This window comes from Aptenodytes patagonicus, chromosome W (assembly GCF_965638725.1).
Source record: "Aptenodytes patagonicus chromosome W, bAptPat1.pri.cur, whole genome shotgun sequence".
NCBI classification, from domain to species: domain Eukaryota; kingdom Metazoa; phylum Chordata; class Aves; order Sphenisciformes; family Spheniscidae; genus Aptenodytes; species Aptenodytes patagonicus.
The window spans coordinates 42,422,628-42,493,384 of NC_134981.1; the positions used below are offsets into that span (position 1 = coordinate 42,422,628).

At 43.5% G+C, this 70,757-nt stretch overlaps 1 protein-coding gene across 1 annotated transcript; it reads right to left on the reverse strand.

Annotated features, from left to right (window-relative positions):
- Positions 1-25,698: 25,698 nt before the first annotated feature.
- LOC143171999 (sorting nexin-2-like) lies at positions 25,699-60,381 on the reverse strand. The gene is made up of 13 exons (XM_076361206.1): positions 60,270-60,381; positions 58,988-59,054; positions 58,735-58,778; positions 58,496-58,637; positions 54,611-54,689; positions 44,856-44,931; positions 43,470-43,583; positions 43,146-43,239; positions 32,222-32,427; positions 30,045-30,188; positions 27,198-27,278; positions 27,015-27,086; positions 25,699-26,186 (listed from the first exon to the last, which is right to left on the reverse strand). Exons 1-13 carry the CDS (start codon positions 60,321-60,323, stop codon positions 26,136-26,138), a joined length of 1,224 nt encoding a protein of 407 aa, XP_076217321.1. The 5' UTR covers positions 60,324-60,381; the 3' UTR covers positions 25,699-26,135.
- Positions 60,382-70,757: the final 10,376 nt, after the last annotated feature.

The window sequence follows — 70,757 nt, forward strand, 5'->3', positions numbered from 1 at the left end:
CAGCCTTGATGCTGTGGGAGCACTGCTCAGCAGTAGCCAAAACACTGGTGTATTATCAACACCTTTCTAGCTAGCAATACAAAGCACAGCACTATGAGGGCTGCTATGGGGAAAATTAACTCCATCTTAGCCAGATCCAGTACAGCAGCTCCTGTAGACCTTTTGCTCTGGTTTAGACTGTGGTCATGTGGTGAGTTAATATTGGCCAGCGCCAGACGGCCATCCAGCCGCTCACTCACTCCCCCTCCTCAACAGGACAGGGGGAGAAAATAGGATAAAAAAACTCATGGGTCGAGATAAAGACAGGGAGACTTCTTACCAGTTACTATGAAGGGCAAAACAGACTCGTCTTGGGAAAAATTAATTTATTGCAATTAAAATAGATTTGGGTAGTGAGAAAAAAAGACAAAACAAAATTAAAATAACACCTTCCCCCCCACCCCCCTTTTCCCAGTCTCAACTTCACTCCTTCATTCCTGACTCCTCTGCCTCTACACCCTGCCCCAAAGGGTGGAGGGAGAAAGGGGATTGGGGGTTGCGGTCAGTCCATAACAGTTCCTCTCTGCCGCTCCTTCCTCCTCACACTTTTCCCCTGCACCAGCGTGGGTCCTCTCTACCCCCTGCTACCAAAACCTTGCCACGTATACCCAATACAGGACATAAATGCAAGAACAAATACTAGATTCTCCCACTGCATTTGAGATACCCATATATTACATATTTTTGAAAAGTGCTTATTGAGAGGCCCAGAATTCAACTCTCATTTTTTCTTACCTCACAGTTTTCTTGAAAAAGGTGATTAGCGCTTAAAGCTTGATGTAAAACTTATTTGTTATGTTTGGCATCAGCTACCTCTAAATGGTACCAGGGAGTCTGCATGTGTAGTTTTCCCTCCTTCATCCACACTTCACATTTTTTTCAACCTTATTTATATCATAGAATCATAGAATGGTTTCGGTTGAAAGGGACCTTTGAAGATCATCTACACCAACCCCCCTGCCATGGGCACGGACATCTTTCGCTAGATCAGGTTGCTCAAAGCCCCATCCAACCTGACCTTGAACACTTCCAGGGATGGGGCATTGTTGTGGTTTAACCCGGCAGGCAGCTAAACACCAAACAGCCATTCGCTCACTCCCCTCCCCCTCACAATGGGATGGGGGAGAGAATCGGGGAGGGAAAAAAAAAAAAGTAAAATTCGTGGGTTGAGATAAAGACAGTTTAATAGGACAGAAAAAGAAGGGAAAATAATAATAATAATAATGATAAAAGAATATACAAAATAAGTGATGCACAATGCAAGTGCTCACCACCCGCTGACCAATGCCCAGTCAGTTCCCGAGCAGCAGTCACTGCCCCCTGGCCAACTCCCCCCAGTTTATATACTGAGCATGACATCATATGGTATGGAATAGACCTTTGGCCAGTTTGGGTCAGCTGTCCTGGCTGTGCCCCCTCCCAGCTTCTCGCTGGCAGGGCATGAGAAGCTGAAAAGTCCTTGACTAGTGTAAGCACTACTTAGCAACAACTAAAACATCAGCGTGTTATCAACATTATTCTCCTACTAAATCCAAAACACAGCACTGTACCAGCTACTAGGAAGAAAATTACCTCTATCCCAGCCGAAACCAGGACAGGCATCCACCACCTCTCTGGGCAACCTGTTCCAGTGTCTCATCACCCTCATCATCAAAAAATTTCTTCCTTATGTCCAATCTAAACCTACCCTCTTTCTGTTTAAAACCATTGCCCCTTGGCCCTGGTAAAAAGTCTTTCTCTGTTTTTCTTATAAGTCCCCTTTATATATTCATAAGGCCCCTTTACATATTGAATAAGCCCCCTTTATATATCTGAAAAAGAAGCCACAGGGGAATTTTTAAAGGGGAAGTATCCAAAACAAACAAGTGCTCCAATTCATGTGAAACAAGACAGTAATCCTAAAACATAAAACAAAATAACTTAGATCATTCTGTCACAATATAAATCCTGTATACAATATTTTCTTAAGATTTTTTTTTAAATGATTGTGTCTCACATTTGTTCAGTCTGATCAGTTATATTCGTCAGTAATGTATCTGCCTGTGATAACTTTCTGCCTTATCATAGGATTGTAGGACACAGTGTTGGAATGGACCTCAAGAAATTTCTAGTCCATCCCACTGCCTTATACTCATTTGTTTCCTATTTGACAAAATGCACAATTCTATTTTTAGAACATACAAACTTTTTCTTTTCAGTCTGACTTTTGGAACAAACTGAGATGAAAATTTCAAAGTAGAGAGAAAAATACAGCATGCCTAAAAAGGACCTAGGACAATACGGTGAACGTCCCTGCCTGCTTTCCAACATTTCGCTCTATTAACTACATGGTTTTTTTGTTTTCCCTTTCCTCCTTATGCTATTTTAGAGCTTATTTTTCAAAAACTGTTGTTTTCTAGCTTCTCTCTTTCCTTTGCCCTTATTTCCTCTGTTATCTTCTGTCATGGAATAATCAGAATACAAATTTTTGGTCAGGTCAGAAAAGAAGCAGTTTATTTACTATAGCTATAGGAGAGAACACAGAGCAGCAGAGAAATGGACTCTGCTGATGTGAACTCTGTCCCTGTAAAGTGGATACAAGGTTTATATACACTTAGAGATGCTATGCAAAAGAGAAATAATGTAAGTCATACATATCCATTACATGCATAAGGCCACAGAACTGCTGAAGGCCGGTCTGGATTCTGCTTTCTTCAGAGCAGGAACTAATTTATCATGAAGGTTACACAGTGATTACTGTTTCAGGAGACAGGGTGGGAGTTCAGTCAAGAGGCCCACTCAGGCCTTACCATTTCTACTTCCACACTTCACAGATGGTGGTGCAAAGAATTAAATGACTTGTTATAGAAGAGCCATCAGCAACACAGGATCTTTCCACTGAAGAAAATGGAAATGCAATAAGCACAGAAATGATACCGGTAATTGTTGATAATCATCTCAAGACTTTCCCAGTCCATTTTCCCCTACTTTGATTGCATTCACATTGTAGTCTGGGCATGCCACATAAGAACACAATGATTACTTTCTATTGCATCCAAGTGACTCTTTCCTGCTCTTGGTTATCTGACAGCTGCTTGTTGTTTCCTCTGGCCATCAGATTCCCTTCTCCGTTCTTTCAGCACAGACCTAATTTCAGCATGACTGAAAGCCAGACCAAAAGTGACAGCTGACTACCTGGGTAGTTCTTAAAGGAATCTGATCTGTTGAAAAGAACCTCCTAGTTAAAAATCTGGCCTAAGCTTCTTGGAAGGTACCCACACACCCATTGTAAATCAAAAGGCAGAAAATAATTTCTGGATGTAAAACAGAATGGTTTTTGAAATTAATGAAAACTGCCTGGAGAATAAAATCCCATTTTTCTAATCTCCTGTCTTTTAGACAGCTATAGTTGAGAGCTAAATTGTACCCCAAATATATATGAAAATGCTAATGGAGAAGTGAAATGCAGGTTTTTGGAGCTATGTGTTGAATATGTGCATGCTTAAAATGACAACAATAGTGTCAGAGAACAGATTTCTGTTTTCTTAGTTTTTGCTTTTAAATCAAAGCAAATTACTTCAAATCTCACACACATAACTAGCTCAGAAAGGTTAACTATTTTAGAGCACTGAATACCTATATAAGAGCAGATGGAACACCTCCTTCCTTTTGTATATGCATAATTCTAGCAGAGGAACTGCTGGAAGCCATAAACCTAACTCTCCACCAGGTCTTTGGAGACCCTCTTGGCAACTGCCCTAGCAATTGCTTCATAGTCTTTTCACTCATGAGAACACACAAAATAGTCTCTAGCATCTGGAATATAAATAACAAACTTTGCTCCTTATCTCTCCTAAAGAACTAGTTGCAATTTCATCCTTGCTTTTTATGCACATTTTATAAATGGATTAATTACCCAGCAATATAGGTTAGTGCTATAATAATGCAGGTCTTTTTTCAGAAAAATCCCGGGATAAGAAAATCTGGTTTGTTTCTATGGTAACAACTGAAAACTCTCAGCCACCTTAGGATATAGCAAGGCCACCACCACTGTGCTCCCACAGCATGGGAGTAGGCTGCTGCATGTGTTTATCACAGCCTGTGTTTTATGCCAAGTAAGCAGGAAAGTAAGCTTCCTCCACAAAGACTCATGACTTGGCAGAAGAACACAGTGCTGCCACCAAGCCGCTCTATCACTCCCCTTTCTCAACAGGACAGGGGGAGAAAATACGTTGAAAAGGCTCGTGGGTTGAGATAAGGACAGGGAGATCACTTACCAGTTACCATCACGGGCAAAACAGACTCAACTTGGGGAAAATTAATTTAATTTATTGCCAATTAATCAGAGTAGGATAGTGAGAAATAAGAACAAATCTAAAAACACCTTCCCCCCACCCCTCCCTTCTTCCCAGGCTCAACTTCACTCCCAACTCTTCTACCTCCTCCCCCCGAGCGGCACAGGGGGGTTGGGGAATGGGGGTTGCAGTCAGTTCATAACAGTTCCTCCTGCTGCTCCTTCCTCCTCATGCTCTTCCCCTGCTCCAGCAAGAGGTCCCTCCCACAGGATACAGTCCTTCACAAACTTCTCCAACGTGGGTCCTTCCCAAGGGCCGCAGTTCTTCAAGAACTGCTCCAGCATGGGTCCTTTCCAAGGGGTGCAGTCCTTTAGGAATGGACTGCTCCAGCATGGATCCTTTGTAGGGCCACAGGTCCTGACAGAAAACCTGTTCCAGTGTGGGCTCCTCTCCACAGGCTGCAGCTCCTGCCAGGAGCCTGCTCCAGTGTGGGCTCTCCACGGAGTCACAGCCTCCTTCAGGGCACATCCACCGGCTCCAGTGTGGGGTCCTCCATGGGCTGCAGGGTAGATATCTGTTCCACTGTGGTCCTCCATAGGCTGCATGGAGACAACCTGTATCACCATGGTCATCTCTACAGGCTGCAGGGGAATCTCTGCTCCGGCACCTGGAGCACCTCCTCCCCCTCCTTCTTCACTGACCTTGGGGTCTGCATAGTTGTTTCTCTCACATAGTCTCACTCCTCTCTCCCAGCTGCTGCTGCACAGCATTTTTTACCCTTTCTTAAATGTTATCACAGAGGCGCTACCAACGTTGCTGATTGATTGGCTCAGCTTTGGCCAGCAGCAGTTCTGTCTTGGAGACACCTGGAACTGGCTCTGTCCAACACGGGGGCAGCTTCTGGCATCTTCTCACAGAAGTCACCCCTGCAGCCCCCCCACTACCAAAAACTTGCCATGTAAACCCAATACAAAGACTTATGTTTATGGTGGTGAATTGGAGAGGTGATTACATCTTTTTGATGCATGTCACTCATTTTCTTCTATGCTGCCATTTCCTCTACCTTCAGACATTTGCCATGATTATTCATAAGGTTCTCACATATAGAAAATAACTTCCTCTTCATTTAAATTCTTTCCTATATTCCTTCCTTATATTATATTCTTTTATCAAAGTTTTTAAACTGAGATTTGCTCCAGAAGTATATCTTTGAAAGAGAAAAACAATATAAACCTTCTTCACCTACCAAGTGATAAAACAAAACTATTTTGAGCTCTCATCTTACTAAGTGCTACACTAGCTAGTGATAGTATTGAAAAATGTACATTGAGATGCAGCTCTGATCACATTTTTTTTTAATGAAGTGTGTGCTTTCAGCAGGTGATTTTTTTTCTCCTAAAAACTGACACTGGATTGTTGTTTTTTTCCTGAAGCTGTTTTCATGAGGGTTCTGACCCTAATGTTCTCACTAGATTAGATTTTCCATGGAGAAATTAGATAAAAATAAATGGTAATATTATATTCTCCCCTAGTGCAGAAGCTATGGTAAGTGTTAGGCATTTCTGAGCAATTCCTGCTGCAGTACCAGAATCTTGTTGTAGAAAAAGAGAATCACCTCTAACCCCATCTCCCAGTTGAGGAAAAGAAATTGGTAAGAGACTGCAGAGTTAAAGAAATTTGGAATCAAACAGGGAAAAATCAGATAAAACTCATGTGAAACTTATCCTCTAAATAGAAGGGTTATCAAATGATAACTTTTGATGTTCCACACAGGGATGGCAACAACAAAGACTGCTTCTCTGACACTCTGTACCGAACCCCCTGTCTCCTTCCTCCCACTGTTCTGTTTTTCTAGGTACCTTTGTATCATCTGGTTTGCATGAAAGAATGAAGACAACTCAAAAAATCAATATAAACAGATAGCTATAAAAAAGGAATCAAAGAATATATACTAAAATGAATTACTATAAATCATAGAACCATAGAATCACAGTCATAGAATAGTTTGGGTTGGAAGGGACCTCTAAAGGTCATCTAGTCCAACCCCCCTGCCATGGGCAGGGACATCTTCAACTAGATCAGGTTGCTCAGAGCCCCATCCAACCTGACCTTGAACGTTTCCAGGGATGGGGCATCCACCACCTCTCTGGGCAACCTGTGCCAGTGTTTCACCACCCTCAGCTTAAAAAATGTCTTCCTTATATCTAGTCTAAATCTACCCCCCTTTAGTTTAAAGCCATTCCCCCTTGTCCTGTTGCAACAGGCCCTGCTAAAAAGTTTGCTGCCATCTTTTTTATAAGCCCCCTTTAAGTACTGATAGGCTGCAATAAGGTCTCCCCGAAGCCTTCTCTTCTCCAGGCTGAACAACCCCAACTCTCTCAGCCTTTCTTCAGAGGAGAGGTGTTCCACCCCCCTGATCATTTTCGTGGCCCTCTTCTGGACCCGCTCCAACAGGTCCGTGTCTTTCCTGTACTGAGGACTCCAGAGCTGGATGCAGTACTCCAGGTGGGGTCTCACCAGAGCAGAGTAGAGGGGCAGAATCACCTCCCTCGACCTGCTGGCCACGCTTCTTTTGATGCAACCCAGGATACGATTGGCCTTCTGGGCTGCGAGCGCACATCGTCGGCTCATGTCCAGCTTTTCATCCACCAGTACCCCCAAGTCCCTCTCGGCAGGGCTGCTCTCAATCCCTTCATCCCCCAGCCTGTATTGATACCGGGGGTTGCCCCGACCCAGGGGCAGGACCTTGCACTTGGCCTTGTTGAAACTTATGAAGTTCACACGGGCCCACTTCTCGAGCTTGTCCAGGTCCCTCTGGATGGCATCCCGTCCCTCTGGCGTGTCGACCACACCACTCAGCTTGGTGTCATCTGCAAACTTGCTGAGGGTGCACTCGATCCCACTGTCTATGTCATTGATATGATATTGAAATATCACTAAGATATCAGCCAAGATTACGTATGAATCTTTAATTAGACTGACCACTTCCACTGCTTTTACATCTTTAACTGAAAGTCCTAACAGGCTAGAGAACAGTAAAAAACAGATGTTCACTTTATTGATTTATAATAAAAAATCTTATAACGATTCATCCCTCATAAAATGTGTTAAAAATTATTAATAAATTGCTACAAACATTCATACCTTGCATGGGACCAACTGCAGAACTTACATGACTTGTTTACATTCTCTGAAAGCAGCAAAGCAGGTTGAGACAGCTGTATATTGTAGAAATGTATGAAACAGATTCAGTCATAGAGCATGGGCTTGTAGTCATATGATCCAAAGTTTTTAGTGAGCTGTAGTTGAACCAATAACTATTCAGCAGTTAGGCTGCAGTAACATGCACTCTTTGCTCTCCCTAACATAATTAAGACTATGCTTCTCTCTCCAGCAGTAGCCATAAGCAGATGCTTGGAGAATGGTCCGGTTCAGGCAAGCACGTGATGCTTCATCCAAATATTGTCCCACTTTCAGCCCTTCTGGGGCTTTGTAGCTGTACGGCTTCTACATATGTAGTGGCCCTAAATTGATTTTATTTCTTTTATGGATTTGTCTAGACTTCCTTTGGCACTTGTCATGGTTTAACCCCCAGCCGGCAACTAAGCACTACACAGCTGCTTGCTCACTCACCCCAGTGGGATGAGGGGTGGAGAATCAGAAGGGTAAAAGTGAGAAAACTCAGGGGTTGAGATAAAGACAGTTTAAAAATTAAAAGCAAAAAAAAAAATTGTAAGAGGGAAAACCACACAGCCACTATGAAGAAATTTAACTCTATCCCAACCAAAACCAGCACATTCTCCACCCCTTATTCCATACCATTTATGTCATGCTCAGGTCCCACACTATCACAATACATCCTCATTAACCACACTATCCTTTGATATATATACACAGATATCATTCCCTTAGTCTACGGACCACCCCTGTAAAATGTCTGTAAAATGCCCATAAATGTCCATAAAATGTCCATTGAGTTCATTTAGTCCATGACTTAGGGCTCCATCTCTTATGGTGGTCACTCAGGACAGGAGAGGTGGTGTGTTGCATGGAGTTACTGGGCACCAAAACCAGCTCAGGTCGGGTAACTGCTGCACTTGCACTGCTTCTTGTGAGGTACGTCCTCCATTGGGTCGGGTGGTTTCTGCTGTAGTAATTCCTATAACATGCACCTCAAAACATGGGTTACAAAAATGTAACAATCTCAGCTCCTGGTCCCTTTGGGACAGGTTATAGGGTTTAACATTGCAACGAACTCCTCCCCTTGCTTCTAGCCTGGCTAGCGGCAAGGGGTTCCTGCTATAATACTTTTGACGTATGGCAGCCACAGCAGTGGTGACATACAGCATCATGTAACACTGCCATCATACAACTCAAATCACAGGTTATTTTCACACAGGATTAAATCCCCTTGAGGTACACATCGGACTTCCCCATCCTTCCGCGTTATCCACGAAGTGCACCCAGGTCCCTGAGCAAAAGCAATCCCACAGATGGGTCTGCCTCTGCCCGAGGCAGGAATAACTCAGACAGTCTTCCCCAGCATATTTTTTACATGCACTACAGGGACTTTATCCCCTTCTACAGTACATAAAAGTTCTGACTGGTGTCCTGGTTTTGGCAGGGATAGAGTCAATTTCCTTCTTAGTAGCTGGTACAGGGCTGTGTTTTGGATTTAGGGTGAGAACAATGTTGATAACACGCCGATGTTTTAGTTGTTGCTAGGTAATGCTTACACTAGTCAAGGACTTTTCAGCTTCCCATGCTCTACCGACTGAGAAGGCTGGGGGTGCGCAAGAAGCTGGGAGGAGGCACAGCCAGGACAGCTGACCCAAACTGGCCAAAGGGACATTCCATACCATGGGACGTCATGCTCAGCACATAAACTGGGGAAAGCTGGCCGGGGTGGCCGCTGCTCGGGGACTGGCTGGGCATCGGTCGGCGGGTGGTGAGCAACTGCATTGTGCATCACCTGCTTTGTGTATTATTACATTATCATTATTACTGTTATTATCATTTTATGTCAATTATTAAACTGTTTTTATCTCAACCCACGAGTTTTTCTCACTTGTGCTCTTCCAATTCTCTCCCCCATCCCACCAGGGGGCGGGGGGGAGTGAGCGAGTGGCTGTGTGGTGCTTAGTTGCCGACTGAAGTTAAACCACGACAGTCCTTTTTGGCGCCCAACGTGGGGCACGAAGGGTTTGAGATAATAACAGATTAACCAGAGCGCATTAAGGAATTTATATCTGTTAACAGTTGTGGGTCACAATGTTGGTTCCTCTGTTCTCGATATTGATTTGTCTAATCTGCATCGTGCTCTTTTTCTTTGCTGTACATGTTAGAGATAGGTGTTGGTTTTTCCAGTTTGCTGTGGTCTGCAGTGATTAGTGATGTTTCACTTGGGAGGATTATTTTTAACACACTGACCTTGGGCTTAAGTTGGTATCTGAGTGCAATACTGAAGCCATTACTGTACTTCGGGTACCACTTCGTGGAGACAACTAGCAATTACAGTTCTTCCTCTGAGAGTTTTTTTAAGTAGGAAATACAGAATGGCAGTGTCACTACCTTCTTCTATGATGTTTCCTCCTTCATTACAGTAATTTTTCAGTATTTTGAACATCCTTGGGCAGTTAAGATACTTCTATTGGTATTTCTTTGGGAAATTGTTTCAGTTTTGTCTAAAGTCAATAAGAAATTTAAGAATATCATCCAGAGATCTGCCCCAAGGCTGGATAGTAAGGAGTGGCAGGGTGTGTGGGACAAGATGGGCAAGTACCTAGGCCAATGGGCACCCCCAGTGTTTTGGAACTTCACCCCTGAGCAAGTGCAGAATCCTGAAAAGTTAGTAGAATATTTGGACAAAGTATGCTGTCACCTTGGCAACTCCAGAGAGATGCAGATCACTGCAACGTGCTGGGGACTGGCCCATGCCTACCGAGCCCTGTTCAACACCATTCAGTACCCTCAAAGGGAAGAGAAGGTCTCTGGATCTGACAGTAAAACGACACGCACTTTGGCCACTCAGACCCGGGCAACGCGCCCTATGGCTGAACCAAAGAGCCAAACTGTGCTGGTATCAGTCGCCCCTGTACACAAGAAGAAATCTTGGAAGCAGAAGTCGGCTCGTTTAGTAAGGGAGGAAGAAACTTCTTCTAAAAGGGAGCCAGAGGAAGAAGCGGATGAGGCAGACTACCCTGGAGAAGGGCCATCACGAGAACAGGAGGAGGAGAGCTGGCAACTGCTCGGGGAGGAAGAAGAGGAAGAATTCATGAAAGAGGCAGTAACCACCCGATCTCTATCCCTGAGCGAGCTGCGAGATACACGAAAAGATTTCAGCTGTCGTCCATGCGAGCATACTGTCACCTGGCTGCTCCGATGCTGGGATAATGGGGCCAGTAGCCTGGAATTAGAGGGTAAAGAAGCCAAGCAGCTGGGATCCCTTTCCAGGGAAGGGGGCATTGACAAAGCGATTGGAAAAGGGACACGAGTCCTCAGCCTTTGGAGGCGACTCTTGTCAAGTGTGAAGGTATCCCTTCAAGGAAGATGTCATATGTCGCCCAGGCAAGTGGATCACCATGGAGAAGGGTATCCAGTTTCTGAGAGAATTAGCTGTGCTGGAGGTGATTTATGGTGATCTGAACAATGAACAGCTCTCCAAAGATCCAGATGAAGCCAAGTGGACACGACCCATGTGGCGGAAGTTTGTAAGGAGCGCACCATCGTCATATGCCAACTCATTGGCAGTGATGACCTGGAAAGATGGAGAGGGACAAACAGTGGATGAATTGGCTGGCCAACTCCAGCACTACGAAGAAAGTCTCTCTTCCTCCCTCGTCTCGGCTGTGGAGAAACTGTCCCAGGAGGTCCAGCAACTCAGAGAGGATAGGTCCTACTCCCCACCTGTACGGACCAGTATCTCGGCTATTAGAAGTAAGCGTTCTTTTGCTCAAGAGAGAGAATATAAAGGGTACACACCACGGGGAACCCTATGGTTTTACCTGCGTGACCACGGAGAGGACATGAGGAAGTGGGATGGAAAACCAACCTCAGCCCTAGGGGCACGGGTACGTGAGTTGCAAGGGAAAACAATCACAGAAAGGGGTTCTCCCAGGAAAATTGCTGCTCCAGTTTCCAGCGGGCAGTTGCCCAGACAGGGTAGAAGGGCTGATCTTACTCCTGATCTAAATGAAGGGACTTCTGAATCGTATTTACAAGAAATGAGAAACGAGTACTGTGATGAGGACTAGAGGGGCCCTGCCTCCAGCCAGGGGGAGGAAAGGGACAACCAGGCTTACTGGACTGTGTGGATTCAGTGGCCTGGCACATCAGACCCACAGAAGTATAAGGCTCTAGCAGACACCAGTGCACAGTGTACCCTAATGCCATCAAGCTATATAGGGGCAGAACCCGTCTGTATTTCTGGGGTGACGGGGGGATCCCAACAGCTAACTGTATTGGAAGCCGAAGTAAGTCTAACGGGGAACGAGTGGCAGAAGCACCCCATTGTGACTGGCCCAGAGGCTCCGTGCATCCTTGGCAATGACTACCTCAGGAGAGGGTATTTCAAGGACCCAAAAGGGTACCGGTGGGCTTTTGGGATAGCTGCCTTGGAGACGGAAGAAATTAAACAGCTGTCCACCTTGCCTGGTCTCTCGGAGGACCCCTCTGTTGTGGGGTTGCTGAAGGTCGAAGACCAACAGGTGCCAATCGCTACCACAATGGTGCACCGGCAGCAATATCGCACCAACCGAGACTCCTTGATTCCCATCCATGAGCTGATTCGTCGACTGGAGAGCCAAGGAGTGATCAGCAAGACTCGCTCACCCTTTAACAGCCCCATATGGCCAGTGCGGAAGTCTAATGGAGAGTGGAGTCTGACAGTAGACTATCGTGGCCTGAATGAAGTCACGCCACCGCTGAGTGCTGCTGTGCCAGACATGCTAGAACTTCAATACGAACTGGAGTCAAAGGCAGCCAAGTGGTATGCCACAATTGATATCGCTAATGCGTTTTTCTCAATCCCTTTGGCAGCAGAGTGCAGGCCACAATTTGCTTTCACTTGGAGGGGCGTCCAGTACACCTGGAACCGACTGCCCCAGGGGTGGAAACACAGCCCCACCATTTGCCATGGACTGAGCCAGACTGCACTGGAACAGGGTGAGGCTCCGGAACACCTGCAATACATTGATGACATCATTGTGTGGGGCAACACAGCAGGAGAAGTTTTTGAAAAAGGGAAGGAAATACTCCAAATCCTGCTGAAGGCTGGTTTTGCCATAAAACAAAGTAAGGTCAAGGGACCTGCACAGGAGATCCAGTTTTTAGGAATAAAATGGCAAGATGGACGTCATCAGATCCCAATGGATGTGATCAACAAAATAACAGCCATGTCTCCACCAACTAGCAAAAAGGAAACACAAGCTTTCTTAGGCGTTGTGGGTTTTTGGAGAATGCATATTCCAAATTACAGTCTGATCATAAACCCTCTCTATCAAGTGACCCGGAAGAAGAACGATTTCAAATGGGGCCCTGAGCAACGACAAGCTTTTGAACAAATTAAAGAGGAGATAGTTCATGCAGTAGCCCTGGGGCCAGTCCGGGCAGGACAAGATGTAAAAAATGTGCTCTACACCGCAGCCGGGGAGAATGGCCCTACCTGGAGCCTCTGGCAGAAAGCACCTGGGGAGACTCGAGGTCGACCCCTAGGGTTTTGGAGTCGGGGATACAAAGGATCCGAGGCCCGCTATACTCCAACTGAAAAAGAGATATTAGCAGCCTATGAAGGGGTTCGAGCTGCTTCGTAAGTGACTGGTACTGAAGCACAGCTCCTCCTGGCACCCCGACTGCCGGTGCTGGGCTGGATGTTCAGAGGGAGGGTCCCCTGTACTCATCATGCAACTGATGCTACATGGAGTAAGTGGGTCGCACTGATCACACAACGGGCTCGAATAGGAAACCCCAGTCGCCCAGGAATCCTGGAAGAGATCGTGGATTGGCCAGAGGGCAAAGATTTTGGAATATCGCCAGAGGAGGAGGTGACGCGTGCTGAAGAGGCCCCAATGTATAATGAACTACCAGAAAATGAGAAGCAATATGCCCTGTTCACTGATGGGTCCTGTCGTCTTGTGGGAAAGCATCGGAGGTGGAAAGCTGCTGTATGGAGTCCTATGCCACAAGTTGTAGAAACGGCTGAAGGAGAAGGTGAATCGAGCCAATTTGCAGAAGTCAAGGCCATCCAGCTGGCTTTAGACATTGCTGACCGGGAAAGTGGCCAGTGCTCTATCTCTATACTGACTCATGGATGGTGGCAAATGCCCTGTGGGGGTGGTTGCAGCAATGGAAGCGCAGCAACTGGCAGCGCAGAGGCAAACCCATCTGGGCTGCCGCATTGTGGCAAGATATTGCTGCCCGGGTGGAGAACCTGGTTGTAAAAGTCCGTCACGTAGATGCTCACGTACCCAAGAGTCGGGCCACTGAAGAACATCAAAACAACCAGCAGGTGGATCAGGCTGCTAAGATTGAAGTGGCTCAGGTGGATCTGGACTGGCAACATAAGGGTGAATTGTTTATAGCTCGGTGGGCCCATGACACCTCAGGGTGCCATCAAGGAAGAGATGCAACATATAGATGGGCTCGTGATCGAGGGGTGGACTTGACCATGGACACTATAGCCCAGGTTATCCATGAATGCGAAACATGCGCTGCCATCAAGCAAGCCAAGCGGTTAAAGCCCCTCTGGTACGTAGGACGATGGCTGAAATATAAATATGGGGAGGCCTGGCAGATTGATTTTATCACACTCCCACAAACCCGCCAAGGCAAGCGCCACGTGCTTACAATGGTGGAGGCAACCACCGGATGGCTGGAAACATATCCCGTGCCCCATGCCACTGCCCGGAACACTCTCCTGGGCCTTGAAAAGCAAGTCCTATGGCGACATGGCACCCCAGAAAGAATTGAGTCAGACAACGGGACTCATTTCTGAAACAACCTCATGGACACCTGGGCCAAAGAGCACGGCATGGAGTGGGTATACACATCCCCTATCATGCACCAGCCTCTGGGAAAACTGAACGATACAATGGACTGTTAAAGACTACGCTGAGAGCAATGGGTGGCGGGACATTCAAACATTGGGATACACATTTAGCAAAGGCCACCTGGTTAGTCAACACTAGGGGATCTGCCAATCGAGCAGGCTCTGCCCAGTCAGAACTTTTACGTACTGTAGATGGGAATAAAGTCCCTGCAGTGCACATAAAAAATATGTTGGGGAAAACAGTTTGGGTTATTCCTGCCTCGGGCAAAGGCAAACCCATCCGTGGGATTGCTTTTGCTCAAGGACCTGGGTGCACTTGGTGGGTGATGCGGGAGGATGGGGAAGTCCGATGTGTACCTCAAGGGGATTTGATTTTGGGTGAGAATAGCCAATGATCTGAATTATGTGATGTTAAGTGCTACGTAATATTATATGCCATATCAATGGTATTACAATAAGAATCACCCAGATTAATGAAGAATGAACTTCAGTGAAACCAAGCAAAGAACAGTGATGATGGTACCAGAACTGACTTCAACATGAAACAATCCAACACCGCATACCATCTCCATCTTTCCTGCCCTGGAAGATTATTACGACAGATGGAGCCCAAAGTCACGGACTAAATGAACTCAATGGACATTTTAAAGGGATGGCCTACAGACTAAGGGAATGATGTGTGTGTGTGTATATATATTAAAAACAGGAAAAGGGGTGGTGATTAATGGAAACGTATTGGAAGGTGTGGGACTTGGGCATGACGTAGATGGTATAGAGTAAGGGGTGGATACCTGTCCTGGTTTCGTCAGGGACAGAGTTAATTTCCTTCCTAGTAGCTGGTACAGGGCTGTGTTTTTGGATTTAGGATGAGAACAAAGTTGATAACACACCAATGTTTTAGTTGTTGCTAGGTAATGCTTACACTAGCCAAGGACTTTTCAGCTTGCCGTGCTCTACCGACTGAGAAGGCTGCAGGTGCACAAGAAGCTGGGAGGGGGCACAGCCAGGACAGCTGCCCCAAACTGGCCAAAGGGATATTCCATACCATGTGACGTCATGCTCAGTATATAAACTGCGGAAAACTGGCCGGGGTGGCCGCTGCTCGGGGACTGGCTGGGCATCGTTCTGTGGGTGGTGAGCAATTGCATTGTGCATCACTTGCTTTGTATATTATTATTATTATTACATTTTTATTGTAATTATTATTGTTATTATTATTTTATTTCAATTATTAAACTGTTTTTATCTCAACCCACGAGTTTTTCCTCACTTGTGCTCTTCCACTTCTCTCCCCCATCCCACCGGGGTGGGGAGTGAGCGAGTGGCTGTGTGATGCTCAGTTGCCGACTGCGGTTAAACCATGACACAGTGGCACTCAGATTTCGTAGTTTCTAGTATGGCTTATAGAGGTGGAGTTTTCCCCAGTGATCTGAACTTCCTTACAGACTTTATTGCTATGTATATGTACAGTTATAGAAACAGATACAAACAGTCCAGTTCTGCACTGTTGCTGTTTATAAGTGTAAAGCACTAGACAAGATACACACTGAATACAGATGCTTTACTAAATAATATTAGCAGCATTTAAAGAAGGAAAAAAATCTGAAGTGACACAAATCTGCTCCAAGCACTGCTGTCACCTCAAAATTTAAATTTCCTTGGAAACAGAAAAGAATTATTACTTCCCAGGAGGAGGAAGACCTTGCAAAACGCTCCCCTGATCCAAATAAACAAGTTGGCCAGGCTTATAAGGAGAGCTTTAAACTAGACTTGGTGGGGGAAGGTGGTGGAGTTTTGTGGAACAGAGAAGAGCCAGGGGCTGCTGATGTATTAGGAACCAAGAGGGAAACACCTGTGAAATGCCTCAAAGGAATTAGGTCGTGTTCCTCTAAAAAGGTGACATGGTCAATAGCCCAGATGAAGTGCCTCTATACCAATGCACACAGCATGGGTATCAAGCAGAAGGAGCTGGAAGCCACTGTGCAGCTAGAAAGCTATGATCTAATTGCTATCACTGAAACTTAGTGGGATGAACTGCACGACTGGAGCGCTGCAGTCGAAGGCTATAAACTGTTCAGAAGGGACAGGCAAGGAAGGAGGGGTGGGGGGGTTGCCCTCTATGTAAAAAATGGATTGACTGCACAGGGCTGTCTGAAAAACAGCGATGTAGGCTGGGGGTGCACAAGAAGTTGGTATACTGAGCATGACGTCACATGGTATGGAATATCCCTTTGGCCAGTTTGGGTCCGCTGTCCTGGCTGTGCCCCCTCCCAGCTTCTTGTGCATCTCCAGCCTTCTCAGTCAGTAGAGCATGGCAAGCTGAAAAGTCCTTGACTAGTGTAAGCACTGCTTAGCAACAACTAAAACATCAGTGTGTTATCAACATTATTCTCATCCTAAATCCAAAACACAGCACTATACCAGCTACTAGGACGAAAATTAACTCTATCCCAGTTGAAACCAGGACAACAGGTCAAGAGCTTATGGGTGAAAATTAGAGGCCAAGCCAACAAAGGAAACCTCGTGGTTGGTGTTTACTACAGGCCGCCTGCCAAGGGGATCCTGTTGATGAAGCATTCTTACTTCAACTACAGGAAGCATCACGCTCGCAGGCTCTGATCCTGCTGGGGGACTTCAATCACCCTGACATCTGCTAGAAAAGCAGCACAGCAAGCTGTAAGCAGTCCAGGAGACTCTTGGAGAGCGTCGAGGATAATTTCTTAATCCAGGTGATAGACAGCCCGACCAGAGGAGATGCGTTACTGGACCTGTTGCTCACCAACACAGAGGAACTAATTAGAGACGTCAAGATGCCCAGGCTGCCACGATCATGCCCTGGTGGAATTCACAATCTTGAGGGATATGGGCCAGGTGAAGAGTAGAGTCAGGACCCTGGATTTTAGGAGAGCAAACATTCAGTTGTTTAAGGAATTAGTGGATGGTACCCCCTGGGAAACTCCCCTCAGGGATGAAGGAGTAGAAGAGAACTGGCAGCTCTTTAAGGACATTATTCTTAGAGCACAAGAGCTCTCGATTCCCACGTGTAAGAAATCGGGCAAGGAAGGCAGGAGACCAGCATGGCTGAGTAAGGATCTCCTGGTCAAACTGAAGTGCAAGAAGGAAATGCATAGGCAATAGAAGCATGGACATATATCCTGGGAAGAATATAGGGATTCTGCCCGGAGGTGTAGGGATGGGATCAGGAAAGCTTAAGGCACAATTGGAGCTGAATTTCGCAAGGGATGTGAAGAAGAATAAGGGCTTCAACAGGTACAATGATCATAAAAGAAAGATTGAAGAAAATGTACCTGATAAATAAGATAGACCTAGTGACAACCAGCATGGAGAAGGCTGAGGTACTCAACAATTTTTTTGCCTCAGTTTTCACTGGTAATCACTCTTCCTACATCTCTCAAGTCCCTGAACCTTAAGGCAGGGACAGGGGGAATGAAGGCCCTCTCATCGTAGGAAAAGATCAGGTTCAAGACCACCTGAGGAACCTGAACATACACAAGTCCATGGGACCCCATGAGATGCATCCCAGGGTCCTGAGGGAATTGGCTGATGTAGTTGCCAAGTTGCTCTCCATCATATCTGAAAAGTTGTGACAGTCAGGTGAAGTCCCCAGTGACTGGAAAAAGGGAAACATCACCCCCATTTTTAAAAAGTATAAAAAGGAGGACCCTGGGAACTACCGACCAGTCAGCCTCACCTCTGTGCCTGGTAAGATCATGGAGCAGGTCCTCCTGGAAGACATGTCGAAACATATGGAAGACAGGGAGGTGATTAGAGACAGCCAACATGACTTCACCAAGGGTGATTTGTGCCTGACTGATCTAGTGGCCTTCTAGGATGGAGTGACTGCATCAGTAGATAAGGGAAGAGCTATAGATGTCATTTACCTGGACTTCTGTAAGGCCTTTGACATGGTCCCCCACAACATTCTTGCCGCTAAATTGGAGAAATATGGGTTTGATGGATGGACTGTTAGATGGATAAGGAATTGGCTGGATGTCCGCATCCAACGAGTTACAGTCAACGGCTCAGTGTCCAAGTGGAAACCAGTAATGAGTGGTGTCCCTCAAGGGTCTGTACTGGGACCTATACTATTTAATATCATCATCAATGACATAAACAGTGGGACTGAGTGCACCTTCACCAAATTTGCAGACAATGCCAAGCTGACTGTTGCAGTTGATTTGCTTGAAGGAAAGGATACCATCCAGAGGGACCTTGACATGCTTGAGGAGTGGGTCCATGCGAACTTCATGAATTCAACAAGGCCAAGTACAAGGTCCTGCACCTGGGTTGGGGCAATCCCCAATATCAGTACAGACTGGGCGATGAATGGATTGAGAGCAACCCTGCAGAGAAGGACTTGGGGATACTGGAGGATGAAAAATTGGCAATGTGCGTGTCCTGGTTTCGGCAGGGATAGAGTTAATTTCCTTCCTAGTAGCTGGTACAGTGTTTTGGATTTAGGATGAGAACAAAGTTGATAAGGCACTGATGTTTTAGTTGTTGCTAGGTAATGCTTACACTAGCCAAGGGCTTTTTAGTTTCCCATGTTCTACCGACTGAGAAGGCTGCAGGTGCACAAGAAGCTGGGAGGGGGCACAGCCAGGACAGCTGACCCAAACTGGCCAAAGAAACATTCCATACCATGTGACGTCATGCTCAGTACATAAACTGGGGAAAGCTGGCTGGGGGGGCCGCTGCTTGGGGACTGGCTGGGCATCGGTCGGCGGGTGGTGAGCAATTGTACTGTGCATCACTTGCTTTGTGTATTATTATTATTATCATTATTATCATCATTATCATCATTTTATTTCAATTATTAAACTGTTTTTATCTCAACCCACGAGTTTTTCTCACTTGTGCTCTTCCAATTCTCTCCCCCATCCCACCGGGGTCGGGGGGGAGTGAGCGAGCGGCTGCGTGGTGCTTAGTTGCCGACTGAGGTTAAACCACGACAGTGCGTTTGCAGCCCAGAAGGCCAATCGTATCCTGGGCTGCATCAAAAGAAGCATGGCCAGCAGGTCAAGGGAGGGGATTCTGCCCCTCTACTCTGCTGTCGTGGTTTAATTTCAGTCGGCAACTAAGCACCATGCAGCCGCTCGCTCACTCCCCCCCGACCCCGGTGGGATGGGGGAGAGAATTGGAAGAGCACAAGTTAGAAAAACTCGTGGGTTGAGATAAAAACAGTTTAATAATTAAATTAAAATAATAATAACAATAATAATAATATAATAATAATACACAAAGCAAGTGATGCATAGTGCAATTGCTCACCACCTGCTGACCGATGCCCAGCCAGTCCCCGAGCAGCGGCCCCCCCGGCCAGCTTTCCCCAGTTTACGTACTGAGCATGACGTCACATGGTATGGAATGTCCCTTTGGCCAGTTTGGCTGTGGCCCCTCCCAGCTTCTTGTGCACCTCCAGCCTTCTCAGTCGGTAGAGCATGGGAAGCTGAAAAGTCCTTGGCTAGTGTAAGCATTACCTAGCAACAACTAAAACATCGGTGCGTTATCAACTTTGTTCTCATCCTAAATCCAAAACACTGTACCAGCTACTAGAAAAGAAATTAACTCTATCCCTGCCGAAACCAGGACATCTGCTCTGGTGAGACCCCACCTGGAGTACTGCATCCAGCTCTGGGGACCCCAGTACAAGAAAGACATGGACCTGTTGGAGCGGGTCCAGAGGAGGGCCACAAAAATGATCAGAGGGCTGGAACACCTCTCCTCTGAAGAAAAGCTGAGAGAGTTGGGGTTGTTCAGCCTGAAGAAGAGAAGGCTCCTGGGAGACCTTATTGCAGCCTTTCAATACTTAAAGGGGGCTTCTAAGAAAGATGGAGAGAGATTTTTTACCAGGGCCTGTAGTGATAGGACAGGGGCAACGGTTTTAAACTGAAAGAGGGTAGGTTTAGATTGGACATAAGGAAGAAATTCTTTATTGTGAAAGTGCTGATACACTGGAACAGGTTGCCCAGAGAAGTTGTGGATGCCCCATCTCTGGAAGTGTTCAGGGTCAGGTTGGATGGGGCTTTGAGCAACCTGACCTAGTGGAAGATGTCCTTGCCCATGGCAGGGCAGGGGTTGGACTAGATGATCTTTAAAGGTCCCTTCCAACCCAAACCATTCTATGATTCTATGCTTTTTTTCTACAGAAATGTAGAGATGGAGAAGCTCATGATTGTTTCAGCAACCTTTTCAGTAAGAGATTCTCCAAGGAGGGAAAAACCCTCTCTGTTGCAATGGATTGAGTATATGCGATGCATTATGATTTCTACAGTGCAAGAGAGTGGCCAGACATGAAAGAATGCAATGCCCAGCATTGCATTGCCTACCTTGTAGTTTCAGGTCCTTTGTCCTTAACTGTTGCCTTGTCTTCCATCTAGACAGTAATGAGACACCAACAGAAAACACAAGGACTGTCAACTCAGAAGGAAATAGGATCCCAGTTTAATTTTTTTTACAAAGCAAGGGTGGGGAACAGCAGCAAGAAACAGCACTGGAATGGGAGAAGAGAACAGAGCTACTTTGGATAATCTCTCAAGAGTGTTAGAAAGCTGCAGAATTGATAAGTGAGAAAAGATTAGTGGATGGCAGAAGTAAAATTGTTCAAATAACACAAAGAACAAATTACTGAGTTATAAGAGGAGGCTTACAAAAAAGGTAAGAGGTTTATAAAGAAAGGTTTAAGAAGACTTTGCTAGGAGATGGTCAGTTGGATTTCAGAACTTCCACAAAATTTGCTTACACAAGTTTTCTGCATATTTTACAGTCTATTTGCTCTCCCAGTACTGAGAGTTCTCAGGTCTATTCTAGTCCTATATTTCTGTGAGTTAACTCACTCTGCTGTCTCAAGGCAGGATCAACTATATTTCTTACCCTTGACAAACATTTAAGCCCCGTGAAGACAGAGTTTTCATACCCTACTCCTGAAAGTTATCCCCATGCTGCAGTATCTTTATTATTCAAAACCATTTCCTAATGAATCTTTCTTACTTCTGGTGGATAGGACAAGAAATTGCAGGGCGTAAGATCACAGCATCTCCAATCCACACATTGCTTGTTTCCTCTCTCTTTGCAACAGCCTTTTATGTTATTGAGGATTGTTACAAAGTTCCTGCTCAGCATTCCCTTTTTTTTTTTTTAGATCTAAACAACTCCCAGTGTGTTCTGTTCTCACTGATGAGAGATCTAGAAAGCAGTGTAATAAGTCATATTTTCTCCTACATTGCTTTCTCCTGTGGTCTCTCTCTCCCATTGACTTGCATCTTTCTTGGAATGCAGTACCTAAAATTGGACATGGTACTCCAGCTCAGTATACATTCCACTTGTCATTGGTAAGGACAACTCCCTCTTACACTCTATATTCATCTTTCAAAACTCCAACATGTATTTGCCTTTTTTGCAACAGCATGACATTAGTGACATGGTCAGCTTGTGACCCACAGTCAGTTTGTGATGCATGATAAACCCCAAATCCTTTCAGGAAGAACCGTTATCTAATCTGTTGGATCTTACTCTGGGCTACTGATTATTTTTGCTAAATGCAGCACTCGCCATCAGTTCCTATTGAATTGCACCCAATTTTTCCTTTTTAAATAATCTTTCCAATTTACCAAGTTTATTATTAATTCTACTCTTGATTTTCAGAACATTCACAGTCACTTTCACCTTGGTGTCGATGGCAAATTTAAATAAGCACACTCTCTATTCCATCATTGAGATCATTAAAACATCAACTCATACGGGACCTTGAACAGACCCCTCTGCAATACTACCCAATAAATCCTTCCATTGTTGATGTATACGTGTGCTTCTGCATACCTATGCCCACATATGTACAAACATATGTGTGTGCATGCACATCTACATTCTGCCCGTATCTGAATATATGGAGATTACACTGACCAGAGTACTTGGTTGGTTTTGGTGCTTGCTGAGTGCTAACTCATTTAGCTTTCCTCCAATACAAACAAAACTCGTAAGTGTAAATAGCATTTGCACTGGAATCAACTAACTTGTACCTTCCTCAACTAACTGACAGCATTTTTTAACTAGAAAATATGGCAGAGCCGTTTTATTGATGCACATATAACACACATCAGTTATCACATTGCAAAAATCTATATTAACTTTTAAGAAATCATCCTACAAAAAAACCCACCAAGAAGGAAAACCAAAACATATTTCCAACAGTTGATCTACCTCAAGCTTAAAAAACAAAATGAAACAAAAAAAGCCCCACAACTTTCTTTTTCTCTTTTCATTTACAATAATGACAGAGAGTTCTGATCCTAACCCAGAATTCCTCTGAGGAACTGTATAACGCAATAGTATTTTAAAAAAATATTTAGAACAGAAAGAAAAATGCAGGCTCATTAAAAAATTTTGCTTAGTTAAGGAAAACTGCTAAGCAAATATGGAAGGTGAAGTGCATAAGAAAACAAGACGCTTGCACAGACTTGCTAGTGGGGTGGCTCAGTTACACTGCTGTTAGAAATTCCCTATGTAAAACTAAGAAGAAATGCTTTGTGCTCAAGCAGTTTTATATATTCCTCAGAGATACCATGAATAGTAATAAGAACATTTTTAAAAATAGTAAAATATTTAAAGCATGGGCATGTATGCCATACTAATGTACAACAATAGAATAAAAATCTGATCTTCCCACAGGACTCACTAAAAGATTTTTTGCTTTCCAGAGAAATCCTTGTTAACTCAAACTAACATGTTCAGAATAACAAGGTTCAATGATCTGGCAGTTTTTAAGAACAGATTGCTGACATGGTTTTGAATGTTTCTTAGATGAAATCACTAACATTAACAACTTCACATTAATCAGTTGGTGCCAGCAGAATTCTCAAGAGCTTTTCTGTAGGCTCCAACACCAAACAGTAATCAATTAAGGAAGTCAAATGAAAAGAAATGATGCAAAGATCAGAGCCATCAATGGCAAAATAATCTCATCTCAGTGGTATCAAAGGAAGAGTAAAAAATATGCCATATACTTATTTCATAATGCAAGTAAATTATTCTAAACAGTCAAAAGATTTAGTTATCCAACAATTCCCAAATAACTATTGTAATCAAAATTTATGAAGTAACTTCACAAATCTATATTCTAGAGCATATAAATAAATTTCTGTATGAATTATACAAGCTTTTTTCTTTTTTACAGTGTTAAAGAACATAATTTAGGGAATACTTAATCTCCAAATAATTAACACCGACTGTGGTGGGTTAGCCTTGGCTAACAGTCAAACTCCCACCCAGCAGCTCACTCACTCCCTCCTTCAGCAGGGCTGGGCGGCGGGGGGAGAGAAAATAGGAAGAACAGGAACAAGAAAGCTCTTGAGTCGAGATAAAGATGGGGAGATTGCTTACCAATTACCATCGCAGGCAAACCAGACTCAACTTGGGGAAAATTAACTTAATTTATTGCCAATTAAAATAGATATTTAATTACAGATTGAGGTAGTCGGAAACAAAAAGACAAACATTAAAACACCACCTTTCCTCCCCCCTTTCCCCTGCTCAACTTCACTCCAGACTCCTCTACCCCTGAGTGGTGCAGGTGGAATGGGGGGTGGGGGGTTCTGCTCAGTATATAACGGTTTCTCTCTGCTGCTCCTTTCTTCTCACACTTTTGCTCTGCTCTGGCATGGGTTCTCCATGGGCTGCAGTTCCTTCTGCAATATACAACAGATCCATCACGAGTCCTCCACAGGCTGCAGGTAATATCTGCTCTGCCATAGTGTGCTGGTTTTGGCTGGGATAGAGTTAATTTTCTTCATAGTAGCTAGTATGGGGCTATGTTTTGGATTTGTGCTGGAAACAGTGTTGATAATACAGGGATGTTTTCGTTATTGCTGAGCAGTGCTTGCACAGAGTCAAGGCCTTTTCTGCTTCTCACCCCACCCCACCAGCGAGTAGGCTGGGGGTGCACAAGAAGTTGGGAGGGGACACAGCTGGGACAGCTGACCCCAACTGACCAAAGGGATATTCCATACCATATGTTGTCATGCTCAGCATATAAAGCTGGGGGAAGAAGGAAGCAGGGGACGTTCGGAGTTACGGTGTTTGTCTTCCCAAGTAACTGTTACGCGTGATGGAGCCCTGCTTTTCTGGAGATGACTGAACGCCTGCCTGCCGATGGGAAGTAGTGAATGAATTCCTTGTTTTGCTTTGCTTGTGTGCGCGGCTTTTGCTTTACCTATTAAACTGTTCTTATCTCAACCCACCAGTTTTCTCATTTTTACTCTTCCAATTCTCTCCCCCTTCCCACCAGGGGGGAGCGAGTGAGCGGCTGTGTGGTGCTTAGTTGCCGGCTGGGGTTAAACCACGACACACAGAGCACCGCATCCTCTTCCTTCTCTGGCCTTGGTGTTCCCTCCTCCTCTCCCTGTCTGGCCTTTTCTACAGTGTCTTTTCAGAGGCACCACCAGCTTTGCTGATGGGCTCAGCTTTGGCCTGTGGTGGGTCTGTTGCAGAGCCGTCTGGAACCGGCTGTGTCCAGGACAGGGGCAGCCCCTGATCTCTTCCCACAGAGGCCACCCCTGCAGACCTCCTGCCTGCTACCAAAACCTTGCCACATACACCAAATACACCAACTTAAATACTGAGGAAAAAAAAAAAAGATCAAATACATACAGTTTAGTCCCCGGAGATGACCTAATATTTTTTACATCTCTTGAGCATTTTTCTTTTTGATTAGGGAGAAATAATGCCACTGGTTTTTTATCTATATATTCTACCGGTGAACTATTAAGCACAAATAACTGCTTTGTTAAACAGCTAAGTTTTTGAACCTGCTGAGTTAGCAAAGATATCCACAGCAGGGTGTTGAGAAGGGGGGCAATTAAATACCACTCAAAATAGGGTTCTTATTTTTCCATACTCTTTGTTTGGCTATCACCATGATGAGGGCCTCTACCATGTTACATGCCATAGAAAGCTACCTGACACAATCTGTAGTGCATTCTTTACCTTCCAGAAGCAAACTATCAGAATCTATTAAAATTACTTTATGCTGATAGCACTAGAGACAGGACAAATCACAGGCCAAGAATCAGATACCAAAGAATGTGTCTCAGGGTGTTGAGGCCAGGCCCATTTGCAAGCAAAAGATATTGTGTGAAGCTGGCATGCTCAATGCATGACAACTGATGCACTGCAAGGGGAGCTGGACTAGATGATCTCTAAAAGATCCCTTCCAACCCAAACCATTCTATGATTCTATGTGTTGCTGCCTTTGATATAATCTCAATCTGTTATAAATGCTACTTTTAAGAACACCAGTAAATATCTAGAGAAACAAAATAAGAATTTAATGTTTCACAAGATACATTTCTTTATTATCATAATCACAGAAACATGATTTTGTACAGGAATGTGTAAGTGAACATTAATCAACGCAATTAAATTTGTTTCAAAGATCAGGTAGACATACTACAGAACACTGTATTGTAAAGAACAAAAATATCTGCTTTCTGGCCTTACAGTGCACATTTTGGTGCAAGTATTAAGACACAATAGTGTTCAATTCAGCAACGTATTGCAGAACATCATGCCACAGTTCACTTCAAAGAGGGTCATGACATGCAGCTTGTTAATAAAATGTTGTGGTATATAAAACCACCACGTGTTAATTCATAAAATATATAGTGGTTTGTTTGGATGATTTTGAAGAGATTTCAGTGTGGAATTTAGTTTTTATCCAGGACAAACATCCAGAGTCTCTTGTTATTTGGAATAGTCGTCTTTTAGGCGATGGATTTGGCTTCAGGTAGGAATGCCTCCCAGTATTTTATTAGCTTGCAGAGAAGGAAAAAAAAACACCTTACTTTAAGTACTGAATGTTGGAAAAGAACACACATACACCTTCCTCCTCTTGTACTGAATTTGTCTCCACTGGACAAAGTAAGCACACAGATGCTTCCATTCACATTATCTATTCATTAATTATCCATTCACATTATTATATGATGCAAGAAAAACAAAAGTAATAAATACACAAATCTGCTCATGCAGAGTTATTCTTACACACTGAGCACATTGCCACAGAATATAGTTATACAGAATTTGTTTGCACAGCGAGTTTGCCATTCTTACCTCTAAAGGTATTTTGTTTTGTTTTTTTAATTATTTTATTTTATTTTTATTAAACAAAGCTGAAGGGTTATATTCCCAGATTGAAAAAAGGAAAGATTCCAGACACTCATTTGGGAACCAGGCCTACTTCTGAGTCACTGAAAGCTGTTTTACTGCTGTACAATATTCAGTATTTAAAAAAAAAAAAAAGCATTTGAGTATTCAAGTCTCTTCAGTAAGCCTAAGCACATATTTAATGCATTTTACTCCAATCTGCAAGTAAAAGTATTACTTGAATAGACAAGACCCTCCACCTCCCCCCCCCACCTCCCTGACGAAGCTTCTCTCTTGCTCCCCTGAATTAGGACTATGCAAGTGAGAACAGTAATAGCTGGGAAACAGCAATCACTATGTTCTCCTGCAATATATTACAGACTAGAGTTAGTTCTCTATGTTTTAGAAACTGCTATACTTAAAGCCTGCCTTTTTTAACTAACCTAATATGGAACATATTAAGTACTAACTTGTACAAAAATTTTAAAATTTCTTACCTGCTGTTGTGTTTGCACTAACGATTCTAAGTACTTGATAATAACAGTTTTAAAGTCTTTCACTCGTTCCCTCTGTTAATAAAGTAAATAATTATGGCAGATTAGCCTCTTAACCAAGTTTGCTTGGAACATCAATATTATCTAAAGCAAAACTGTCATTTATTTGGAAAAAATTATACGTGCCTCAAATCTTTGCACTTCCTCACGAATGGTTTTGGAGATCTGTTCAAAATCTTTTTCCCCTTGCTGAACTTTTGTCTCCCACTGGCAAAGGAAAAACATGCAGAGATAAGACTGCATTCTCTCTTCAGTCTATCGGTATCTGAACTTTTTTTTTTAGTATATTAGTGATAGTCATTCAAGAGTTGAAAAGCACCTATTTGTTTTTTGACACACTTAAGGGAAAGCCTCAGTACAGTAATTTCAAAACAACAATTATAGAGAAGGATGTCATCAGATCAGTTAAAACAATGATATCTCCAAGGTAATGTTATCTGTATACCAAATATAAAAATATCTTAATATTGTTATTAATGAATATTTAGTAACAAAAAATGTAAAGATTCTTTAGCAAAGAAAAAGGATCTCTAAAAGCTTTATTAGCTATTCCCTTTACAAACGCTGCTATAAAAGGAACCTAAACCTTTAAGTTTTCTTACCTGTTCAATCAACTGTGAAAAAGTCTCAAAAAATAGTTGCCTGTACTTTCCTATTCACAGAAGAGATTATTAAATCTTCATCTCTGCCTATGGTCAAATAAATGCTTAAATTTGTCATATTTCTGCTGCAGATGACAAGCTAACGAGGATGTGTTTATTGGTCAGAACGTATGTTATTTAGGCAAGCCAAAGCACAAGCTCTCTTGCTCAGTGGGGACTGTTTTGAGAGACAGCAGGAATAAAAAAAAAAAAACAAAAGAAAATAATAAAAAATTGCAGGTAAGAGCACAGAAGGAAAATTCAGAGGAAGTGAAGCTGCTTGTAGGGTTTTGCCATACTGGGAACAAGGCATTAATATCAATACTACAAAACACTTGGTCATGTTTATTCTTATTTTATGTCAAAAGACACCCAGCTACACAATTAAGAAAGCATCACCAGCTATGTTACCTTATCGTTACTAGACTTTCCTTTGCACCTGCTTTTATGCAACTATTATATTGCTAAATTTAAACCATCTGTGTAAGTATATTATGAAAAAAGCTATCATCCTGACACTTCAGACATACGCATGCTAACAGACATTCTAAAAATGCAACTGTATCTGTTAATCTCAACATACTAACTGAATTATGGGAGCTAATAGATCTGCTAACAGTTATCTTCCTCAGAAAAAAGCAGCCAGGAAGCAATATACACCAATATAGTATATTCCTGCTAGCAATCTAGTGGTGCTATTTAATCACAAGAGCATTTTGTGGTGCAGTGTCATCTTACTGTTGTGATATGTAATGAACATCTATTCAAATAAATATCTTGAGATATTTATGTTTTTAGTCTGTATTTATTCAAAGTTCCCTTATTGTCTTTTCAGATGTACACTTATGAAGCTATGCAATAAGTCATAACAGGATGTGCTTCAGGGAAACACAGCCTAGAGAGTTAGCTAATAACTAAAACACTATAAAATTCAGTCCAGAAAAAGAGATTAAGGCTGCTTTGAAATAACTTGTGCCTTCCTATTACAGCAGTTTAGAGGTGCCCAAGACTTCAGAGAAAGCCTCTACAGGGCTATGGACCCACATCCCAGTTTCATCATATCCAAACACCAGGGTTTGTAGGAATTATCACTGGATAAGTTTGCCATCTTACAGTTTCTGACAAGGAAAAATCTTCCCCTTGTTTAATATGGTGTTTTGAGGACTACTTTTTTACCTTTTATCTGCACAAAGGAACTGAGTCATGGATGAAGCTCAGGCTGCATAGGCTTCCACTTTTCAATACCTCTGTCAAAAGGACTACTATTAAAGAATTCAGCCACTCAATATATTTCAGTGGAAGCAATAGTTTTCTGCCAGCATATTCAAATTCTGGGTTTGCTAACAACCTTCTCTAAACACACGATAAAGTAGGAAAAAGAAATCCTTCAGGAACAACATCATTAATTCTTTTTGTATTAAGAATGAGAAAGGGTCATTGAGTATTTCCTACTACTCCAAACACTCAGGAATTTTGCCAATGAGTTCCAGCTCACTTGTTGCATGGTGGATGGATGACATCAAGAGAGCCAACCAGCAAGAATGTGGTCACAAAAGAGTGACGCTTTTTTCCCAGTCAACAAGGGCCTTTTTAAAGAAAAAAAGAAAGTCACATTAATGAGCAACTTCAACACTGTACGTAAAATATATTGAAGTGCAGAGAGAACAAAGCAGCTTGGGTTAGTGACCAGTGAGGCAGCCAAACAAAATAAAGTGCATAAGAGATTGCAATCTGCAATGATATTCTCCATTATTTCATGAGAAAATAGTGGTGCATAACTAGAATGCATTAATGTTAAATAATTAAGCTGTCCTACCTCTTCAATTTCCTAAGTGAAGCATGTTAGAAAAAGTGTATAATTTATGAAACTTCAACATGTTAGATTTTTACTGAAATTATAATATATGTGTGTGTATATATATATTTTTAAAAATATATATAAGTAGATATGCTGGATCATTAAGCAAAACATGAGAACAGTTCTCCATTAGTCTTTTTAGCTAGATTTTAGCTTTAGAAGCCAAGAGATGTTCTTCTGACTACTCAAGTCATCTGCAACAGTTAAAAGCATTTTTAAACTTGTTCATGTTCCCCTCCTCCCATCTCCTAGACTCTGTAGAGACAGTATTTGACTGCCTCACATATCTCAGAATGGGTAACGATTGTGCACATCTCATTTTAAATAAATTCCTTTAACAATTTCAGTAAATATGGAAAATAGCAAATGTGATTTATAAACAAAAATTGTATAAAATAGTGCATTAATGGGGACTGAATGAATCAGTACAAAAAGTCTGGCCTCCAGAATAATATAAATACTGGACAACATTACCTCTTTTATATCATCTTTAGCTTGCTGCAGTTTATCAGGTCTGTTGGCAAGTTGGAGCTTTGCTTCAGCTTCACCTTTTTTTTGTAAAGTGACCTGAGCATCTTGCCATTTCTGCCAGCATTTCATTCGATGATCAAACACACCCTGTAAGTATGGGCATTTATTAAGCAATTGCAATCGTTAAAGCTATCTAAATTCCTATTAAGAAAAGAGATTTCTGGATAAAACTGGAACAAGTATACCCAAAAGAAACTTCACTGTGTCTTGGATTTCATTTGACAGCATGCTTGCACAGCTAAATACCATCTAAAAATAACAGAGCGCATTCAAGAAGCCTCTTTAGAGCAGACTACCTTGGTGCTCCAAGTCATTTTGTGTTCCTTGTCCCATCACAATACTACCAAAGTGACCACTGCAGAGTGTTATATTACACAAATGCTTCTCTAAATACAGATTCTAGCAAACTTTTTCATTGACTATATGCATAACTGGCAGTACATTTTTGTTAGCATTGGATGGAGGTAGTAGAATTAAAGAATACGTTTTTTAATATATTATGTGTTCTATATAATATATATAATAACATATAGACCATAACTATATATATATGTATGTGTGTATATATATAAAATATAAAAATATATTCCCAACAGCCTGACAAGTTCAAAGATATTTCTGGATAAAATTCTTAGACACCTCTGTGATGGGTTGACCCTTGGCTGGCTGCCAGACCCCCACCCACAGCTGCTCTCTCGTTCCCCCTCCTCAACAGGACAGGGGGAGAAAATAAGATGAAAAAAAGCTTGTAGGCCAGGATAAAGACAGGGAGATCACTTACCAATTACCATCACAGGCAAAACTGACTCAACTTAGGGAAGATTATTTTATTGACAATTAAAAACAGAGCAGGATGGTGAGAAACAAAGAAAAAACTAAAACACCTTCCCTCCACCCACCCCTTCTTCCCAGGCTCAACTTCACTCCTTCATTCCCAACTCCTCTACCTCCCCCCTGCCTGAGCAGCACAGGAGGGATGAGGGAGTGCAGTCAATTCATAACAGTTCCTCTCTGCCACTCCTTCCTCCTCACACTTTTCCCCTGCTCCAGCATGAGTCCTTCCCCTGGGCTGCAGTCCTTCAAGAACTGCTCCTGCATGGGCTCCTCTTCACAGGCCACAGTTCCTGTCAGGAGCCTGCTCCCGTGTGGGCTCTCCAGGACTGCAGCTTCCTTCAGGGCATATCCACTTACTCAGGTGTGGTCCTCTCCACAGGCTGCAGGGAAATACCTGTTCCAGCACCTGGAGCACCTCCTCCCCCTCCTTCTTCTCTGACATTGGTGTCTGCAGGATTGTTTCTTACACCTCCCTCTCCCGAGCAGCAATTTGTCCTTTCTTAAATATGTTTTCACAGAGGTACCACCAGCTTTGCTGATTGGCTCAACTTTGACCAGCGGTGGGTGGCATGGGGCAGCCCCTGGCCTCTTCTCACAGAGGCCACCCCTGCAGCCCCCCTGCTACCAAAACCTTGCCACATAAACCCAATACAACCCTTCCCCATGTCAAAACCTAATCATGCTCTACACCAAAACTGAATACTTTCTTTAATGAGATGTAGATCCACAAGTGATATTTGTTGCTTATTTACTGAAACTATTGGTTATCTAATATGGCCAAATTATGTTCTTGAAAACATTTTATGAGCATACTATAAAAATCAGTTACCTGAAAGAAACATGTATAGCATGCTAACTAGTATGGTGTCCCTAAATACTCTGCACAATTAATACTGCTCTAATTAGAAGATATTCACCATTTAGATTTTGTCTGGATCCTATTAATCCATGCCCATTTTTGTCACAACAATTTTTTATCATGGGAATAATTGATCATGGATTCATTCATTTTACTTGATTGGAATTTCAGGCAAAAACTCAGCAAGTCTTAACTGTGTAACGAAGTGTGCAAATGCATACAAACATTCATAGAATCATAGAATGGTTTGGGTTGGAAGGGACCTTAAAGATCATCTAGTTCCAACCCCCCTGCCATGGGCAGGGACATCTTTCGCTAGATCAGGTTGCTCAAAGCCCCGTCCAACCTGGCCATTTACCTTAAATATACAAACTGCAAAGTGTGACCCTAAACACAAAAATTAAGCATTTTTCCTAGCAGTACTTACTTTTACTGCAGCAATAAGACGAATGTAGTCACCAAGCAGTTCTGAGAACACATAAAAATCAGCAAAAGCTTGTTCTTGATGCAACTGATCTATCTTCTCCTCAACCTCTGCAAGCTGAGACAAAGCTCTAGATAGAGCAGTGTGGTCCTCAGAATTACCTAACATGGCAGCACTTTTAGCAAAGGCAGCTGTGTTGGCTGAAAGCTCTGAAATACAGGAGTGACATCCAGTACAATGAAGTTAATTTGTTATGTTACTCTTCAAGATAGATCAACCAAGCAGACCTCTGCCCTACAGCAACCCTAACTTTACCAACTGAAAAATATAAACTATATTTCCCAAAGCTCACGATAAAATACACAAGGAGATCACAATGAAACCACATTTAGGAGAACATAGTGCACCCAAAACTCTCCAACATCAGTAAATGATTTGCTGAGCCTGTTATGTGATGCCTATTGTGTCTTGCAAAATACATGGAAGAAACTGTCACTTCAGTATTATCCAACTGCTTAGTTCAGAAAAAGTCCAAGACCACAAAACAAAAGTCAAGTCACCCATACAGCAAATTCAAGACAATCTTAACTGGTCTGTAGTGAAGTTGTTCCATGCAGTTGTGGGGGGGGAGGAAGAAGAGGAAGAGAATTATTCAATGAGAACATCAACACCAGAGTGGAATTTGCTTCCATTATACTGTTCTATTGACTAAAGTATCTTTAACAAGACTGTGTATACTGTAATATATTAATAAAGGCATGTGACTTTGTTGCTGGCATCCATGAAGCTGAAGTTTTGAGCTTATTCATTAACAAACACTTAGGCAACTGTCTTATCAAACCTCATGTTAAGTCATCGTGTACAATGTTAACTCCTACAAAGGACCATTGAACAAAATCTCATTGTAATCCAACTTAGTTAAGGATTGAAAGCACAGGTTTGTTTATAACTGTGCTGCTTTTGCAGAATCATCAGAACACCAGAAATATTTGTAGAAGAAAAGTCTTCAGATATTTAAAACTATCACAATTTAAATACCACTCTCTTAAAAAAAAGCATTTCTTGAAATCTAAGAGCAGGTGTCAAATCAGCAGCAATCAGATACATTCCCATTTTCATTACTTCTTAAAAAACTCTTTAATCTTGAGGACATCTGATCTCAGAGATATCTGCCTCTACAGAGAATAATTCCTGGTAGAGGTATGAGAAAGCAACTTAAGACATGTTCATGTACTTTTAAAAGGGCAGAGTTGAAAGGTGATCCCATACTTAAACATAATGCATCTGTGTCAGAAGGTACATTTACGGTCTTTCATGTACTAAAAATCAAACTTTGATTTATTTAATTTATATTAAAAAAAATAAATCATCTGATGGAAAGCAGTCTTGACAAAACAGCTACATAGGTGATTAAAATATTAAGCTTATGGACATTTCTTCTCTCAAAAACTAAAATTGCTAGCGAAAGAAAGAGAAAAGGAGGAAAAGTTATCTACGCCTTTGCCTAGTGCTCCTCCCATACAGGGAAACCCCTTCAAACCGCAAAAATATCCTGATTTGTCTCCAATCAGAAAGCAGTATTAGGGAAACTAGACCAGGGACTTGGACTGGCAGAGGCCATAGTAAATGATAAATTAAAAACTGATTTTCTCATAGATACTGGAGCACAATTATCCATGATTAAAGCAGAATCATGTCCTGGAGCCATCCCTCTGAAACATCAGAAAATATTAGTAAACGGAGTAAATGGAGTAGTGGTTCCTTATTCAATTGTTAAGGTAAAATTGGAACTTCCCTTTTGTGCATTCCCCCCCCCCACTAAATGCTACTAGGAAACCTAAATATATTGTGCATGGATATTCTGTGAGGCAAAAGCTGGATACAGGGCAACACTAAACGGGCTTTTGAAACAACTGATGAAGAAACAATGCTAGGGCCCCAGTCAGGAGGTTACCTTTTTCAGGACCAAATGGATAGGGGGTAGGAAATAAGTCCCCTGGTCCACTTGGCAAATTGATTATGTTGGACCTCTCCCTCGAACACCCGAGGGGTGGCGTTATATCCTTACTGGAGTTGAAATAATATCAGGCTGAGGGAAAGTTTTTCCTTGCAGGAAAGCTGATGGTCTTACCACTGTGGCAGGACTTAATGGATGGTTTGCTGACACTCCCATGCCTTCTGCTGTGCAGTCTGACAATGGCTCTCATTTCAAAAATAAAATCGTATAAGAATGGTGTGAACGTAACGGAGTTGCCTGGGTGTTCCACCTGCTCTACAGACCCCAAAGTAATGGCATGGTCGAGAGATGGAATGGTCTACTAAAACGAGCTCTAGGGCAAAATTTATATACAGGAAAATGGGGTAAAGCCCTACCTGAAGCTGTCTGATGCTTAAATAACCGACAGACACTCACCAGATGCCTGGTGGAATGAGCTCATTTTTCTGCTTCTCCAATCAACAAAACCTTTAAAACCCCCACTGTCAGCCTGTCACTTTTCTCAGGGTGACACTGTTCTTATTAACTACCTTTCAATGGTTAAAATATCTGTCACTTTACTAACTCCCTGAGAAAAGGGCATATGGAAAACCATTTCTAAATGGGGACTCCCTCTAACTATCACTGAGGCTTGGATAATTTCCAAGACCAGATAATTTCTTATTGCTTCGGGTAATGAACTATACTTGGATGGATTCTTCGGCCTGAATAAACCTGGAATGCACCCAAGGAATCATCACTTTACCTTTGTGGAAATTCCAACTGCAGGAAAATGATGATCATAGCACCCACTGTATTGTACTTATCCTTATTTGTACCCTATTCCTCCTTATTTCATGACTGGAACAATAATCGTGTCATTCAGTTCATGAACGTCATCTCTCAAATGGGTAATGAATCAAACTGCTGGTATTGTTTACACTATCCTCAATCTTCAGATACTAATTCTGGGTGGTTAGCTGAACCTGTTCCTGAAATGTCTTGGTACCAATCTAAATTGGCATACTCACTTCCCAACCCTCCAACTTATCAAACCCAACCTTTTAAGGCACATTCGTATGATAAAACCCCATGGTGCATTACAATGCCTGAACATATAAATTCAACGTGGGTGGGAGAAACAAGCTATTGTGACTATACTCTGCTCTACAACCAGACACAAACCGGGTTTCAGCTGATATGCCGTAATCGAACCAGAGTTTGTAATGAATCCAATTTAAGAACCACATGGATCTGTAAAAACAAATCAGTGATTACAAACACCGCTGTTTTAAATATTTCACCACTCTGGAATCTCACACGGAATATTAATGGTACATTTTGCCAAAGATACTATAATTTCACTGGTCCTAATTCTACATTTTACATTCTACAGAGTAATGGTTGGTTAAGTGCTAACAACAATTGGACCACCTGTAACTGGCATAACGTGACCGGCTGTATATATGCCAATCCTTTTCACACTATTCGAATGAGCCACACTTTCCTACTCAAATTTGATCATCCTGACAGTGAAAAAGAGACTTATCAATAGCGTGAGGAATATTTCCCTAGAAATCTTATGAAATCAAATTGATGGCCTACCATTCTAGCATCCGGATGGTTCTAGCTCTGTAGCACAAATGCATATAAAAGTCTTCCACCACAATGGGAAGTACTTGTACCATAGCACATCTTGCTCCCTATGCATTTCAAACCAAAAATTTAACTACTACCTTTTTACACATCCATTACCTTGTACGCCATAAGTGTTTTGTGATCGATCCCCTGGTAAAAAGACCAACGAGATTCCATCAATTTATGCGTGCATTGTTTCCAAGTTTAGGTATTATTGAGTTGGAAAAAGCTATCGTAAATATTTCTGCTATGCTTGAAATTGTCCAAAATGCTACTGTAGGTGCTTTAAAGAATCTGCAATCGGAAATTAGTTCACTTTCGCAATTAGCTATTCAAAACCATTGGGCCATAGATTATCTTCTAGTGTCACAAGGAGGTGTATGTGTACTGTCAAACACCACTTGTTTTTATGCTAATGAACCTAAACAAATCAAATATCATATAAACATCATTCAAAGACAAGTTCGTACCTTTCACCAAATAACTCAAGCAACCCTTGTCAGAAGGTCTATCAACTGCCTGGTTTTGGGTGTGGTCTTGGTTACCCGATGTCCTGGTTTCGGCAGGGATAGAGTTAATTTCTTTTCTAGTAGCTGGTACAGTGTTTTGGATTTAGGATGAGAACAAAGTTGATAACGCACCGATGTTTTAGTTGTTGCTAGGTAATGCTTACACTAGCCAAGGACTTTTCAGCTTCCCATGCTCTACTGACTGAGAAGGCTGGAGGTGCACAAGAAGCTGGGAGGGGGCACAGCCAAACTGGCCAAAGGGACATTCCATACCATGTGACGTCATGCTCAGTACATAAACTGGGGAAAGCTGGCCGGGGGGGCCGCTGCTCGGGGACTGGCTGGGCATCGGTCGGCGGGTGGTGAGCAATTGTACTGTGCATCACTTGTTTTGTGTATTATTATTATTATTATCATATTATTATTATCATTTTATTTCAATTATTAAACTGTTTTTATCTCAACCCACGAGTTTTTCTAACTTGTGCTCTTCCAATTCTCTCCCCCATCCCACCGGGTGGGGGGGAGTGAGCGAGCGGCTGCGTGGTGCTTAGTTGCCGACTGAAGTTAAACCACGACAGTCCTTTTAATGGGGCTCGAAGGGTTTGAGATAACACCTGTACCCTTTTGGGTCCTTGAAATACCCTCTCCTGAGGTAGCCTATGCCAAGGATGCACGGAGCCTCTGGGCCAGTCACAATGGGGTGCTTCTGCCACCCATTCCCAGTTAGACTCACTTCGGCTTCCAATACAGATAGCTGTTGGGATCCCCCCGTCACCCCAGAAATATAGATGGGTTCTGTTCCTATATATCTTGATGGCATTAGGGTACACTGTGCACCGGTGTCTACCAGAGCCTTATACTTCTGTGGGTCTGATGTGCCAGGCCACCGAATCCACACAGTCCAGTAAACCCGGTTGTCCCTTTCCTCCCCCTGGCTGGAGGCAGGGCCCCTCTAATCCTCATCACAGTACTCGTTTCTCATTTGTTGTACGTATGAGTCAGAAGTTTCTTCATTAAGATCAAGAGTAAGATCAGCCCTTCTACTCTGTCTGGGGAACTGCCCGCTGGAAACTGGAGCAGCAATTTTCCTGGAAGAACCTCTTTCTGTGATTGTTTTCCCTTGCAATTCGCGTACCCGTGCCCCTAGGGCTGCAGTAGGTTTCCCATCCCACTTCCTCATGTCCTCTCCGTGGTCACGCAGGTAAAACCATAAGGTGCCCCGTGGTGTGTATCCTTTATATTCTCTCTCTTGAGCAAAAGAACGCTGACTCCTAATAGCCGAGATACTGGTCCGTACAGGTGAGGAGTAGGACCTATCCTCTCTGAGTTGCTGGATCTCCCAGGACAGTTTTTCGGACAGTTTCTCCACAGCCGAGACGATGGAGGAAGAAAGACTTTCCTCGTATTGCCGGAGTTGACTAGCCAATTCATCCACTGTTTGTTCCTCTCCATCTTTCCAGGTTATCACTGCCAATGAATTGGCGTATGACGATGGTGAGCTCCTTATAAACTTCCGCCACATGGGTCGTTTGCACTTGACTTCGTCTGGATCTTTGGATAGTTGTTCATTGTTCAGGTCATCATAAATCACCTCCAGCACAGCTAATTCTCTCAGAAACTGGATACCCTTCTCCATGGTGGCCCACTTGCCTGGGCGACACATGACATCTTCCTTAAAGGGATACCTTTCCTTCACGCTTGACAAGAGTCGCCTCCAAAGGCTGAGGATACGTGTCCCTTTTCCAATTGCTTTGTCAATGCCCCCTTCCCTAGAAAGGGATCCCAGCTGCTTGGCTTCTTTACCCTCTAATTCCAGGCTACTGGCCCCATTATCCCAGCATCGGAGCAGCCAGGTGACAGTATGCTCACCTGGACGGCGGCTGAAATCTTTTCGTATATCTCGCAGCTCACTCAGGGATAGAGATCGGGTGGTCACTGCCTCGTTTATGAGTTCTTCCTCTTCCTCCTCCCCGATCAGCAGCCGGCTTTCCTCCTCCCGTTCTCGTGATGGTCCTTCTCTAGGGTCATCTGTCTCGTATACTTCTTCCTCCGGTTCCCTTTTAGAAGAAGCTTCTTCCTCCCTTACTAAATGAGCCGACTTCCGCTTCCAAAATTTCTTCTTGTGTACAGGGGCGACTGATACCGGCACAGGCTGGTTCTTTGGTTCAGCCACAGGGCGTGTTGCTGGGGTTGGAGTGGCCGCAGTGCAAGTGCATGTCACCGGAGTCTGAGTGGCCGCAGGGCCTGTTGCCGGGGTTGGAGTGGCCGCGGTACATGTCGCCGGGGTTGGAGTGGCCGCAGTACATGTCGCCGCGGTTGGAGTGGCCGCAGTGCATGTCGCCGGGGTTGGAGTGGCCGCAGGGCCTGTCGCCGGGGTCGGAGTGGCTGCAGGGCCTGTTGCCGGGGTCTGAGTGGCCGCAGAGCCTGTCGCCAGGGTTGGAGTGGCCGTAGTGCGTATTGCCCGGGTTTGAGTGGCCGCAGGGCCTGTTGCCCGGGTCTGAGTGGCCGCAGTGCGTGTCGTTTTACTGTCAGAGCCAGAGACCTTCTCTTCCCTTTGAGGGTACTGAATGGTGTTGAACAGGGCTCGGTAGGCATGGGCCAGGCCCCAGCACGTTGCAATGATCTGCATCTCTCTGGAGTTGCCAAGGTGACAGCATACTTTGTCCAAATATTCTACTAACTTTTCAGGATTCTGCATTTGCTCAGGGGTGAAGTTCCAAAACACTGGGGGTGCCCATTGGCCTAGGTACTTGCCCATCTTGTCCCACACACCCTGCCACTCATAACTATGCAGCCTTGGGGCAGATCTCTGGATGATATTCTTAAATTGCTTACCAACTTTAGACAAAACCGAAACAATATTCCCAAGAAGTATTAATAGAAGTATCTTAACTGCCCAAGGATGCTCAAAATACTGAAAAATTACTGTAATGAAGGAGGAAACATCATAGAAGAAGGTAGTGACACTGCCATTCTGTATTTCCTCCGTAAAAAAACTCTCAGAAAAGTTACTGCAATTGCTAGTTGTCTCCACGATATGGTATCCATGGTACAGTAACGGCTTCATTGCGAAGTTTACATACCACACTAACGTCAAGGTCAATGTTCTAAAAACAAACCTCACAAGCGAGACATTACTATTCACTGCAGACCACAGCAAACTGCAAAACCCAACACCAATCTTTAACATGTACAGCAGGAAAAAGAGCACGATGCAGATTATACAAATCAATATTGAGAACAGAGAAACCAACATTGTGACCCACAACTACTAACAGATATAAGTTCCTTAATACACTCCGGTTAATCTGTTATTATCTCAAACCCTTCGAGCCCCACGTTGGGCGCCAAAAAGGACTGTCGTGGTTTAATTTCAGTCGGCAACTAAGCACCACGCAGCCGCTCGCTCACTCCCCCCCACCCGGTGGGATGGGGGAGAGAATTGGAAGAGCACAAGTTAGAAAAACTCGTGGGTTGAGATAAAAACAGTTTAATAATTGAAATAAAATGATAATAATAATATGATAATAATAATAATAATACACAAAACAAGTGATGCACAGTACAATTGCTCACCACCCGCCGACCGATGCCCAGCCAGTCCCCGAGCAGCGGCCCCCCCCGGCCAGCTTTCCCCAGTTTATGTACTGAGCATGATGTCACATGGTATGGAATGTCCCTTTGGCCAGTTTGGCTGTGCCCCCTCCCAGCTTCTTGTGCACCTCCAGCCTTCTCAGTCAGTAGAGCATGGGAAGCTGAAAAGTCCTTGGCTAGTGTAAGCATTACCTAGCAACAACTAAAACATCGGTGCGTTATCAACTTTGTTCTCATCCTAAATCCAAAACACTGTACCAGCTACTAGAAAGGAAATTAACTCTATCCCTGCCGAAACCAGGACACCTGACTTCAGAGCATGGACCTGTCACGTTTTGTTAATATTAGCTCTTATTATGGCTGTTGGAATTACGTTATTTTGTGTTATATCTTGCTTTAAATCTTTATGCATATCAGTTACTAAAAATCAATGTTTTATACTCTCCTCCTTCCTCGGATGAACAGCCTTCGGACAACAAGCAGCCCATTATTACCGTGGAGTCCTCCTTATGACCCCATTACTAAGCTGTAGGCCATGGACAAGAGGTGACGGTACCACCACCACTGGCATCCTTCCCTGTTTGTGACAGTGTCAGGGGGTGGGGTGTGACCAGTACCCCCTGCTCCCAACCCCTGGTAATATGATTAGCATAACTAATGCCATTTTATAAGGCAAACGGCCATTCTCTGTGACCGAGTTGGTCACGTATTAGTCCCCTTTCCCCTCATTATCAGGCCCTGAAGGTCCTGTGAACCAAGTAGACAATCCAGATTTCTTCTTCCCCTCCCTGTCGGCCTCAAGATTCCTGGGCGTCAGGCTGACTACTCCCTTCCTTACTGGCCTTGAAGGTCCCAGGCACCCGGGCCAACCAGGTGGTGGCGATGACCCCGTCACAGAACAGGGAAGCGCAACAGCACACAGAGCACTGTCTATAAAATCAAACAGTTACAGGTCCTAAGTGGGACTTGGACCGGAACTGCTGCTGGACAATGAGACCCGTGACCTCCCGTTGGCCAGGGGCGCCTCCACCGTCGTCTGCTTCCTCCGAGGATTAAGTGACTCATATTCTTTTATGTGTTCTTCGAGTCTAGATTATGATTGTTATGTTGATACAGCAAACCACGTATTAAGATTTGACCTGATCTGCAGAGGGTCCAGGTGATTAGAAACTAATTAGAAGCTAAGTGGTGCTATAAAACTCTGTACTACGCTACATATAGCGTATATATTTGGGGAGGTCCCGGATGACTGGAGGCTTGCCAATGTGACGCCCATCCACAAGAAGGGCCGGAAGGAGGATCCGGGGAACTACAGGCCTGTCAGCCTGACCTCGGTGCCAGGGAAGATTATGGAGCGGTTCATCTTGAGGGCGCTCACAAGGCATGAGCGGAACAACCAGGGGATCAGGCCCAGCCAGCACGGGTGCGTGAGAGGCAGGTCCTGCTTGACCAACCTGATCTCCTTCTATGACCAGGTGACCCGCCTAGTGGATGAGGGAAAGGCTGTGGATGTGGTCTACCTGGACTTCAGTAAGGCCTTTGACGCTGTCTCCCACAGCATTCTCCTAGAGAAGCTGGCAGCTCACGGCTTAGACAGGTGTACTCTGCGCTGGGTCAAAAACTGGCTGGACGGCCGGGCCCAGAGAGTTGTGGTGAATGGAGTTACATCCAGTTGGCGGCCGGTCACGAGCGGTGTTCCCCAGGGCTCAGTTTTGGGGCCGGTCTTGCTCAATATCTTTATCAATGATCTGGATGAGGGGATCGAGTGCACCCTCAGTAAGTTTGCAGATGACACCAAGTTGGGCGGGAGTGTTGATCTGCTCGAGGGTAGGAAGGCTCTGCAGAGGGACCTGGACAGGCTGGGTCGATGGGCCGAGGCCAACTGTATGAGATTCAACAAGGCCAAGTGCCGGGTCCTGCACTTGGGTCACAACAACCCCATGCAGCGCTACAGGCTTGGGGAAGAGTGGCTGGAAAGCTGCCTGGCGGAAAAGGACCTGGGGGTGTTGGTCGACAGCCGGCTGAACATGAGCCGGCAGTGTGCCCAGGCGGCCAAGAAGGCCAATGGCATCCTGGCCTGTATCAGAAATAGTGTGGCCAGCAGGAGTAGGGGAGTGATCGTGCCCCTGTACTCGGCTCTGGTGAGGCCGCACCTCGAATACTGTGTTCAGTTTTGGGCCCCTCACGACAAGAAGGACATTGAGGTGCTGGAGCGTGTCCAGAGAAGGCCAACGAGGCTGGTGAGGGGTCTGGAGAACAAGTCTTATGAGGAGCGGCTGAGGGAACTGGGACTGTTTAGCCTGGAGAAGAGAAGGCTGAGGGGAGACCTCATCGCGCTCTACAACTACCTGAAAGGAGGTTGTAGCGAGGTGGGTGTCGGTCTCTTCTCCCAAGTAAGTAGCGATAGGACGAGAGGAAATGGCCTCAAGTTGCGCCAGGGGAGGTTTAGATCGGACGTGAGGAAAAATTTCTTTACTGAAAGAGTGGTTAAACATTGGAACAGGCTGCCCAGGGAAGTGGTTGAGTCCCCATCCCTGGAAGTATTTAAAAGACGTGTAGATGAGGCGCTTAGGGACATGGTTTAGTGGGCATGGTGGTGTTGGGTTGACGGTTGGACTCGATGATCTTAGAGGTCTCTTCCAACCTTAATGATTCTATGATTCTATATAAAATTGTGCTACACTGATTCTGTTTATAGAAATCCTGTGCTATTCTGATTATAAATTCTATGCTATACTAATCATAAAATCCTATTAAGAAAAATAAAGCTTTAATTGTAACTACAACTTAGTGCCATCATCATTCTGCCAAGGATCCCTAAAAGAACCTGTCTGTCCCCTTGGTGTCAGGTGACACCATGAGATCTAGATACATTTATAGATGTCTACTGTAGTGTATCACTTGCTAGTTATGGTATTAAATCTCTGCAAGAAAAAAAATTCATGCTAATCAATATAGTAACTTTCAAGTTCAACAGAAGGAATGATATATATTCTGGATAAAATTAAGATTAAAAACCAGAAATTAAGATTAAAATACCAGAAATGCTAGAGCAGTTTAAAAGGTAGAGTTAGAAGACTTTTGCATTAAAATTTACTGTAAATCTATTTGTTAGTTAAGAGCTCTGACATACTAAGTTCCTGTTTCATTAACATTTTCTAAAGCTCTAAGCACTTAAGCTCATGCAGTCACATAAAAGTAAAGTTACCTTTTCTGTGGCAGACTAATGCTTCGACACTGGCATGAAGTTTCCTAAGTTGCTGATCCAGATTCTCAAATTGCTGCTGTTTTGCTTCAAACCACTGACAAAAGAGGAAAGAGTCTAGCATTATAATTTAGATTACCAACAGCATTTCTTGTTTTAAAGAGGCAAATTATCCATTTATTGCTAGGATGGTCAACTGATACAGCTAAGAATCCAAGCCAATAAGCAAATTACTATCTCATTTTCTACTTCTACAGCTTTAAAATGCAATTGTTGAGCCTCATTAATTCGATTCATTATTCAAGTAAAAAAAAAATCAGCTCTTACTGCATCTGATTCATTCATCTTGATTGTCATTTTGTTGACAGCGTCAGCAGCTTTGTTTACCATCCTCAATATTCCTGCTCCACTCAGAGCCTGGGTGTTAACCGCTCTCGGCAGCTGGAAATGAATGACAAATAAGGGCAAACAGACTGGTTAAAAGGCTGAAGGATAGACTATTTTCTTTACTCCTATGTGTTACAATATAGTGGAATTTAATTTCTCAGTTTTGCTCTTTTTACATTCTCAGAGGAAAACTTAACAATATAGACCATTTACTTTTCTTCTACGCCTTTACATTTAAATGGAACAAACAACCTACTTGTCAGAAGTTATGAACTAGCCAAAGGTTCTAACTAGCCACCTGTATACTACAGAGAACAAACTGCCACTACAGAAACAGAAAAGCTTAGATTTACAATAAGATACAGAAATTCTGTAAAACACTTCATTATAATGCAAGATTCACACTGTATACAGATCATAAAAAGTTGATGTCTTTTTGCTTTTAAATATAGGCCAGGTTTCAAAACCTACCTCATGAGTATTGCGAGAACTGTGCATTTGTGAGGTACTTAGAAAACCACAGGAGTAAGTTAACAAACTTTAAACTGATATTATTCTTTGTTAACATTAGTCTAAATATGCTGTACAAAGTGGCCCCGATGTCAGGCCATTTACCCTTCGTATCTGATACTTTGTGTCAGCAGCATTGACACTTTAAGTTATCTATCAATGATGCTTTTGTCAGTATTGTGGCCTCTGTGACTTATTAGCATAGCTAAGATATTGACATTGACCAAAAGACAATCCACTATTACAGCAAATCCACTATGCACATTTATAGACTTATGTTTTTGGAGACATAACAGAAAATCTGTTCTGCAATATATTTCATTTTGTGAAAGGTGCCAGATGGATAGCACTGGTGACTGAAGTCCTCTATCCACAAAACATCTAGCAAGGCCAGCAGCACTGCATGCCTGTTCACATTATCATGCCAATAAATCTCAAGCTTGACTCCTAGAGGCAAGAACTGTTTCCAAGCCAGTTTAATTCATGATCTTAATTAACCCTCAGTAGCACTGATTATGGATTTTCACTCTGTGTATGATGAGCTTCACTCAGAACCGGACAGACCAACTCACTTGGCAGAAGTCATTGAACAGCAGATAGCTTTTGGTCACTACCAACCTAAGATTTATCAGAGACAGAGGCAATAGACTTTGTACACGATTACCTAAGTAACCTTTTGTCACTCTGTCCCATGATGGGTACAATCCAATTTGATTTCATATGAATTTAGGAGATTAGGTCTCAATACAAAGAGTACATTACTTTGTACATTACCATATCTGGAAACAAATAAGGAACTTAAAAGAATGTAAATACCTCAGAACGTTCCAAGAACTGCCTTAAATCTGGATCCTGCAACAAGGTAGGGTGTTTTACTGTTCTTTGTAGATACCTATGATTTTAAAAAGTTAAAATATTAGATAACAAAACAGATTTCATGTGCCTGACAGCATTGGAAAGTGTCCTTTAGCTAAAGAATGGGTACAATGCAGGCAGCATGCAACCTCTCTTGGAGGACGATGGCTGAAATATAAATATGGGGAGGCCTGGCAGATCGATTATATCACACTCCCACAAACCCGCCAAGGCAAGCGCCACGTGCTTACAATGGTGGAGGCAACCACCGGATGGCTGGAAACATATCCCGTGCCCCATGCCACTGCCCGGAACACTCTCCTGGGCCTTGAAAAGCAAGTCCTATGGCGACATGGCACCCCAGAAAGAATTGAGTCAGACAACGGGACTCATTTCCGAAACAACCTCATAGACACCTGGGCCAAAGAGCACGGCATTGAGTGGGTATATCACATCCCCTGTCATGCACCAGCCTCTGGGAAAATCGAACGATACAATGGACTGTTAAAGACTACGCTGAGAGCAATGGGTGGCAGGACATTTAAACATTGGGATACGCATTTAGCAAAGGCCACCTGGTTAGTCAACACTCGGGGATCTGCCAATCGAGCAGGCCCTGCCCAGTCAGAACTTTTACGTGCTGTAGATGGGAATAAAGTCCCTGTAGTGCCCATAAAAAATATGCTGGGGAAGACAGTCTGGGTTATTCCTGCCTCGGGCAAAGGCAAACCCATCCGTGGGATTGCTTTTGCTCAAGGACCTGGGTGCACTTGGTGGGTGATGCGGGAGGATGGGGAAGTCCGATGTGTACCTCAAGGGGATTTGATTTTGGGTGAGAATAGCCAATGATCTGAATTTTGTGATGTTAAGTGCTACATAATATTATATGCCATACTAATGGTATTACAATAAGAATCACCCAGACTAATGAAGAATAACTTCAGTGAAACCAAGCAAAGCACAGTGATGATGGTACCAGAACTGACTTCAACATGAAACAATCCAACACCACATACCATCTCCATTTTTCCTGCCCTGAAAGATTATTATGACAGATGGAGCCCAAAGTCATGGACTAAATGAACTCACCTAACATTTTAGAGGGATGGCCCACAGACTAAGGGAATGATATCTGTGTGTGTGTATATATATATATTAAAAGAAACCCAGGAAAAGGGGTGGTGATTGATGGAAATGTACTGGAAAATATGAGACTTGAGCATGACGCAGATGGTATAGAATAAGGGGTGGATATTGTCCTGGTTTCGGCAGGGATAGAGTTAATTTCCTTTCTAGTAGCTGGTACAGTGTTTTGGATTTAGGATGAGAACAAAGTTGATGACGCACCGATGTTTTAGTTGTTGCTACGTAATGCTTACACTAGCCAAGGACTTTTCAGCTTCCCATGTTCTACCGACTGAGAAGGCTGGAGGTGCACAAGAAGCTGGGAGGGGCCACAGCCAAACTGGCCAAAGGGACATTCCATACCATGTGACGTCATGCTCAGTACGTAAACTGGGGAAAGCTGGCCGGGGGGGCCGCTGCTCGGGGACTGGCTGGGCATCGGTCAGCAGGTGGTGAGCAATTGCACTATGCATCACTTGCTTTGTGTATTATTATTATATTATTATTATTGTTATTATTATTTTAATTTAATTATTAAACTGTTTTTATCTCAACCCACGAGTTTTTCTCACTTCTACTCTTCCAATTCTCTCCCCCATCCCACCAGGGGGCGGGGGGGAGGAGTGAGCGAGCGGCTGTGTGGTGCTCAGTTGCCGACTGAGGTTAAACCACAACAATTATCTAATGGGGTTTGAACACTTGTAAAGTCACCTCTAAAGACATGTTGCTGGCAGTGGTTTCTAACCTAGTTTGTTTACATCAAAGTTCTTAAGGTGTCATAATTTGCCATAAAACTATGTTGCACAGTATTAAAATAACATACTTAATATTTTTAACACCTCAGTGAAGGCTTCCTGCTCTAACAACAACCAATTTAAGCCAGAAAATAGATGGGCTTGTTTAAACACATTCTCATACAATGCAGTGAACAGGCTTTTTGTTACAGCTAATTCTGGCTGGCTTGTTTTAGAATTAAAGGAAGTCTTGGAGAAGTGAGCTGATCTTGTTCTGGGTATGAACTATTTATTCACTGGCTAGACAGCCTTCAACCTATATTAGTTCTACAGGCCTCATCCACCCAGAAGTTAAATTAGTGCAACTCCTTCCTTTTGCAATTTTTTGCATTTCTGCTTGGATCTAAAAACTATTGATTGTACAAATATGAGTTGAAGAGGGAAATTTCTACAGTGCTCATTCACTAAAAGCTGCTGCAAGTTTGTCATAACTGATTTTAATATTATGTATTAACGGAAAGTGTCTGATATTTACAAGAATGCTTTACAGAAACTTAATACCTCAAAAGATCATAGGAGCATGAGAAAGTATGCAATATTGCCAATTAAGATATACTAACAGAACACCATTAACAGTATTTGTACTTTTTGCAAAGCTTTAGTTTTCTCAAGCCTCAGCTGTAAAGTACCAGAACTGCCCCATTACAGTCACAAATTGCTTGGAAACTGTCCTAGAGAGTTATATAGACTGGGACTTAACTGAAAGTTTGAGTACATTGATATTGTAAACACAATGTATTTTCTCCATCCTCCATTAGATATGGCCACCAGATCCTTATTTTTCTTCCTAAAGAAGCTAAGAGTTGCAGTGAAACTATTTCATACATTAGATTGCTCAACTTTTCCTTGCTTGTTCTAACAGTCAATAGCAAGTACAAGTTAAAGTTGATGCAGCAAAGAGCTTTTTCTTTAGAACTTTGCTGCTAGAGAATAGCACTTACTCCAAGGGAGATAACTAACATTTTCACTGGAGACAACTAGAGGTATGCTTGAAGACACCTGTCAGACTTGTAGTACTTAAGCTCACTATTCTAAGGCATAAACTTCAGTGAACTCAATAAAAACGGCACATTGCTTTCCTGCCCACTTTCCCCATAGCTCTGGGCAATCTAGAAAGAGCAATCTAGAACAGATTTCTTTGGTCTTTCTGGGGCACATTAATATGTTTTCCTTGGCTTTAGGAAACAGCAACATAACCACTGCCTCTAAATACCTTTTGAACACCTCAGTAGGTAGGTGATTTTTTGGTTCTGAATGAAAAAGCTAGCTAAAATTGGCTTAGGAACATGATGAAAAAGTTGCTCGTTACCAGATAAGACTTTCATGGTCTTTCTGAAAAAAGAAATGGAATATACTGTGAAGCCTTCCCAACACTGTCAAAAGTACTGAGGGGTCCCTTCCCCAGTATGGAAAGAGTGCTTAACATTCACTGAAAGTGGTATACTAATGGTATACTTCTTTAACAAATAAATGAAAAAGCAACACTTAAAGCATGCACATAAATTTGTGAATTAAACTTTTCCTAATCCGAGTTCTGTTGTTCAAGTGACCAACCAAGGAGGAAACCAGTCATCTCTATCACAGACAGAGATCTAAAGTTGTCTGGAAGCTGGAAGTGGTTGTTCAGTTGTCTAAGTCTAATTACTCCAATCCCAGCTGTTATTCCAAGTCTTCATATCTCATAACACCACTCTTTCAGCTTCTTGTATAGCCAGGATGTGTTTCAGAGTTCTGCTCCAAGTGACAGAACTACTTCAGTAACTTCAGGGTGCAATTTTAAGTAGCAAACGTTAAGCTGTATACCAATCTTTAGTGACGGACAGCTGTAAGACAGGACAACCTATCAGTATTTTGAGGGTCAACATCAGTTCAGATGTTCTTCTATTAGTTAAGAAATGGAAGGATGGTAGCAACAAGATTCTGAAGAGGTATTTTTCCAATTAAGAATGTTTCTGGAACTCCAAAAGCTCAAGAGCTTCATATATTATCTGTTAGATATGCTCTGTGACATACAATCAAAAACCTTTGATTTCTATTAATTTTCTAGTTTAACTGAAACTGTTAAATGGTGTATTGTTTTCATATGATGTAATAATCATATAGAATCACATCACAGCAATGGGCATATTATAAAATCATACCAAAATTAAGTCTGTATACTTGACTCAGCTGTATGTGACCATAAGTTATAGAAGTTTTACTAGTTGCTTTCTAAAGGCTTTACCAGCCATGTCAACAGGAAGGGATGATGCAGCACATCAGTGACAGTACCCTTTGTGACAGGTGCACTCCTCCTGTTTGAACTAACTGAACTTTGGACCGGGCAGATGCTCAACAAGTAGGCCTAACCAAAGTTAATCCTATTGTGCAAGGCTATCAGCGAGAACCCAGCACCAAAACCACAAAAATGGTTTGGCTGGAGACTAGGCTGATAAGCGGCAGAAACTGCATGAACACAGCAGAAAACCTGACTACAAGCCAACCACTTTACACTATAAATATCTGCAGCCATCAGGGTCCGTTGAGCTCTCCCTCCATAGCAGGTGATCTCACTGCATGGCAGTGATCTCCCCTTGAGTAGGGATGCCTCTCAAGGTTACCCCTCGAGGCTGAGAGATCCCTTACCTGACACCAGGCATCGATGGGTTAGTAAGTGACATTTTTTTGCATGCATGCAACATTTAGATACGTATAGTAAGCTTACGCGATGATCTTTGTAACCCATACTAACTTTAAGTGAAGTAAATAGTAGAGTATTGACCGCCAATCCATCTGTACTTATTAAATATTTTAGAAACCTAAATTTACTGATTAGAACTCAATAAACTAACTACTAGATCAGATCTGTCTGAGTGATCTCTGACTCTTCTCCTGCGACAAAATTGGCACAGTCGGCAGGATGGCGGGTTCGATTACTGACTACTTACGGAGGCACGGAGATTGGGCATGCGAAAATTGCGATAATTGGAGTAAGACAGAGGAACAGTTAAACCTCACGAGAGGGAAACTGAAAAATGGTAAAGAAAAGGGAATAATATGCAAGATGTTGGGAATGTGTTTGGAAGCAGCATGTCAGTATAAGAAATGCAAAGAAAAGGAAATGAGAATGTTACAAGATGAGGTTGAACAAAGAAAGCAAAAAGAAACGCTGTTATCTCTGCGAATAGAACAATTGCTGAAACAACTGGGAGAGGAAAAGGAAAAGCGAAAAAGAGTAGAGGACAAACTAGAAATAATGATAACCTGGGCCCCCAATCCCCCAGACCCTGTAAAGATCTGTAAGTCAATTGTGTCTCCGGAAGATTGGGATGGAGATATATGGGGTGACCCTGACCAGGAATTTAGCGATGACAGTAGTGAAGAGAGTGAGTTGGATGAATCGCAGTTTAAGGTGGCCCCTATTATTAAAACTGAAGCATCCGTAGGGCCCCAGCGGGGTAACCAAAGGAATACGCTGAGAACCATTCCATGGGACCCCCTTCAATTAGCTAATTTGCAGGAAAAATATGGGAAGAAGCCTGGCGAAAGCGAAACTGAATATTTATGGCGAGTTTCGCTGACAGGGGGAGATCGTATTATGTTAAATCAAGATGAAGCAGACAGCTTTTGGGGACCGGGGTATTTTTAACAGGGGGACCAGACCCTAACAATGAACCGCATTCTATCACGTGCTGAATAGCTTATTGGGCAGGGGGGCATAGACCCTCGGGATAGGAGGGAGCCCACTGCTATACCAATAAGATCATTAAGCTAACTTTCTACTGCTGTTTCAAAAGCAGCCTGCCTTCAGGCTATGAAAAACAGGGGTGCATATGGTAATTACCCTATCTCTGCCCCTGTAGACCCCCAATCTCATAAACGCCCTGATGAAAGCTTATCAATGGGATAACACAGATGGCCCTCACATTTATGTCCTAGTCAGCCCCCAAAGACAGCTAGTAAAATTTTTAATTGACACAGGAACTAAAATTTCAATAATCTCAAATTTGGATGCCCAAAGAATTAACGTTAAGCCCAGCCAACAAAGGGTTAACATAACAGGATTTACCGGCAAAAGTAAGATATGCCCTGTAGCTAAAGTAAACTTGTTATTGCCAGGAGAGAAAAGGATATCAAGGCACCAATTAGCAGTAGTTCCAGGGAAAGAAAACATTTTAGGCTTTGAAATATTACAAGGACAAGTCTAGAAATTGTTGGACGGTAGTGTTTGGTCGCTTGGCCGCCCGGAGTGTCCTTGGTTAGCTGAGCGAAAATTAGCAGCTACCAGTGGGCATCAGTTAACTGGGATAGCTTGCTTGCTGTGAGCTGCACCCACGCTGCCTGATTCAAAAATAACTAATGTCCCTCAGTATTCTATCTCCACCGCTGCTTGGACGGGTATTGCGGAGGTCATAGCTGATTTAGAAAAAAGACACATTATTTCCCGAACACACTCCCCATACAACTCCCCAGTATGGCCAGTTAAAAAAAAAACAGACAGGAGGTGGCGGCTAATCACAGACTATAGAAAGTTAAATGCAAACACCACTCCTCTTACAGCCGCCATCCCAAACATTGCTACATTAACCGCCGCCCTTCAGGCTGCTGCTCACCCCTGGATGGCAGTACTAGATGTAAAAGATATGTTCTTTATGGTGCCGCTACAGGAGGAAGATAAAGAAAGATTTGCTTTTACCTGGGATAGGATACAATTTACTTTTAATAGACTTCCTCAGGGCTATAAACATTCACCCGCTATAGCTCACGCAACGCTGGCTGAATTGTTGGACAAGCTGCTGCCGCCGTTTGGCAAGCACTGTACAAAACAAAAGACAGCAGTGTAGCTAAACATCATATTAGTGCTAGGTGGATACACCCTAGCCACTCACTAGAAGGGGTAACCAGTCCGGAGTCTCCCCGCCGAGACTTGTGTTATTTCCCTTTCCAGGAACAGTACCAGGGACAATACCAAAACACCTCCCCTGGAGATTGGGTCAACCACTGGAAGAATACTCATCCTTCGCACAGGAGTAATCATCTCCAACATGAACCAGATCCGATTTATACATCGACAAGCCCGACGCACGGGGTGGAAGCTCCCAATTCTTTTATTTGTACTAATCAATATGGTAACTGCAGTACATTCTGAATCATACATGTTTAAGATTGTTGGAAATACAGGAATATTGGGAAATCTGACACAAAACTTAACAATAACAATCATTAGCCAACAAAACAGTAAGGAGCAAAAATCTGAAAAGGTAGACGGGAACTATCACTTTATTACCCCACAAGGCAGAACCATCTTTATTAGATGCGGTGTGTTAAACTACACAAATGGAAACACCCTTTTAACTATTAAAATGGTGAATCGGATAGAAACAAAAGATAGAACAATCTGTCCACAATGCATCCTACTACCTCTGAGACCCCCGATAAGACTGTTGAAACCTTATCCCCACAGATTTCTGAAATTGGACCCTATGCTATTAAATATACAGGCCAGCAACAAGTGCTATTTAATCCATCATGGTCCCTCAAGCGAGTGGAACTATCTCTGCAATTAAAACTACCTGCTCACCATTCCTAAATACATCCTATACAGGGTGGTTAGCATGGTTGCACGGGCAAACCCTCACCTCTCCAAAATGAGCAAGGAGAGATGTGACTGGCGTCCTGGGAAAAGGATTAGGAGTATTAAACAACATAGACGCTGAAGTTTTAGCAAACAAATTAAGCTCGGCAACAAGTGATTTGTATAAACTAGAACATCCATTAAGATCATCTTTGCTGGCACTGGGAACTAGTCAATGGCTCTTATCTGATATATTGCCTAAATGGGAAAGAATTAATGAGAAGGATCACCAACTAATTGTAGACGCACTTGGCGTCACCCAGAATAATGTTTCTCTAGCTCTTAGCTGTATCCAAGCTCAGTTATGGGTGCAATCTACTATAGCGGCAATTATAAGGGAAGGAGATGAGGGCACCTTGCCCACTGAGATTTGAAAGGTAATTTGGGATAATGTGACTCAATTCGAAAAGGATTTCCAATCTTGGTAGTAGCTAGTCAACTTCACTTATGACCCTACCGACAGTAAAGCCACAGCTTTTGTTTTTATAAATATACAATGCTTTGGTATCCACCATATACCCAATTATTGAACTGGGATTAAATCACCACGGAACTGTCCTCTATCCGTTAGAACACAGAGTATGGATGGGCCCAACAAAATGGGAACAAATGGCAACCTGTTGATGTTGACACGTGTTGTACGGAAACAACAAGGATTTATTTGTGAAAGTAATACCATTAAGGCCCAAGACGTCTGTCTTGACACTGAACAAAATGTTTGTTATTTTGAAATACATCCCGATGAAACCCCTGAAACTGTACTTGTATATGTTGGATGTGTTTGTATGAGAACCCTTTGTGATTTTCTATTTATAGACAACACCACTGTAGATATACACAATCACTCAAATATCTGTATTTGCAATTTTACTGAAATTATGGGATGCGACTAACTATTCAGTTCCTGTCACAACCCACCAACTGTTACAATCTAACTATACATTGTATCAAGATTTATTACCTACCCCCATTGGAATGAATCTCGCATTGGTAAGAAAACTGTTGCAACATGATGACCTGTGTCAATTGCTAAAACGAGTTCGAAACAACGGACAAAGAACCCTAATTACCGTCCATCATGACACAGAGGAGATACACCGCGTCCTAGAAAGAGTGAAGAAAGATGGAGAACATCACTGGTGGGAAACTCCCCTTGGATGGTCACCAACAGCAATTGGAGCTTTGAATTTGATGATACACCCAATTGTAGTCTTGTTAATCTCTGTAGTTTTGCATTTATTGTTAACCCTTGGTTTATATATCAAATTATGGCGCTTATCTCAACATATAATAGCTATGAGTGAACATGTAATTATTAAAAAAATCAGCAAATCTGATATATTAACTTATTTACCAGCCTATCGAGAAGGTGATGTCTTTACCGCCCTATATTCATGGCACAGAAGCAAGAGGTGACCATACCACCACTCTGGGAAGTAAAGTGGATTGACTGTAGTCACGGGGTGAAGAGTGTGATGGGTACACTCCTCCTGTTTGAACTAACTGAACTTTGGACCGGGCAGGTGCTCAACAAGTAGGCCTAACCAAAGTTAATCCTATTGTGCAAGGCTATCAGCGAGAACCCAGCACCAAAACCTAAATTTACTGATTAGAACTCAATAAACTAACTACTAGATCAGATCTGTCTGAGTGATCTCTGACTTCTCCTGCAACACCCTTCCATAGCAAAGGTATTTGAACAATACTAGTTGTATGCCAGTGCTGGGTGACAGAGATCTGCTCTCTCTTACATCAAAATACAGCTAGTCACGCTAATGCATTATAAGTCATCAGAAGGCAGTTATAGTTTCAACTGACTAAAGGTTTCTTTCATCCTTCCCCCTGCCCAACAGTCAATTTCATATGAAATAGTTGCACTGAAGTGATTTAATGCCTTAAAATCACAATGTGTAAGTAAGCTGAAGAAGAAAGTTTTGCTTACTGGATCTCTGCAACCTCAATTTTAAGAAGTGACCTGTTTGAAGAGAGGTTACTGTAATTCTCCCTATGAATAAGTCTACATTTCCTATTATTAATGGGAATTATTCCATTTCTACACAAAAATTGGGCAGCTGCATACAGACTCCAGAATCCACCTAAGCACAGATGGTCCAGATGTCAGTTACAGAGCCCATGTAATATATTAAAATTCATTTTGATGTTTAGTTAGATACATACATTACCTTTCTAATGCTGCTCTTCTTTTTTCTACGAATTCAGCAGATGAAGAATCTTCCTTGCCTACTTTAACCTTGGTCATGCCTTTGAAGAAAATTGCATCATAGTGATTTTACATTATCATAAAGAAATCATTAACGTAACTGATATGATTAGAAGATTAAGCTCAGCTAAGTTTAAGCCAAATTACAATGAAAAGCACCACAGAAGAATACAAAGAACACAAATACCGCATGCTGCACACGTTTGTGGGAAAGAGATCCATGAAATATGCAATTTCCTGTAATACATCTATTGTGATTAAAGTTATTAAAAAACTAGTTGAATTTGCATTTATGAAGACAATTTAAATAAAGGACACAGTCTTACTGGTCACTTGTGTTCAGAAGAAAACAATTACTCTAATAAAGTAGAACAAGAAATTAAATCTTAGTTTATAAGTCTATTGATTGGTATGCACATAACTAATATTTTTATTCTAGTATTTTCTAATTTCTAAAAATAAGTGTGTGGGATTTTTTTGTTTTGGGTTGTTTTTTAGGGTTTCTTTTTAATTAATGCATTGGGTATAAATGGAAAGGGGTGGGGGAGGGGGGGCAGGCCCTGCAAGGGTGATCTCTGTGGGAGGAGGTCAGAGGCTACCCTATGCCGGTCACAGCTGGTTCCAGCCGGCTTAACAATGGACCCACCACAGGCCAAAGCTGAGCCAGAGAAGTTTGTGGTGCCTCTATGAAAACATATTTAAGAAAGGGCGGTAAATATCAAGGGAAAAAAGAAACAAGGCCAGAGCAGTAGGGGGAATGCCACGCCAGAGCAGGTACGCCCCTGAAGGGACTGCAGCCTGTGGAGGAACCCATGCCGGAGCAGAGGAAACGAGTAAAAGGAAAGAGCAGCGGAAGATAAGAGTAAGGAACAAGGAGTGGCAGAAAGAAACCACTATGTCCTGACCCCAACCTCCTGCACCACCTGTGGCCTCACTGTGAAGGGACTGAGTGTAAGATGCGCCAATAACCAGGGGAGTAGAGACTATGAAGGGGGGACGAGAGGTGTCTGGACTGAAGTTGAGCCTGGGAAAGGGGGAAGAAAAGTGTTTTCCTTAAGTGTTTGTTTGTCTTCTTTTTTTCCCCAATACCCAAATCAGTAATTAAATGTTTTAAGTTAAGTTAAATTCCTCAAGTCGAGTCTGTTTTGCCCACAACAGCCAAAAGGCGTCCATACAGGAAAATTACTGCTCCAGTTTCTATTGGGCAGAGTAGAAGGGCTGATCTTATTTCTGACCCTGATGAAGGGACTTCTGGTTTGCAGTTACAAAAATCAAATAATGAATACTCCGACCAGGAATAAATGGGCCCTGCCTCCGGCCAGGCGGAGGAAAGCTACTGGACTGTGTAGGTTCAATGGCCTGGCACATCAGACCCAAAGGAGTATAAGGCTATGGTTGACACCAGTGCACAGTGTACCTTAATGCCATCAGGTTACAAAGGGGCACAACCCATCTGTATTTCTGGAGTGACAGGGGGATCCAAACAGCTGTCTGTGTTGGAGGCTGCGGTAAGCCTAACTGTGAATGAGTGGCAAAAACATCCTATTGCAACTGGCCAGGAGGGTACATGCATCCTTGGCATAGACTACCTCAGGAGAGGGTACTTCAAGGTAGGCTTTTGGTATAGCTGCCTTGAGTACGGAGAAGATTAAACAGCTATCTACCCTGCCTGGCCTCTCAGAAGATCCCTCCATTGCGGGCTTGCTATATGATGACAGTGTTTTATGATGCTGTATGTCACCACTGCTATGGCTGCTTGTCCTGGTTTCAGCAGGGATAGAGTTAATTTCCTTCCTAGTAGCTGGTACAGTGCTGTGTTTTTGGATTTAGGATGAGAACAATGTTGATAACACACCAATGTTTTAGTTGTTGCTAAGTAGCGCTTACACTAGTCAAGGACTTTTCAGCTTCCCATGCTCTACCGACTGAGAAGGCTGGGGGTGCACAAGCAGCTGGGAGGGGGCACAGCCAGGACAGCTGACCCAAACTGGCCAAAGGGACATTCCATACCATGTGACGTCATGCTCAGTACGTAAACTGGGGAAAGCTGGCCGGGGGGGCCGCTGCTCAGGGACTGGCTGGGCATCGGTCGGCGGGTGGTGAGCAACTGCATTGTGCATCACCTGCTTTGTATATTATTATTATTATTACTGTTATTATCATTTTATTTCAATTATTAAACTGTTTTTATCTCAACCCACGAGTTTTTCTCACTTCTACTCTTCCAATTCTCTCCCCCATCCCACTGGGTTGGGGGTGGGAGTGAGCGAGCAGCTGTGTGGTACTCAGTTGCCGACTGAGGTTAAACCACGACACTGCTGTCTTTCAAAGGTATTACAGCAGGAGTCACATGAACCAATGAAGAATGAACGTCATGAGGAACCAGGCAAGTGAAGCGGTGACGCAACCTGAGCTGGATTCGTTAGACAACAATTCAACACAACACACCATCCCTCCTGTCCTGAGTGATGACCATAACAGATGGAGCCCAAAATCATGGAGTAAATGAACTTAACAGACATTTTTATGGGCATTTTATGGACATTTTAGAGGGATGGCCCATAGACTAGGGGAATGATATCTGTGTATATATCAAAGGACGGGAAGGGTGGTGGTAGTTAATGATGGATTAGATAGTGTGGCACCTGAGCATCATGTAAATGGTATGGAATAAGGGGTGGAGATTGTACTGGGTCTGGCTAGGATGGAGTTCATTTTCTTCATAGCAGCTCATATGGTGCTATGTTTTAAATTTGTGATGAAAATATTGTTGATAACACAATGATGTTTTAGTTATTGCTGAACAGTGCTTACACAGCATCAAGGCCTTCTCCATTTCTCACACTGCCCCGCCAGCGAGTAGGCTGGGAGTACACAAGAAGTTGGGAGGGGACACAGCCGGGACAGCTGACCCCAACTGACCAAAGGGATATTCCATACCATATGACATCACTCTCAGCAATAAAAACTGCGGCGGGGGTGGGGTGTGTGTTGCCAGGGCTGCTTTTGCTCAGGGACTGGCTGGGCATTGGTCAGTTGGTCATGAGCAATTTGGGTTTTTTGAATCACTTTTTTATCTTGGTTTTGTTTTTATTTATGTGTTGGGTTTTGTGTGGTTTTTTTCCCCCTTCCTTTTTTCCTTATTAAATTGTCTTTATCATCTCAACCCATGAGTTTTCTCACTCTTACCCTTCCAATTCTCTCGGCAGGGGGAGCGAGTGAGCAGCTGTGTGGTGCTTAGCTGCCTACCAGGGTTAAACCACAACAGTAGGACATTTCATATTAAGACTTCAGACTTAAAAAGTAAAATAAAATAAACATGTGTGTGGTGTAAATGCATGTCATCTACTTCCAGCTGTTTTGCCAGCTCTCTGCTTTAAGATGCTTCATTTTAAATCAGCCTAGAAAACTATATTTTTTCCTCTTCTCTCCAAAATTATAAGCATGTGGACTATACGCTTTTAGATGGGACTAAATACCACCTGTTGTGGTTTAACCTCAGTTGGCAACTGAGTACCACACAGCTGCTCGCTCACTCCTCTGAAACCAGGACACCACCCAAGCACTGAAGGGTAGGCAGTTCAAGTTTAAAGTGGGAGCTTTGTGCTCTTTGGAGAAAGGTCCTACAGAGTCCGTGAGTTTTCCCAACTTATCCGTAGCCAAAGAAAGTCTCTACACTAGGACCTTAAGTCACACCCAGAGCTTGCTTACATAACAGTAAGTCCCACCACTTTACCAAGTTCCATGTATATTTATTTTACAAGCAGAATTGGTATTAAAATATTTCATTTATATTATAGTACTGAAGTCACATGCATACATTCAACCTTACAGAAAGTAGACTTACCTACAATACTTTTTTCTGGAGTGGGAGGCACAATGTAACCAATATGCATGTACTTTGTTGCTAATTTGCTGTGCAAGCCAAGGAAGTCACTGAATCTTCTTTTAACAGAGAATTCATTTTTGTGAAACATGGAAAGGGATGTCTAAAAAAAAAAAAAGTCATTTCAGTTATGACTTACTGATGCATCTACTCAGCTGTGATATAAAGTTATTTGCAAATATATTTGTTGCGCTAGTTACCTTTGTTGTTACTCTGTATGCCATATAAGCATTCATGCCATCCCCTGTAAGAAAATTAAAATACTTATCCTAAGGCAAATTACTTTAATCCCTCCATACACTTTTTTTTCCAAAAATACACATTAAATAGCTTTTTATTTACATACTAAGGACCATCAAAAGATAACTGAATAAGGAATTATGCTAAAATCTCAGAACAGTCTCTAAGGGGTAAGACAGCTTACATATGGCTTACTAGGTTCAAGTAACTTACCAACTTTCTCTGGGTCCGATACACTGATTTCTATATCAAGCAAATCTCCATTTGCTTCCTCTTCAATCTAGAAAAAAAATGTATGCCATATTTAAGAAGTTAATGTGCATTCATACTACGTATGGGTACAAAGATAAGGATATAGGGGAAGGAAGAGTCAGTATGTCTCAATGACTAAAAAGCTCTTCTAGACCCACCATCCAATTTTAAGTGAACATAATTTCACATCTTGGTTTTTAATTTTGAGCCTTCCTGAAAAATTTTTTAGTGTGGCAACCTCTTTTTCAGACTTGTTAGCCTCAGAGTTTTAGTAAACATTTATCTTGAGGAAATACTCATTTTAACTCCTCCAATTTCAGCAGGCACAGAGGTTCAAAAATGCTCTCACTTGCAATGTTTCTATAAGCTTCTAATCAAAAGACAGATATATTCCTCATTATTAATGGTATCTGTAGTTGAAGAGTTGGGGATGGGGAAAGCAACAACTACAGAATTTTCAGATATTTGCCTGAGCTGTGTGATCACAGAATTTCCTAATCTTTCATGCAATATACATAAGTTTGATAGAACAGAAGTAGTTAAGAAACACCATGGCAGAACAGACAGTGTGCCAAGGTTGAAGAGGAAGAAAATCAGAATGTAAAGTCAGCTTAGGGCATCTGGAGAAGCAGCCATCATCGAGTCCCAGGCAAGTCTTGTTTGCCAAACCTCATTCATCAGTGATGTTTTCTAGGAGCATATTCTAGAATGAATGGTATTTGCCAACGTGCAGTCTTTGAATGGAATGCCAAATGTAAATAGCAAATTAAGTGGTAAAACTATGACCAGCCTCAGCTGTTTGTTAGTATGCAGAATAATGCTAACTACTGTTTCCTCCATTTCCTCATTAACAACAGCTTCAGAAATCCAAGTTAAAACCTGTAACATGCCAGTATGAATTAGTACACATCTTGAACATTTCTCCTCCATCTAGCTCAACACTTACTCCCTTCACACACTTGTACAATACCTATCCTGTAGGAATGGAGCATGTTATTCCTCACACTACAGATCTCTCATCACCTAAGCAATGAACACTCATGATATTGAGTCAAATACATATTAAACACAGAATAGTTGTTCTCTTGCATATCATTCTCTACCAAAGAATGATCTTGCGAGTAATTTAGGAACTGCATTACAAAAAAACCAAAACCAACAAATAACAAACACACACCACACACCCCCCCCAACAAGACATTTCCATAGTTGTCAAAATATAACTTAAATTTTTTCTCAGTACCTCTTCTCTGGATCTATCAAAAATCACAGGGGCTGTTACACTTTTCGATTCCATTCTGGGAGCTACTAACGTAGTAGGTGTTACAGGAGTGATTGCGGGAGTAGGTTCTGGTGAAAGTACTGGATCCCTCTCTGGACTGTCCAACGAAACTTCTTCTGTGGCTTCTAGATAAAGATTTTGAGTTCACAAAAAAGTTTTTGTACAATAGAGATAGATGTGCACCACAAAAGATACCAAGCATGCACATTAAAAAGTGATAATACATAAGTTTAATAAGAACATCTATAAATAACATCCATTTGTCTCTCAGATAATTTCTCTAAATATGTCAGTAAAACTAGAGGCGACACCTGAGTTTCTAGTGAATAACAGCTTAAAGTAAAATTAAGTATGCAATTTTTTTTTTTTTATATGCTGCCAGGTAAAGTCTTTTAAAGTAGTCACAAAACTGCTAAATCATTCATTTCTATATGATATATCATGAAAACTAATGACATTTTTTCCATCACAGACCACTTTTTCAGCGCCTATGCCAAATGTAGTTTTTGCACTCTGAACAACAGCTGATTAAGTCATATAGGCTGATAACTCAGCATACCAAGAGAAGTTATATATATACACCCCCTACCAAAAGCCCATAACTCTTAAAATACAAATGGTAGTAGATGAGGTATTCTGACCAGTAAGACTAACTACTTATTTTTACTTTCTTCAGACTGTAGATAGTTCATCTATATTTAAAGAGGATGTATATCTCTGCTCTGCAAACCCTTCATGCTTTCTTTCCTCCACTAATTGATCTTCACCACCAGCAAACCATACATTTAGAATAGACTATTTCAGTTGGAAGGGACCTACAGCGATCATCTAGTCCAACCGCCTGACCACTTCAGGGCTGACCAAAAATTAAAGCATGTTATTAAGGGCATTGTCCAAAGGCCTCTTAAACACTGACAGGCTTGGGGCATCAACCACCTCTCTAGGAAGCCTGTTCCAGTGTTTGAACACCCTCTCGGTAAAGAAATGTTTCCTAATGTCCAGTCTAAACCTCCCCGGGCGCAGCTTTGAGCCATTCCCACGCATCCTGTCACTGGACACCAGGGAGAAGAGATCAGCACCTCCCTCTCCACTTCCCCTCCTCAGGAAGCTGAAGAGAGCAATGAGGTCACCCCTCAGTCTCCTTTTCTCCAAGCTAGACAAGTCCAGAGTCCTTAGCTGCTCCTCATAGGACATAGGACATTCCTTCCAGCACCACCTTTGTTGCCCTCCTCTGGACGCATTCAAGGACCTTCACATCCTTCTTAAATTGTGGGGCCCAGAACTGCACACAGTACTCAAGGTGAGGCCACACCAATGCTGAATACAGTGGGATAATCACCTCTTCTGACCGGCTGGTTATACTGCGTTTCATGCACCCCAGGATGTGGTTTGCCCTCTTGGCTGCCAGGGCACACTGCTGACTCCTATTGAGCCTGCTGTCAACCAGCACCCCCAGATCCCTTTCTGCAGGGCTGCTCTCCAGCCACTCCTCTCCCAATCTAGACTTGTGCACGGTGTTACTCCATCCCAGGTGCAGGATCCGGTATTTCAACTTGTTAAATTTCATCCCATTAATCATTGCCCAATGCTCCAATCTATCTAGATCCCTCTGCAAGGCCTCTTGTCCCTCAAGAGAGTCAACAGCACCTCCCAGTTTGGTATCATCAGCAAACTTGCTAATGGTGCATTCAACTCCTGCATCCAGATCATTGATAAGTATATTGAACAGCACGGGCCCTAGAATTGAACCCTGAGGAACACCGCTGGTGATCGGTCGCCAGCCAGATGTAGCCCCATTCACTACAACCCTTTGAGCTCTGCCCTTCAGCCAGTTCTTCACCCAGCGCACCGTGTACCTGTTCATTTCACAGTTGGACAACTCGTCCAGAAGGATGCTGTGAGGGACAGTATCAAAAGCCTCACTAAAATCCAGAAAAACTACATCCACCGCCTTCCCTTCATCCACTAGGCAGGTGACATTATCATAGAAGGATATCAAATTAGTTAGACATGACTTTCCATTTGTGAACCCGTGTTGACTGTGCCTGAGGATTGCATTGTTCTTTAAGTGCCTTTCAATAGTACCCAGTATTAATCTGCTCCATAATTTTTCCAGGTACTGAGTTTAGACTCACAGGTCTGTAGTTCCCTGGGTCTTCCCTCATGCCCTTCTTGTAAATTGGAATAACACTTGCTAGCTTCCAGTCAGCAGGGACCTCCCCAGACTCCCAAGACCTTTGGTAGATGATCGAGAGGGGTCCCGCCATAACATCCACTAGCTCCTTCAGTACTCTGGGATGAATCCCATCAGGCCCCATGGACTTGTGAACATTCAGCTGATACAGCTGGTCCCTTACAATTTCAGTGTCCACAAATGGAAAGTCACTGCTCCCATACTTGTGGTCCTCTGACTCCGGGGACCGGGCAGCCCAAGGTCTATCAATATTATTAAAGACTGAGGCAAAAAAAGCATTGAATGCCTCTGCTTTTTCTTCAACCCTATTAGTCAGGCGACCATCTTCAACAAGTATCAATCCAATATTTTCTTTAGACCTCCTCTTGCTATTAACGTACTTAAAAAAGCCCTTCTTGTTATCTGACACAACACTGGCCAGTTTCAACTCTAGTTGAGCTTTGGCCTTTCATGTCTTCTCCCTGCATATACAAACCACAGCTCTGTAATCTTCCTGCGAAGCCTGACCTTGCTTCCAGAGATCATACAGTTTCTTTTTCCTCTTGAGCTCCACGAGGAGGTCCCTGTTCAGCCAAGCTGGTCTTCTGCCCCGCTTCCTTGACTTCTGACACAAAGGGATTGCCTGTTCCTGTGCTTCTAAAAGGTGGTTCTTAAAGACTGACCAGCACTCGTGGACTCCTAAGCCCTCAAAAGCAGATTCCCGGGGGACTCTGCTAAATAGCTCCCCGAGTAGCTTAAAGTTTGCTCTCCTGAAGTCCAGGGTAGCAACTCTGCTGTCCTTTTTTCTCATTACACTGAAAATTTTCAACTCAACCATTTCGTGATCACCGTGGCCAAGACAGCCACCTACCATCACATCCCCCACGAGTCCTTCTCTATTCACAAACAGCAAGTCTAGGAGGGCATCTTTCCTAGTTGGCTCACTGAGTACTTGTGACAAGAAGTTACCTCCCACAAACTTCAAGAATTTCCAAGACCTGCTCGTCACAGCAGTATGGTATTCCCAGTTGATGTCTGGGAAGTTGAAATCTCCCATAACGACAAGGGCTACCGATCCAGAGATTTCTCCTAATTGCCTATAGAATAACTCATCGGTGCTTACATCCTGGCTGGGTGATCGGTAGCAGACACCCACTACAACATCTCCTTTGTTTTCCATCCCCCTAATCCTCACCCAGAGGCTCTCAACCACATCATCACTAACTGCAAGGGCTGTACAATCAAACCTCTCCCTTACATATAATGCGACACCTCCACCTCGCCTGCCCTGCCTATCCCTCCTGAACAGCCTGTAGCCCTCCATCCCAGCACTCGAATCGTGGGACTCATTCCACCAAGTCTCACTAATACCAATGATATCGTAGCTCTGGGAACTGACCAATGCTTCCAGTTCATCCTGTTTGTTTCTCATACTGCGTGCATTGGTGTACAAGCATTTCAGATACGCTCCTGAGCCCTCTGTGCTCCCAGGAGCAGTGTAAGTATTCCCACTAGCATTGCCACCCTCTGGCGATGCTATGCCAACCCTTGGCTTACCTATTGCAATCCTATTGGTATCCCCTTCCCCCATCGATTCTAGTTTAAAGCTCTCTCAATCAGTCCCGCCAGCTTACGCCCAAAGATGCGTTTTCCCCATTGGGACAGGTGGATCCTGTCAGGCCCCAGCATACCTTGTCTCTTGAAGACTCTTCCATGGTTTAAAAACCCAAAGTTTTGGCAGAGGCACCAGTCCTGGAGCCAGGTATTGATATCCTGGGCTCGCCTGTTTCTTCCAAAGTCTCCCCCCATTAGTGGGAGGAATGAGAAAAACACCCTCCTGTGCTCCCGAATTTTTTAGCATTCTTCCCAGGGCTCTGAAGTCTCTTTTGAGGTCAACTCAGGCTTTTTGTTGCAACATCATTTGTACCCACATGAAAGAGCAGGAGTGGATAGTAGTCTGAAGGTTGAACTAGGCTTTTCAGTCTTGTGGTGACATCCCTAATTTGGGCCCCAGGGAGGCAGCAAACTTCCCTGAAAAGAGGGTCTAGTCTGCAAATGGGTGCTTCCGTTCTGCACGGGAGGGAATCACCAGTGACCATAACTTGCCGTTGTCTCTTCTTGGCGCTGGTCTTAATGCAGGTTTTGTTGCAAGGGGTTGGTCTCTCTGATCTTGGCAAGACTGCTTCTGCAGGTTCCTCCTCTTTCTCATTATGCACTTCATCTACCATACCCAGGGCCTCATACCTGTTCTGTAAGGGTAACTTAGAGGGTAAGGAGGGGTTTCTCTTACTGCTCCGTGCTGTAACCTTCTTCCATCCCTCCTTATCCCTTGTGACACTGCCTTCCTCCTGGCACAAAGCAGATCCAGGACCTGCCTCTGTAGTGGCCACGCTGAGTTGGCTTCTGTGTACCAGAGATGGCAGAGCACAGCTCCATTGATCAATCTCCTTCTCAGACTCTCAAATACTCCTCAGTCTGCTGACCTCCTCCTGCAGCTTGGCCACCAAGCAGAGCAGTTCATCAATCTGGTCACACCTCCCACAGGCTTGCTTGCAATCACTTTCCACCTCTAGGAATATCCCTTCACACATCCCACAGCCAGAAACCTGGGTGGTTGCATGCTTGAACAGGAGCTCTGTCTGCGTGGCTGTATTGGTTCTACCAGGTGCTAGAAGCTCAAGAGAAGCAGAGAACACTGCTTTTTGCCAGGTGGTCACCATGCTGCCATGTGCCTGCCCACTGGGAATATATATGCTCATCTGCTGCAATCAGCTGGGCTGATTGTTTTCACCTGCTTAAATCTCCCATGCTGCCAGGTGCAGGCTCCGCCCCTTGCTGTCTCTTCCAATCAGCAGGTCCGGGGTCAGTTGCTCGGGGAACACCCCCTGTTCAGACAAGCCTCTACTTGTCCTTGCGTCCCGCCGCTGCTGGTGCTCCTCATACTGCTCCGGCGTCCGTTGCAATTTCCTGGGTATACAGAAGTTTCTGTTCTAGTTTAAGTAACTAATGCTGTGGTTCTCACTAAATGTGCATTTTAAAGAACTCTAGTTCTTCAAAGATAATATTGACCACAGAACAATCATTTGATATGTAAATTGATGTCACAACTGATTACAAGACTTGTTACAAACTAGACTTCCTGTGGCAAGTTCCAAGTACTTAACCAAACATAGCTTCAGGCACTAAAGCAGATCTACTCCAACTTACACAAAGTTACCAAAATAGTTTACCATGCAATTTTGAGAAGAGCTGTTCTTGCACCTTCTGTCTAGATGAACAGTTTAATTTTCAAAGAAAATAAGCCATCTTCCAACCTTTTTAATGTTCGGTGCATATAATGAACATAAAAAACCCTTATTCAACTTTAAAGACCAGATCTATTTTAAAATTTGTGAGAATAGTTATACCGTTTAAAAAAAAAAAAAGTCATTTTTTTTCCCCCACAGCACTGTGTACCTCTCCAGAACAACTTGCAACCTATTAGCAATCTGAAAAACAGAACTGGAAAAAGCCTCCTGAGCAAATGAATCCAATCAATTATTACCGCAAAAAAGTGATATTATGATCTTTCATAATCAATCAAAACCACTCAACTTCACCCCTGCTGCTACTTAGAGACATTCTGCTAGTCAATTCCGTTTCCCATTCTTCTATAACACTTCTTGCCAATCCTTATTTTTTTTCATAAACGAACAAAACCACCCTTCTCTATTACAGGGATGAAAAAGATTGCAAGCCTTTGCAAGCTTGCTGTCATGTTGTGGGTTAACCCCAGTAGGCAGCTAAGCACCACAGAGCAGCTCACTCACTCCCCATGCAGTGAAGAAAAACAGAAGGGCAAAATGAGAAAACTCATGGATCGAGATGAAGACAGTTTAGTAGACAAAGCAAAGCTGCGTGCGCAAGCAAAGCAAAGTAAGGAATTCATTCACTACTTCCCATTGGCAGGCAGATGTTTAGCCATTTCCAGGAAAGCAGGGCTTCAGAAGTGTTCAAGGTCAGGTTGAACAGGGCTTTGAGCAACCTGATCTAGTGAAAGATGACCCTGTCCATGGCAGGGGGGTTGGACTAGATGATTTTTAAAGGTCCCTTCCAACCCAAACCGTTTGATGATTCATCATGCTTAAACAGTTACTTGGAAAGAAAAATGCCATAACTCCAAACATCCCCCGCTTCCTCCCCGCAGCTTTTATTGCTGAGCACGGTGTCATATGGTATGGAATATCCTTTGGTCAGTTGGGGTGTCCTGGTTTCGGCAGGGATAGAGTTAATTTCCTTCCTAGTAGCTGGTACAGGGCTGTGTTTTGGATTTAGGATGAGAACAATGTTGATAACACACTGATGTTTTAGTTGTTGCTAAGTCGTGCTTACACTAGTCAAGGACTTTTCAGCTTCCCATGCTCTACCGACTGAGAAGGCTGGAGGTGCACAAGAAGCTGGGAGGGGGCACAGCCAGGACAGCTGACCCAAACTGGCCAAAGGGCTATTCCATACCATGTGACGTCATGCTCAGTACATAAACTGGGGGAAAGCTGGCCAGAGGGCCTCTGCTCGGGGACTGGCTGGGCATGGGTTGGCGGGTGGTGAGCAACTGCATTGTGCATCACTTGCTTTGTATATTATTATTATTATTACATTATTATTGTTGTTGTTACTGTTGTTATTATTTTATTTCAATTATTAAACTGTTTTTATCTCAACCCACGAGTTTTCTCACTTCTACTCTTCCAATTCTCTCCCCCATCCCACCGGTGTGGGGGGAGTGAGCGAGTGGCTGCGTGGTGCTCAGTTGCCGACTGAGGTTAAACCACGACAGTCCTTTTTGGCGCCCAACGTGGGGCTCGAAGGGTTTGAAATAACAACAGATTAATCAGAGCACATTAAGGAATTTATATCTGTTAACAGTTGCGGGTCACAATGTTGGTTCCTCTGTTCTCGATATTGATTTGTCTAATCTGCATCATGCTCTTTTTTTTGCTGTACGTGTTACAGATTGGTGTTGGTTTTTCCAGTTTGCTGTGGTCTGCAGTGATTAGTGATGTCTTGCCTGGGAGGTCTGATATTAAAACACTGGCCTTGAGCTTAATCTGGTATTTCAGCTTTGTACTGAAGCCATTACTGTACTTCGGGTACCACTTCGTGGAGACAATTAGCAATTACAGTCCTTCCTCTGAGAGGTTTTTTATGGAGGAAATACAGAATGGCAGCGTCACTACCTTCTATGATGTTTCCTCCTTCATTACAGTAACTTTTCAGTATCTTGAACATCCTTGGGTAGTTAAGATACTTCTATTGGTATTTCCTTGGAATATTGTTTCGGTTTTGTCTAAAGTCAATAAGAAATTTAAGAATATCATCCAGAGTTCTGCCCCAAGGCTGCATAGTTATGAGTGGCAGGGTGTGTGGGACAAGATGGGCAAGTACCTAGGCCAATGGGCACCCCCAGTGTTTTGGAACTTCACCCCTGAGCAAGTGCAGAATCCTGAAAAGTTAGTAGAACATTTGGACAAAGTATGCTGTCACCCTGGCAACTCCAGAGAGATGCAGATCACTGCAAACCTGCTGGGGCCTGGCCCATGCCTACCGAGCCCTGTTCAACACCATTCAGTACCCTCAAAGGGAAGAGAAGGTCTCTGGATCTGATGATAAAGTGACAGGCCCTGCGGCTGAACCAAAGAACCAACCTGTGCCGGTATCAGTCGCCCCTATACACAAGAAGAAATCTTGGAAGCGGAAGTCGGCTCGTTTAGTAGAGGGAGGAAGAAACTTCTTCTAAAAGGGAGCCAGAGGAAGAAGCGGATGAGGCAGACTACCCTGGAGAAGGGCCATCACGAGAACAGGAGGAGGAGGGCCGGCAACTGCTCGGGGAGGAAGAAGAGGAAGAATTCATGAAAGAGGCAGTAACCACCCGATCTCTATCCCTGAGCGAGCTGCGAGATACACGAAAAGATTTCAGCTGTCGTCCATGCGAGCATACTGTCACCTGGCTGCTCCGATGCTGGGATAATGGGGCCAGTAGCCTGGAATTAGAGGGTAAAGAAGCAAAGCAGCTGGGATCCCTTTCCAGGGAAGGGGGCATTGACAAAGCGATTGGAAAAGGGACACGAGTCCTCAGCCTTTGGAGGCGACTCTTGTCAAGCGTGAAGGAAAGGTATCCCTTCAAGGAAGATGTCATATGTCGCCCAGGCAAGTGGATCACCATGGAGAAGGGTATCCAGTTTCTGAGAGAATTAGCTGTGCTGGAGGTGATTTATGGCGACCTGAGCAATGAACAGCTCTCCAAAGATCCAGATGAAGCCAAGTGGACACGACCCATGTGGCGGAAGTTTGTAAGGAGCGCACCATCGTCATATGCCAACTCATTGGCAGTGATGACCTGGAAAGATGGAGAGGGACAAACGGTGGATGAATTGGCTGGCCAACTCCAGCACTACGAAGAAAGTCTCTCTTCCGCCCTCATCGCAGCTGTGGAGAAACTGTCCCGGGAGGTCCAGCAACTCGAAGAGGATAGGTCCTACTCCCCACCTGTACGGACCAGTATCTCGGCTATTAGGAGTCAGCGTTCTTTTGCTCAAGAGAGAGAATATAAAGGGTACACACCACGGGGCACCCTATGGTTTTACCTGCGTGACCACGGAGAGAACATGAGGAAGTGGGATGGAAAACCTACCTCAGCCCTAGGGGCACGGGTACATGAGTTGCAAGGGAAAACAATCACAGAAAGGGGTTCTCCCAGGAAAATTGAAGCTCCAGTTTCCAGCGGGCAGTTCCCCAGAGAGAGTAGAAGGGCTGATCTTACTCTTGATCTTAATGAAGAAACTTCTGACTCATATTTACAAGAAATGAGAAACGAATACTATGACTAGGACTAGAGGGGCCCTGCCTCCAGCCAGGGGGAGGAAAGGGACAACCAGGCTTACTGGACTGTGTGGATTCGGTGGCCTGGCACATCAGACCCACAGAAGTATAAGGCTCTGGTAGACACCGGTGCACAGTGTACCCTAATGCCATCAAGCTACAAAGGGGCAGAACCCATCTGTATTTCTGGGGTGACGGGGGGATCCCAACAGCTAACTGTATTGGAAGCCGAAGTGAGTCTAACTGGGAATGGGTGGCAGAAGCACCCCATTGTGACTGGCCCAGAGGCTCCGTGCATCCTTGGCAAAGACTACCTCAGGAGAGGGTATTTCAAGGACCCAAAAGGGTACCGGTAGGCTTTTGGGATAGCTGCCTTGGAGACGGAAGAAATTAAACAGCTGTCCACCTTGCCTGGTCTCTCGGAGGACCCCTCTGTTGTGGGGTTGCTGAAGGTCGAAGACCAACAGGTGCCAATCGCTACCACCACAGTGCACCGGCGGCAATATCGCACCAACCGAGACTCCTTGATTCCCATTCATGAGCTGATTCGTCGACTGGAGAGCCAAGGAGTGATCAGCAAGACTCGCTCACCCTTTAACAGTCCCATATGGCCAGTGCGGAAGTCTAATGGAGAGTGGAGACTAACAGTAGACTATCGTGGCCTAAATGAAGTCACGCCACCGCTGAGTGCTGCTGTGCCAGACATGCTAGAACTTCAATACGAACTGGAGTCAAAGGCAGCCAAGTGGTATGCCACAATTGATATCGCTAATGCGTTTTTCTCAATCCCTTTGGCAGCAGAGTGCAGGCCACAGTTTGCTTTCACTTGGAGGGGCGTCCAGTACACTTGGAACCAACTGCCCCAGGGGTGGAAACACAGCCCCACCATTTGCCATGGACTGAGCCAGACTGCACTGGAACAGGGTGAGGCTCCGGAACACCTGCAATACATTGATGACATCATCGTGTGGGGCAACACAGCAGAAGTTTTTGAGAAAGGGAAAATAGTCCAAATCCTTCTGAAAGCCTGTTTTGCCATAAAACAAAGTAAAGTCAAGGGACCTGCACAGGAGATCAAATTAAAGTACATAATTTCAGTACACAAATCTCAGTACATAAACTGGGGAAAGCTGGCTGGGGGGGCTGCTGCTCAGGGACTGGCTGGGCATCGGTCGGCGGGTGGTGAGCAATTGCATTGTGCATCACTTGCTTTGTATTTTATTATTATTATTATTATTATATTTTGTTTCAATTATTAAACTGTTTTTATCTCAACCCATGAGTTTTTCTCACTTGTGCTCTTCCAATTCTCTCCTCCATCCCACCGGAGTGGGGGGAGTGAGCGAGCGGCTGTGTGGTGCTCGGTTGCCGACTGAGGTTAAACCACGACATGGGGTCAGCTGTCCCAGCTTTGCCCT

Bases quoted from the DNA above. Each gene is read 5' to 3' on its own strand.
- LOC143171999 (XM_076361206.1), bottom strand. From the start codon at position 60,323: ATGGAATCGAAAAGTGTAACAGCCCCTGTGATTTTTGATAGATCCAGA. The intron at 43,240-43,469 runs GTAAGAGCTGAT...CTCTTTTGTCAG, and splicing joins AGATGAATGAATCAGATGCA to TGGTTTGAAGCAAAACAGCA. The intron at 32,428-43,145 runs GTAACTTTACTT...CCTGTATTTCAG, and splicing joins ATTAGTCTGCCACAGAAAAG to AGCTTTCAGCCAACACAGCT.